This window comes from Coregonus lavaretus (genome assembly GCF_964263955.1).
Source record: "Coregonus lavaretus genome assembly, chromosome: 8".
In the NCBI taxonomy this organism is placed as follows: domain Eukaryota; kingdom Metazoa; phylum Chordata; class Actinopteri; order Salmoniformes; family Salmonidae; genus Coregonus; species Coregonus lavaretus.
In genome coordinates, this window is record NC_139995.1 from 61,077,440 (window position 1) to 61,137,589 (window position 60,150).

At 48.6% G+C, this 60,150-nt stretch overlaps 1 protein-coding gene across 1 annotated transcript; it reads left to right on the forward strand.

Annotated features, from left to right (window-relative positions):
• Nucleotides 1-4,352: 4,352 nt before the first annotated feature.
• On the forward strand, nucleotides 4,353-59,622 carry cass4 (Cas scaffold protein family member 4). Its single transcript, XM_084166834.1, has 8 exons — nucleotides 4,353-4,554; nucleotides 37,991-38,203; nucleotides 43,077-43,232; nucleotides 53,377-53,463; nucleotides 53,811-53,939; nucleotides 54,437-55,392; nucleotides 55,655-56,114; nucleotides 57,717-59,622. Exons 1-8 carry the CDS (start codon nucleotides 4,549-4,551, stop codon nucleotides 58,332-58,334), a joined length of 2,625 nt encoding a protein of 874 aa, XP_084022960.1. The 5' UTR covers nucleotides 4,353-4,548; the 3' UTR covers nucleotides 58,335-59,622.
• The last annotated feature ends 528 nt before the right edge of the window (nucleotides 59,623-60,150 follow it).

A 60,150-nucleotide genomic window follows, 5' to 3' on the forward strand; every position in this document is an offset into this window, starting at 1 on the left:
GCTGGGACCAAAGTAACAAAGCCTACTATCAGTAACACACTACGCCGCCAGGGACTCAGATCCTGCAGACCCAGACGTGTCCCCCTGCTTAAGCCAGTACATGTCATGGCCCGTCTGAAGTTTGCTAGAGTGCATTTGATTGATCCAGAAGAGGATTGGGAGAATGTCATATGGTCAGATTAAACCAAAATATAACTTTTTGGTAAAAACTCAACTTGTCGTGTTTGGAGGACAAAGAATCCTGAGTTGCATCCAAAGAACACCATACCTACTGTGAAGCATGGGGGTGGAAACATCATGCTTTGGGGCTGTTTTTCTGCAAAGGGACCAGGACGACTGATCCGTGTAAAGGAAAGAATGAATGGGGCCTCAGCAAGGGCATTGAAGATGAAACGTGGCTGGGTCTTTCAGCATGACAATGATCCCAAACACGCCGCCCGGGCAACGAAGGAGTGGCTTCGTAAGAAGCATTTCAAGGTCCTGGAGTGGCCTAGCCAGTCTTCAGATCTCAACCCCATAGAAAATCTTTGGAGGGAGTTGAAAGTCCGTGTTGCCCAGCAACAGCCCCAAAACATCATTGATCTAGAGGAGATCTGCATGGAGGAATGGGCCAAAATACCAGCAACAGTGTGTGAAAACCTTGTGAAGACTTACAGAAAACGTTTGACCTGTGTCATTGCCAACAAAGGGTATATAACAAAGTATTGAGAAACTTTTGTTATTGACCAAATACTTATTTTCCACCATAATTTGCAAAAATATTCATAAAAAATCCTACAATGTGATTTTCTGGATTTTTTTTCTCTCATTTTGTCTGTCATAGTTCACGTGTACCTATGATGAAAATTACAGGCCTCTCTCGTCTTTTTAAGTGGGAGAACTTGCACAATTAGTGGCTGACTAAATAGTTTTTTTCCCCACTGTAGCTGGAAACGGCTGAGGATCAAATACATTTTTGCGTCACTTTATGGTGTCACCCCAATAATGCAGGAGACCACAGCTTTCTCAGCAAGCGGCTGCTGTTGTGGTCAGTACATAGGAACTACACATAGACTGCTGTTTACTGTTAGTCAGTGGAGTTAGCACATCTACACAGTAAAACCACAGCGTTTTCCTGTTCTGACTCATACCACAATATAAGCGGCAGGTAGCTTAGTGGGTAAGAGCGTTGTGCCAGTAACCGAAAGGTCGCTGGTTCTAATCCCCGAGCCGACTAGGTGAAAAATCTGTCGATGTGCCCTTAAGCAAGGCACTTAACCCTAATTGCTCCTGTAAGTCGCTCTGGATAAGAGCGTCTGCTAAATGACTAAAATGTAAATGTAAATAAGCTTTTTTTCTATTTTAACATTTTAGTAATTTAGCAGATGCTGTTATACAGAGCGACTTAGTGCATTCATCTTCAAATAGCCAGGTGAGACAACCACATATCACAGTTGTAGTAAGTACATTTTTCCTCAATAAAAAAGTTCAGTGCTAGCAAGAAAGGTGCAAGGTTGTTGTTTTTTATAAGGGGGGGGGGGACATTGAGATGTCTTCAGCCCATCCCAGTCCCAACCTAGTCATATCCCCCAACCCAACTCAACCCAGTCATATCCCCCAAACCAACTCAACCCAGTCATATCCACCAACCCAACTCAACCCAGTCATATCCCCCAAACCAACTCAACCCAGTCATATCCCATACCTCCCCAACCCAACTCAACCCAGTCATATCCCCATACCTCCCCAACCCAACTCAACCCAGTCATGTCCCCATACCTCCCCAACCCAACTCAACCCAGTCATATCCCCATACCTCCCCAACCCAACTCAACCCAGTCATATCCCCATACCTCCCCAACCCAACTCAACCCAGTCATATCCCCATACCTCCCCAACCCAACTCAACCCAGTCATATCCCCCAAACCAACTCAACCCAGTCATATTCCCATACCTCCCCAACCCAACTCAACCCAGTCATATCCCCCAACCCAACTCAACCCAGTCATATCCCCATACCTCCCCAACCCAACTCAACCCAGTCATATCCCATACCTCCCCAACCCAACTCAACCCAGTCATATCCCATACCTCCCCAACCCAACTCAACCCAGTCATATCCCCATACCTCCCCAACCCAACTCAACCCAGTCATATCCCCCAACCCAACTCAACCCAGTCATATCCCCATACCTCCCCAACCCAACTCAACCCAGTCATATCCCCCAACCCAACTCAACCCAGGCATATCCCCATACCTCCCCAACCCAACTCAACCCAGTCATATCCCCCAACCCAACTCAACCCAGGCATATCCCCATACCTCCCCAACCCAACTCAACCCAGTCATATCCCATACCTCCCCAACCCAACTCAACCCAGTCATATCCCCATACCTCCCCAACCCAACTCAACCCAGTCATATCCCATACCTACCCAACCCAACTCAACCCAGTCATATCCCCATACCTCCCCAACCCAACTCAACCCAGTCATATCCCCATACCTCCCCAACCCAACTCAACCCAGTCATATCCCCCAACCCAACTCAACCCAGTCATATCCCCATACCTCCCCAACCCAAGTCAACCCAGTCATATCCCCCAAACCAACTCAACCCAGTCATATCCCCATACCTCCCCAACCCAACTCAACCCAGTCATATCCCCATACCTCCCCAACCCAAGTCAACCCAGTCATATCCCCATACCTCCCCAACCCAACTCAACCCAGTCATATCCCCATACCTCCCTAACCCAACTCAACCCAGTCATATCCCATACCTCCCCAACCCAACTCAACCCAGTCATATCCCCATACCTCCCCAACCCAACTCAACCCAGTCATATCCCCATACCTCCCCAACCCAAGTCAACCCAGTCATATCCCCATACCTCCCCAACCCAACTCAACCCAGTCATATCCCATACCTCCCCAACCCAACTCAACCCAGTCATATCCCCATACCTCCCTAACCCAACTCAACCCAGTCATATCCCATACCTCCCCAACCCAACTCAACCCAGTCATATCCCCATACCTCCCCAACCCAACTCAACCCAGTCATATCCCCATACCTCCCCAACCCAACTCAACCCAGTCATATCCCCCAACCCAACTCAACCCAGTCATATCCCCATACCTCCCCAACCCAACTCAACCCAGTCATATCCCATACCTCCCCAACCCAACTCAACCCAGTCATATCCCATACCTCCCCAACCCAACTCAACCCAGTCATATCCCCATACCTCCCCAACCCAACTCAACCCAGTCATATCCCCCAACCCAACTCAACCCAGTCATATCCCCCAACCCAACTCAACCCAGTCATATCCCCATACCTCCCCAACCCAACTCAACCCAGTCATATCCCATACCTCCCCAACCCAACTCAACCCAGTCATATCCCCATACCTCCCCAACCCAACTCAAACCAGTCATATCCCCATACCTCCCCAACCCAACTCAACCCAGTCATATCCCCATACCTCCCCAACCCAAGTCAACCCAGTCATATCCCCCAACCCAACTCAACCCAGTCATATCCCCATACCTCCCCAACCCAACTCAACCCAGTCATATCCCCATACCTCCCCAACCCAACTCAACCCAGTCATATCCCCATACCTCCCCAACCCAACTCAACCCAGTCATATCCCCCAAACCAACTCGACAAAATCCCCTAAAATAAATAAATCTCAGAGATGAAACCAACTCAACCCAGTCATATCCCCATACCTCCCCAACCCAAGTCAACCCAGTCATATCCCCCAACCCAACTCAACCCAGTCATATCCCCATACCTCCCCAACCCAACTCAACCCAGTCATATCCCCATACCTCCCCAACCCAACTCAACCCAGTCATATCCCCATACCTCCCCAACCCAACTCAACCCAGTCATATCCCCCAAACCAACTCGACAAAATCCCCTAAAATAAATAAATCTCAGAGATGAACAGAGGAATGAAACTGAGTGAAAAAGGGGAAATGAAAAACCAGAAGACTAAAACCCCCTCTAGTTGGAATGAACAGACGATGGTTAACCATGAAACCTTCTGAAACACTTCTGCTTTAGAACCGCACACGAGCTTGTCATGGACCCTGGTGTGAAAAAAAGGAGCGGAGGGCTGAGTTAGTGGGATGAGTGGTGAGGGTGTGGCCAAGGAGAAAGGGGGGCTTCAGCCAGCCAATGAGAGACCAGGGAGCCCCTTCTGTCAAAGCCCCGGAGTATTCTGCCACTTCAGTGAAGGGTCAGAGGCTCTGTGACAAACACATAATGTGTTTCAGAGAAGGACAACCACCGCAGCCCTGCGGTGCCTGAACGGAAATAGGTGCCCGTACCGTTTATATTTAGGTGCCAGAAGCGCAGTCTTTTTCAAGGCCAATATTCTACAAGAGGTGCAGGAACTCAAGCAGTTGAACATTTTTAAGGTGCCTTCCGGACAAATAGACAAGACGAGCGCACAGACCGAACCCTAGTTATGATTGTCGGCAGAGAGGAGGACCTCTGAACGGGACTACTAAACTAACGACTGAGTGGCTGGATACGGAGGATTCTAAATATGGAGGTATGTTTCAGCACCTGCTCTGTGTAACTGACCATTTTGTGCAAAGTAAATCAGCTGGTTTTCTAGCGTATAAAGTCTATGTAGAAGTTTGGTGAGTTTTGCTTTTTTCCAGTCGCTGGTTCATTCATTCGTTTCCCTAGTTTTATTTTGTGCCGTCTGGAGGAACGTTAGCTTGTAGACCACCTGCTTAGATTTCACTTTGAGTTGCGGCGTCAGCTAGTAGCCACCTCCTATTTCCATGCCCCTCACCCCTCTACCCCCTCACCCCTCTACCCCCCTCACCCCTCTACCCCCCTCACCCCTCTACCCCCCTCACCCCTCTACCCCCCTCACCCCAGCTCTGTAATGTGAGAGTATTTCTCGTCAGAGAGATTCTCTGCCCTTTTTTGAGCTTCATTAACCCTCTGCCTTTAGAAGCTGTATGAAACCAGGCTTTTTGAGAAGCCCATCAGATCCACTAGTTGTGTCTCTACAGGGCTTCTGACCAGGGCCCGTAGGGAGCATTTGGGACACGCACCAGGCTTTAGAAGCTGTATATGAAGACCAGCTGTTGAACTAACTAACGGCCAACCAGATCGCTGGAACTTCACAGCTGAATACGTACATTTTAACTTTTTAGCAGACGCTCTTATCCAGAGCGACTTACAGTTAGTGAGTGCATACATTTTTTTTTTCCATACTGAATGATCTGAAGTGTTTCTAAAGTGTGAGGCCGTGTAGCTGCTGGTGATTTGATTACAAAGTTGGAATGAGAAGGCAGCACTGTGTCCCTCTGTCTGTCAGGGTCTGTCCCTCTGTCTGTCAGGGTCTGTCCCTCTGTCTGTCAGGGTCTGTCCCTCTGTCTGTCAGGGTCTGTCCCTCTGTCTGTCAGGGTCTGTGTCTCCCTGTCTGTCAGGGTCTGTGTCCCCCTGTCTGTCAGGGTCTGTGTCCCTCTGTCTGTCAGGGTCTGTCCCTCTGTCTGTCAGGGTCTGTGTCCCTCTGTCTGTCAGGGTCTGTGTCCCTCTGTCTGTCAGGGTCTGTGACTCCCTGTCTGTCAGGGTCTGTGTCCCTCTGTCTGTCAGGGTCTGTGTCCCCCTGTCTGTCAGGGTCTGTGTCCCTCTGTCTGTCAGGGTCTGTCCCTCTGTCTGTCAGGGTCTGTGTCCCTCTGTCTGTCAGGGTCTGTGTCCCTCTGTCTGTCACGGTCTGTGTCCCTCTGTCTGTCAGGGTCTGTGTCCCCCTGTCTGTCAGGGTCTGTGTCCCTCTGTCTGTCAGGGTCTGTGTCCCTCTGTCTGTCAGGGTCTGTGTCCCTCTGTCTGTCAGGGTCTGTGTCTCCCTGTCTGTCAGGGTCTGTGTCCCTCTGTCTGTCAGGGTCTGTGTCCCCCTGTCTGTCAGGGTCTGTGTCCCTCTGTCTGTCAGGGTCTGTCCCTCTGTCTGTCAGGGTCTGTGTCCCTCTGTCTGTCAGGGTCTGTGTCCCTCTGTCTGTCAGGGTCTGTGTCCCTCTGTCTGTCACGGTCTGTGTCCCTCTGTCTGTCAGGGTCTGTGTCCCTCTGTCTGTCAGGGTCTGTGTCCCTCTGTCTGTCAGGGTCTGTGTCCCTCTGTCTGTCAGGATCTGTGTCCCTCTGTCTGTCAGGGTCTGTGTCCCTCTGTCTGTCAGGGTCTGTGTCCCTCTGTCTGTCAGGGTCTGTGTCCCCCTGTCTGTCAGGGTCTGTGTCCCTCTGTCTGTCAGGGTCTGTCCCTCTGTCTGTCAGGGTCTGTGTCCCTCTGTCTGTCAGGGTCTGTGTCCCCCTGTCTGTCAGGGTCTGTGTCCCTCTGTCTGTCAGGGTCTGTGTCCCCCTGTCTGTCAGGGTCTGTGTCCCTCTGTCTGTCAGGGTCTGTGTCCCTCTGTCTGTCAGGGTCTGTGTCCCTCTGTCTGTCAGGGTCTGTGTCCCTCTGTCTGTCAGGGTCTGTGTCCCTCTGTCTGTCAGGGTCTGTGTCCCCCTGTCTGTCAGGGTCTGTGTCCCTCTGTCTGTCAGGGTCTGTGTCCCTCTGTCTGTCAGGGTCTGTGTCCCTCTGTCTGTCAGGGTCTGTGTCCCCCTGTCTGTCAGGGTCTGTGTCCCTCTGTCTGTCAGGGTCTGTGTCCCTCTGTCTGTCAGGGTCTGTGTCCCCCTGTCTGTCAGGGTCTGTGTCCCTCTGTCTGTCAGGGTCTGTGTCCCTCTGTCTGTCAGGGTCTGTGTCCCTCTGTCTGTCAGGGTCTGTGTCCCTCTGTCTGTCAGGGTCTGTGTCCCCCTGTCTGTCAGGGTCTGTGTCCCCCTGTCTGTCAGGGTCTGTGTCCCCCTGTCTGTCAGGGTCTGTGTCCCTCTGTCTGTCAGGGTCTGTGTCCCTCTGTCTGTCAGGGTCTGTGTCCCCCTGTCTGTCAGGGTCTGTGTCCCTCTGTCTGTCAGGGTCTGTGTCCCTCTGTCTGTCAGGGTCTGTGTCCCCCTGTCTGTCAGGGTCTGTGTCCCTCTGTCTGTCAGGGTCTGTCCCCCTGTCTGCTCTCCATCTCTGTCTGTCTCTGTCCTCTCTTGTCCTCGTGTGTGTGTGTGTGTGTGTGTGTGTGTGTGTGTGTGTGTGTGTGTGTGTGTGTGTGTGTGTGTGTGTGTGTGTGTGATCATGGCTGCTAGTAAAAGCAGAAGATGCAGGAGGTCAGGAAGTCTGTAGTTAAAAAAAGCCAGAGTGTAACAGGAGATAAGCTGCTGAAGCTGTCACTGCTGCATCAGGACGACACAGTATACTGTTACTAACCCTAACCCTGGTCACTACAGTATACAGTTACTAACCCTAACCCTGGTCACTACAGTATACAGTTACTAACCCTGGTCACTACAGTATACAGTTACTAACCCTGGTCACTACAGTATACAGTTACTAACCCTGGTCACTACAGTATACTGTTACTAACCCTGGTCACTACAGTATACAGTTACTAACCCTAACCCTGGTCACTACAGTATACAGTTACTAACCCTGGTCACTACAGTATACAGTTACTAACCCTGGTCACTACAGTATACAGTTACTAACCCTAACCCTGGTCACTACAGTATACTGTTACTAACCCTAACCCTGGTCACTACAGTATACTGTTACTAACCCTAACCCTGGTCACTACAGTATACTGTTACTAACCCTAACCCTGGTCACTACATTATACAGTTACTAACCCTAACCCTGGTCACTACAGTATACTGTTACTAACCCTAACCCTGGTCACTACAGTATACTGTTACTAACCCTAACCCTGGTCACTACAGTATACTGTTACTAACCCTAACCCTGGTCACTACAGTATACTGTTACTAACCCTGGTCACTACAGTATACAGTTACTAACCCTGGTCACTACAGTATACTGTTACTAACCCTAACCCTGGTCACTACAGTATACTGTTACTAACCCTGGTCACTACAGTATACTGTTACTAACCCCAACCCTGTTCACTACAGTATACAGTTACTAACCCTAACCCTGGTCACTACAGTATACTGTTACTAACCCTAACCCTGGTCACTACAGTATACAGTTACTAACCCTGGTCACTACAGTATACTGTTACTAACCCTAACCCTGGTCACTACAGTATACAGTTACTAACCCTGGTCACTACAGTATACTGTTACTAAACATAACCCTGGTCACTACAGTATACTGTTACTAACCCTAACCCTGGTCACTACAGTATACTGTTACTAACCCTGGTCACTACAGTATACAGTTACTAACCCTAACCCTGGTTACTACAGTATACAGTTACTAACCCTAAGCCTGGTCACTACAGTCTACAGTTACTAACCCTGGTCACTACAGTATACTGTTACTAACTCTAACCCTGGTCACTACAGTATACTGTTACTAACCCTAACCCTGGTCACTACAGTATACTGTTACTAACCCTGGTCACTACAGTATACAGTTACTAACCCTGGTCACTACAGTATACAGTTGCTAACCCTGGTCACTACAGTATACTGTTACTAACCCTGGTTACTACAGTATACAGTTACTAACCCTAACCCTGGTCACTACAGTATACTGTTACTAACCCTGGTCACTACAGTATACTGTTACTAACCCTAACCCTGGTCACTACAGTATACTGTTACTAACCCTGGTCACTACAGTATACTGTTACTAACCCCAACCCTGTTCACTACAGTATACAGTTACTAACCCTAACCCTGGTCACTACAGTATACTGTTACTAACCCTAACCCTGGTCACTACAGTATACAGTTACTAACCCTGGTCACTACAGTATACTGTTACTAACCCTAACCCTGGTCACTACAGTATACAGTTACTAACCCTGGTCACTACAGTATACTGTTACTAAACATAACCCTGGTCACTACAGTATACTGTTACTAACCCTAACCCTGGTCACTACAGTATACTGTTACTAACCCTGGTCACTACAGTATACAGTTACTAACCCTAACCCTGGTTACTACAGTATACAGTTACTAACCCTAAGCCTGGTCACTACAGTCTACAGTTACTAACCCTGGTCACTACAGTATACTGTTACTAACTCTAACCCTGGTCACTACAGTATACTGTTACTAACCCTAACCCTGGTCACTACAGTATACTGTTACTAACCCTGGTCACTACAGTATACAGTTACTAACCCTGGTCACTACAGTATACAGTTGCTAACCCTGGTCACTACAGTATACTGTTACTAACCCTGGTTACTACAGTATACAGTTACTAACCCTAACCCTGGTCACTACAGTATACTGTTACTAACCCTGGTCACTACAGTATACAGTTACTAACCATAACCCTGGTCACTACAGTATACTGTTACTAACCCTAACCCTGGTCACTACAGTATATTGTTACTAACCCTGGTCACTACAGTATACAGTTACTAACCCTGGTCACTACAGTATACAGTTACTAACCCTAACCCTGGTCACTACAGTATACTGTTACTAACCTTGGTCACTACAGTATACAGTTACTAACCCTAACCCTGGTCACTACAGTATACAGTTACTAACCCTAACCCTGGTCACTACAGTATACTGTTACTAACCCTGGTCACTACAGTATACAGTTACTAAACCTGGTCACTACAGTATACTGTTACTAACCCTGGTCACTACAGTATACTGTTACTAACCCTAACCCTGGTCACTACAGTATACTGTTACTAACCCTGGTCACTACAGTATACTGTTACTAACCCTGGTCACTACAGTATACTGTTACTAACCCTAACCCTGGTCACTACAGTATACTGTTACTAACCCTGGTCACTACAGTATACTGTTACTAACCCTAACCCTGGTCACGACAGTATACTGTTACTAACCTTGGTCACTACAGTATACAGTTACTAACCCTGGTCACTACAGTATACTGTTACTAACCCTGGTCACTACAGTATACAGTTACTAACCCTGGTCACTACAGTATACTGTTACTAACCCTAACCCTGGTCACTACAGTATACTGTTACTAACCCTGGTCACTACAGTATACAGTTACTAACCCTGGTCACTACAGTATACTGTTACTAACCCTGGTCACTACAGTATACTGTTACTAACCCTAACCCTGGTCACTACAGTATACTGTTACTAACCCTGGTCACTAAAGTATACAGTTGCTAACCCTGGTCACTACAGTATACTGTTACTAACCCTGGTCACTACAGTATACTGTTACTAACCCTGGTCACTACAGTATAGAGTTACTAACCCTGGTCACTACAGTATACTGTTACTAACCCTAACCCTGGTCACTACAGTATACTGTTACTAACCCTAACCCTGGTCACTACAGTATACAGTTACTAACCCTAACCCTGGTCACTACAGTATACTGTTACTAACCCTAACCCTGGTCACTACAGTATACAGTTACTAACCCTAACCCTGTTCACTACAGTATACTGTTACTAACCCTAACCCTGGTCACTACAGTATACAGTTACTAACCCTGGTCACTACAGTATACTGTTACTAACCCTAACCCTGGTCACTACAGTATACTGTTACTAACCCTAACCCTGGTCACTACAGTATACTGTTACTAACCCTGGTCACTACAGTATACTGTTACTAACCCTAACCCTGGTCACGACAGTATACTGTTACTAACCTTGGTCACTACAGTATACAGTTACTAACCCTGGTCACTACAGTATACTGTTACTAACCCTGGTCACTACAGTATACAGTTACTAACCCTGGTCACTACAGTATACTGTTACTAACCCTAACCCTGGTCACTACAGTATACTGTTACTAACCCTGGTCACTACAGTATACAGTTACTAACCCTGGTCACTACAGTATACTGTTACTAACCCTGGTCACTACAGTATACTGTTACTAACCCTAACCCTGGTCACTACAGTATACTGTTACTAACCCTGGTCACTAAAGTATACAGTTGCTAACCCTGGTCACTACAGTATACTGTTACTAACCCTGGTCACTACAGTATACTGTTACTAACCCTGGTCACTACAGTATAGAGTTACTAACCCTGGTCACTACAGTATACTGTTACTAACCCTAACCCTGGTCACTACAGTATACTGTTACTAACCCTAACCCTGGTCACTACAGTATACAGTTACTAACCCTAACCCTGGTCACTACAGTATACTGTTACTAACCCTAACCCTGGTCACTACAGTATACAGTTACTAACCCTGGTCACTACAGTATACTGTTACTAACCCTAACCCTGGTCACTACAGTATACAGTTACTAACCCTGGTCACTACAGTATACTTTTTCTAACCCTGGTCACTACAGTATACAGTTACTAACCCTGGTCACTACAGTATACTGTTACTAACCCTGGTCACTACATTATACAGTTACTAACCCTGGTCACTACAGTATACTGTTACTAACCCTGGTCACTACAGTATTCAGTTACTAACCCTGGTCACTACAGTATACTGTTACTAACCCTGGTCACTACAGTATACTGTTACTAACCCTGGTCACTACAGTATACTGTTACTAACCCTGGTCACTACAGTATACAGTTACTAACCCTGGTCACTACAGTATACTGTTACTAAACCTAACCCTGGTCACTACAGTATACTGTTACTAACCCTAACCCTGGTCACTACAGTATACAGTTACTAACCCTAACCCTGGTCACTACAGTATACTGTTACTAACCCTAACCCTGGTCACTACAGTATACAGTTACTAACCCTGGTCACTACAGTATACTGTTACTAACCCTGGTCACTACAGTATACAGTTACTAACCCTGGTCACTACAGTATACAGTTACTAACCCTGGTCACTACAGTATACTGTTACTAACCCTGGTCACTACAGTATACAGTTACTAACCCTAACCCTGGTCACTACAGTATACTGTTACTAACCCTGGTCACTACAGTATACTGTTACTAACCCTGGTCACTACAGTATACAGTTACTAACCCTAACCCTGGTCACTACAGTATACAGTTACTAACCCTAACCCTGGTCACTACAGTATACTGTTACTAACCCTAACCCTGGTCACTACAGTATACTGTTACTAACCCTGGTCACTACAGTATACTGTTACTAACCCTGGTCACTACAGTATACTGTTACTAACCCTGGTCACTACAGTATACAGTTACTAACCCTAACCCTGGTCACTACAGTATACAGTTACTAACCCTAACCCTGGTCACTACAGTATACAGTTACTAACCCTAACCCTGGTCACTACAGTATACAGTTACTAACCTTAACCCTGGTCACTACAGTATACTGTTACTAACCCTGGTCACTACAGTATACTGTTACTAATCCTGGTCACTACAGTATACAGTTACTAACCCTGGTCACTACAGTATACAGTTACTAACCCTGGTCACTACAGTATACTGTTACTAACCCTGGTCACTACAGTATACTGTTACTAACCCTGGTCACTACAGTATACAGTTACTAACCCTAACCCTGGTCACTACAGTATACAGTTACTAACCCTAACCCTGGTCACTACAGTATACTGTTACTAACCCTAACCCTGGTTACTACAGTATACTGTTACTAACCCTGGTCACTACAGTATACTGTTACTAACCCTAACCCTGGTCACTACAGTATACAGTTACTAACCCTAACCCTGGTCACTACAGTATACAGTTACTAACCCTAACCCTGGTCACTGCAGTATACAGTTACTAACCCTGGTCACTACAGTATACAGTTACTAACCCTGGTTACTACAGTATACAGTTACTAACCCTGGTCACTACAGTATACTGTTACTAACCCTAACCCTGGTCACTACAGTATACAGTTACTAACCCTAACCCTGGTTACTACAGTATACAGTTACTAACCCTGGTCACTACAGTATACTGTTACTAACCCTAACCCTGGTTACTACAGTATACTGTTACTAACCCTGGTCACTACAGTATACTGTTACTAACCCTAACCCTGGTCACTACAGTATACAGTTACTAACCCTGGTCACTACAGTATACAGTTACTAACCCTAACCCTGGTCACTGCAGTATACAGTTACTAACCCTGGTCACTACAGTATACAGTTACTAACCCTGGTTACTACAGTATACAGTTACTAACCCTGGTCACTACAGTATACTGTTACTAACCCTAACCCTGGTCACTACAGTATACAGTTACTAACCCTAACCCTGGTTACTACAGTATACAGTTACTAACCCTGGTCACTACAGTATACAGTTACTAACCCTGGTCACTACAGTATACTGTTACTAACCCTAACCCTGGTCACTACAGTATACAGTTACTAACCCTGGTCACTACAGTATACAGTTACTAATCCTGGTCACTACAGTATACTGTTACTAACCCTGGTCACTACAGTATACAGTTACTAACCCTGGTTACTACAGTATACAGTTACTAACCCTGGTCACTACAGTATACTGTTACTAACCCTAACCCTGGTCACTACAGTATACAGTTACTAACCCTAACCCTGGTTACTACAGTATACAGTTACTAACCCTGGTCACTACAGTATACAGTTACTAACCCTGGTCACTACAGTATACTGTTACTAACCCTAACCCTGGTCACTACAGTATACAGTTACTAACCCTGGTCACTACAGTATACAGTTACTAATCCTGGTCACTACAGTATACTGTTACTAACCCTGGTCACTACAGTATACAGTTACTAATCCTGGTCACTACAGTATACTGTTACTAACCCTGGTCACTACAGTATACAGTTACTAATCCTGGTCACTACAGTATACTGTTACTAATCCTGGTCACTACAGTATACTGTTACTAACCCTGGTCACTACAGTATACTGTATACTACTACAACGCAGCAGTTGCTCTCTCTCTCCTTTTCTCTTGTGCTTTCACTCTCTCTGTAACATTACGTTTCCAGAATTGTCCTTTATGCTAATGTTGGGTTAGTGTGTGAAGTAGTTCTAATCCTGAGTTTGTGACATAGTTCTCAGCAGTTGATACAGGAAATACCAGTAAGTGTCATGGTGGTCTTGTCAGTTTGTGTGTTTCAGTGCCAGTGGAGACAGTCTGTCTCCCAGCAGTCGCTCTCTCTGTTTGTTTGGTTCTGGGGAAAGGGGTCAGAGGTGACTCTCCTTCCAATACAAGGATACTTCCTGATGACCTCACTGATTCATTAGAACTTCAGATAAAACACATATCAAATCTGTCTTCATTTTGATAATTAATTCATACTGTGTGATGAAAATCTTTGAATACTTGTGTAAAGCAAAACCCTAATAGCTGGACATTATTTGCTAAAGCGATGCAATATATTCTGTTCTCTGTTCTCATAGACAACTACAGTATGTCACACACACTGCTGCTCATACCTGTTAATCAATGTCTGATAGGGCATTGTTACAGGCTCACTTCCTGCCCTATGTTCCCCCTCTCTCTCTCTCTCTCTCTCTCTCTCTCTCTCTCTCTCTCTCTCTCTCTCTCTCTCTCTCTCTCTCTCTCTCTCTCTCTCTCTCTCTCTCTCTCTCTCTCTCTCTCTCTCTCTCTCCCTCTCTCCCTCTCTCCCTCTCTCCCTCTCTCTCTCCCTCTCTGTCTCTCTCGCTTTCTCTCTCCCCCCCCCCGGCTGTGCTATTTACATATTTACTGTTGGTGTAATCCCCCATGTGAACATTTCATCCATATTAAAACTGTTTATCTCTGCCAGGGAAGAAGGGTCATTCTTCACCATCACTGTATCATTATCGTAGATATCTTTATCATTATCGTAGATATCTGTATCGTTATCATAGATAGTAGATATCTGTATCGTTATCGTAGACAGAAGATATCTGTATCATTATCATATATAGTAGATATCTGTATCGTTATCGTAGACAGAAGATATCTGTATCATTATCATATATAGTAGATATCTGTATCATTATCGTAGACTGTAGATATCTGTATCATTATCGTAGACAGTAGATATCTGTATCATTATCGTAGACGGTAGATATCTGTATCATTATCGTGGACAGTAGATATCTGAATCATTATCGTATATAATTGATATCTGTATCATTATCATAGACGGTAGATATCTGTATCATTATCATAGATAGTAGATATCTGTATCATTATCATAGACATTTGATAATGTATCATTATCGTAGACAGTAGATATCTGTATCATTATCATAGACAGTAGATATATGTATCATTATCATAGACAGTAGATATCTGTATCATTATCATATACAGTAGATATCTGTATCATTATCATAGACAGTAGATATCTGTATCATTATCATAGACATTTGATAATGTATCATTATCGTAGACAGTAGATATCTGTATCATTATCATAGACAGTAGATACTGTATCATTATCGTAGACAGTAGATATCTGTATCATTATCATATATAGTAGATATATGTATCATTATCATACATAGTAGATATATGTATCATTATCATATATAGTAGATATCTGTATCATTATCATAGACAGACCTGGCTGTGCTGTTTACATATTTACTGTTGGTGTAATCCCCCATGTGAACATATCATCCATATTAAAACTGTTTATCTCTGCCAGGGAAGAAGGGTCATTCTGCACCATCACTGTATCATTATCATAGATATCTGTATCATTATCGTAGATATCTGTATCATTATCGTAGATATCTGTATCACTATCGTAGATAGTAGATATCTGTATCGTTATCATAGACAGTAGATATCTGTATCATTATCATAGACAGTAGATATCTGTATCATTATCATAGACAGTAGATATCTGTATCATTATATACAGTAGATATCTGTATCATTATCGTAGACAGTAGATATCTGTATCATTATCATAGACAGTAGATAGCTGTATCATTATCATAGACAGGAGATATCTGTATCATTATCGTATATAGTAGATATCTGTATCATTATCATAGACAGTAGATATCTGTATTATTATCATATACAGTAGATATCTGTATCATTATCATAGACAGTAGATATCTGTATCATTATCATATATAGTAGATATATGTATCATTATCATACATAGTAGATATATGTATCATTATCATATATAGTAGATTTACATTTACATTTTACATTTTAGTCATTTAGCAGACGCTCTTATCCAGAGCGACTTACAGTTAGTGCATACATTATTTTATCGAACCCACAACCCTGGCGTTGCAAACGCCATGCTCTACCAACTGAGCTACATCCCCTGCCGGCCAAATCCCTCCCCTACCCTGGACGACGCTGGGCCAATTGTGCGCGCCGCCCCATGGGTCTCCCGGTCGCGGCCGGCTACGACAGAGCCTGGATTCGAACCAGGATCTCTAGTGGCACAGTTTAGCACTGCTATGCAGTGCCTTAGACCACTGCGCCACTCGGGAGTACAGATAGATCTGTATCATTATCATAGACAGACCTGGCTGTGCTGTTTACATATTTACTGTTGGTGTAATCCCCCATGTGAACATATCATCCATATTAAAACTGTTTATCTCTGCCAGGGAAGAAGGGTCATTCTGCACCATCACTGTATCATTATCATAGATATCTGTATCATTATCGTAGATATCTGTATCATTATCGTAGATATCTGTATCATTATCGTAGATAGTAGATATCTGTATCGTTATCATAGACATTAGATATCTGTATCATTATCATAGACAGTAGATATCTGTATCATTATCATAGACAGTAGATATCTGTATCATTATATACAGTAGATATCTGTATCATTATCGTAGACAGTAGATATCTGTATCATTATCATAGACAGTAGATAGCTGTATCATTATCATAGACAGGAGATATCTGTATCATTATCGTATATAGTAGATATCTGTATCATTATCATAGACAGTAGATAGCTGTATCATTATCATAGACAGGAGATATCTGTATCATTATCATAGACAGTAGATATCTGTATCATTATCATATATAGTTGATATCTGTATCATTATCATAGACAGTAGATATCTGTATCATTATCATAGATAGTAGATATCTGTATCATTATCATATACAGTAGATATCTGTATCATTATCATATACAGTAGATATCTGTATAATTATCGTAGACAGTAGATATCTGTATCATTATCATATACAGTAGATATATGTATCATTATCATAGACAGTAGATATCTGTATCATTATCATATACAGTAGATATCTGTATCATTATCATAGACAGTAGATATCTGTATCATTATAATAATAATAATATGCCATTTAGCAGACGCCTTTATCCAAAGCGACTTACAATCATGCGTGCATACATTTTTTGTGTATGGGTGGTCCCGGGGATCGAACCCACTACCTTGGCGTTACAAGCGCCGTGCTCTACCAGCTGAGCTACAGAGGACCATATATAGTAGATATATGTATCATTATCATAGACAGTAGATATCTGTATCATTATCGTATATAGTAGATATCTGTATCATTATCATAGACAGACCCGGCTGTGCTGTTTACATATTTACTGTTGGTGTAATCCCCCATGTGAACATATCATCCATATTAAAACTGTTGCAGGGAAGAAGGGTCATTCTGCACCATCACTGTATCATTATCATAGATATCTGTATCATTATCGTAGATATCTGTATCATTATCATAGATAGTAGATATCTGTATCATTATCGTAGACAGTAGATATCTGTATCATTATCGTAGACAGTAGATATCTGTATCATTATCGTAGACGGTAGATATCTGTATCATTATCGTATATAGTAGATATCTGTATCATTAAATACAGTAGATATCTGTAGGAATCCGGCTACGACAGAGCCTGGATCCGAACCAGGATCTCTAGTGGCACAGCTACTACTGCGCCATTTTGAAATTAGATGTTTGACGAACAGATGTCCATATACTTTTGGTCATGTGGTGTTTGTGTTTGTGGGCGTATGTAGTCCGGGTAGCCATTTGATTAGCTACAGTTGAAGTCGGAAGTTTACATACACCTTAGCCAAATACATTTAAACTCAGTTTTTCACAATTTCTGACATTTAATCCTAGTAAAAAATCCCTGTCTTAGGTCAGTTAGGATCACCACTTTATTTTAAGAAATGTGAAATGTCATAATAATAGTAGAGAGAATGATTTATTTCAGCTTTTATTTCTTTCATCACATTCCCAGTGGTTCAGAAGTTTACATTCACTCAATTAGTATTTTGGTAGCATTGCCTTTAAATTGTTTAATTTGGGTCAAACATTTCGGGTAGCCTTCCACAAGCTTCCCACATTTTTTGGCCCATTCCTCCTGACAGAGCTGGTGTAACTGAGTCAGGTTTGTAGGCCTCCTTGCTCGCACACGCTTTTTCAGTTCTGCCCACAAATGTTCTATAGGATTGAGGTCAGGGCTTTGTGATGGCCACTCCAATACCTTGACTTTGTTGTCCTTAAGCCATTTTGCCACAACTTTGGAAGTATGCTTGGGGTCATTGTCCATTTGGAAGACCCATTTGCGACCAAGCTTTAACTTCCTGACTGATGTCTTGAGATGTTGCTTCAATATATCCACATAATTTTCCTTCCTCATGATACCATCTATTTTGTGAAGTGCACCAGTCCCTCCTGCAGCAAAGCACCCCCACAGCATGATGCTACCACCCCCATGCTTCAAGGTTGGGATGGTGTTCTTCGGCTTGCAAGTTCCCCCTTTTTCCTCCAAACATAACGATGGTCATCATGGCCAAACAGTTCAATTTTTGTTTCATCAGACCAGAGGACATTTCTCCAAAAAAGTACGATCTTTGTCCCCATGTGCAGTTGCAGTTATGGCAGTTTTGGAGCAGTGGCTTCTTCCTTGCTGAGCGGCCTTTCAGGTTATGTCGATATAGGACTCGTTTTACTGTGGATATAGATACTTTTGTACCTGTTTCCTCCAGCATCTTCACAAGGTCCTTTGCTGTTGTTCTGGGATTGATTTGCACTTTTCGCACCAAAGTACGTTCATCTCTAGGAGACAGAACGCGTCTCCTTCCTGAGCGTTGTGACGGCTGCATGGTCCCATGGTGTTTATACTTGCATACTATTGTTTGTACAGATGAACGTGGTACCTTCAGGCGTTTGGAAATTGCTCCCAAGGATGAACCAGACTTGTGGCGGTCTCCACATTTTTTTCTGAGGTCTTGGCTAATTTCTTTAGATTTTCCCATGATGTCAAGCAAAGAGGCACTGAGTTTGAAGGTAGGCCTTGAAATACATCCACAGGTACACCTTCAATTGACTCAAATGATGTCAAATGCCATGACATTTTCTGGAATTTCCACCCCCGTCTCCAACCCCACCACCACCCCTCCACCCCCATCTCCAACCCCACCACCACCGCTCCACCCCCGTCTCCAACCCCACCACCACCGCTCCACCCCCGTCTCCAACCCCACCACCACCACCCCTCCACCCCCGTCTCCAACCCCACCACCCCCCCTCCACCCCCGTCTCCAACCCCACCACCCCCCCTCCACCCCCGTCTCCAACCGCACCACCACCCCTCCACCCCCGTCTCCAACCCCACCACCACCCCTCCACCCCCGTCTCCAACCCCACCACCACCACCCCTCCACCCCCGTCTCCAACCCCACCACCACCACCCCTCCACCCCCGTCTCCAACCCCACCACCCCCGTCTCCAACCCCACCCCCGTCTCCAACCCCACCACCACCCCTCCACCCCCGTCTCCAACCCCACCACCACCACCCCTCCACCCCCGTCTCCAACCCCACCACCACCACCCCTCCACCCCCGTCTCCAACCCCACCACCACCACCCCTCCACCCCCGTCTCCAACCCCACCACCACCACCCCTCCACCCCCGTCTCCAACCCACCACCACCCCTCCACCCCCACCACCCCCCCTCCACCCCCGTCTCCAACCCCACCACCACCCCTCCACCCCCGTCTCCAACCCCTCCACCCCCGTCTCCAACCCCACCACCCCCGTCTCCAACCCCACCCCCGTCTCCAACCCCACCACCACCGCTCCACCCCCGTCTCCAACCCCACCACCACCGCTCCACCCCCGTCTCCAACCCCACCACCACCACCACCCCTCCACCCCCGTCTCCAACCCCACCACCCCCCCTCCACCCCCGTCTCCAACCCCACCACCACCCCTCCACCCCCGTCTCCAACCCCACCACCACCCCTCCACCCCCGTCTCCAACCCCACCACCACCACCCCTCCACCCCCGTCTCCAACCCCACCACCACCACCCCTCCACCCCCGTCTCCAACCCCACCACCCCCGTCTCCAACCCCACCCCCGTCTCCAACCCCACCACCACCCCTCCACCCCCGTCTCCAACCCCACCACCACCACCCCTCCACCCCCGTCTCCAACCCCACCACCACCACCCCTCCACCCCCGTCTCCAACCCCACCACCACCACCCCTCCACCCCCGTCTCCAACCCCACCACCCCCGTCTCCAACCCCACCCCCGTCTCCAACCCCACCACCACCCCTCCACCCCCGTCTCCAACCCCACCACCACCCCTCCACCCCCGTCTCCAACCCCACCACCACCCCTCCACCCCCACCACCCCCCCTCCACCCCCGTCTCCAACCCCACCACCACCCCTCCACCCCCGTCTCCAACCCCTCCACCCCCGTCTCCAACCCCACCACCCCCGTCTCCAACCCCACCCCCGTCTCCAACCCCACCACCACCCCTCCACCCCCGTCTCCAACCCCACCACCACCACCCCTCCACCCCCGTCTCCAACCCCACCACCACCACCCCTCCACCCCCGTCTCCAACCCCACCACCCCCGTCTCCAACCCCACCCCCGTCTCCAACCCCACCACCCCCCCTCCACCCCCGTCTCCAACCCCACCACAACCCCTCCACCCCCGTCTCCAACCCCTCCACCCCCGTCTCCAACCCCACCACCCCCGTCTCCAACCCCACCCCCGTCTCCAACCCCACCACCACCCCTCTACCCCCGTCTCCAACCCCACCACCACCACCCCTCCACCCCCGTCTCCAACCCCACCACCACCACCCCTCCACCCCCGTCTCCAACCCCACCACCACCACCCCTCCACCCCCGTCTCCAACCCCACCACCTCCCCTCCCCCCCGTCTCCAACCCCACCACCACCCCTCCACCCCCGTCTCCAACCCCACCACCACCCCTCCACCCCCGTCTCCAACCCCACCACCACCCCCCCTCCACCCCCGTCTCCAACCCCACCACCCCCCCTCCACCCCCGTCTCCAACCCCACCACCACCCCTCCACCCCCATCTCCAACCCCACCACCACCCCTCCACCCCCGTCTCCAACCCCACCACCCCCGTCTCCAACCCACCCCCGTCTCCAACCCCACCACCACCCCTCCACCCCCGTCTCCAACCCCACCACCACCCCCCCTCCACCCCCGTCTCCAACCCCACCACCCCCCCTCCACCCCCGTCTCCAACCCCACCACCACCCCTCCACCCCCATCTCCAACCCCACCACCACCCCTCCACCCCCGTCTCCAACCCCACCACCCCCGTCTCCAACCCACCCCCGTCTCCAACCCCACCACCACCCCTCCACCCCCGTCTCCAACCCCACCACCACCCCTCCACCCCCGTCTCCAACCCCACCACCCCCCCTCCACCCCCGTCTCCAACCCCACCACCACCCCTCCACCCCCGTCTCCAACCCCACCACCCCCCCTCCACCCCCGTCTCCAACCCCACCACCACCCCTCCACCCCCGTCTCCAACCCCACCACCCCCCCTCCACCCCCGTCTCCAACCCCACCACCACCCCTCCACCCCCGTCTCCAACCCCACCATCCCCCCTCCACCCCCGTCTCCAACCCCACCCCGTCTCCAACCCCGTCTCCAACCCCACCACCCCCGTCTCCAACCCCACCACCCCTCCACCCCTCCCCACCACGTGCCCAGGGGGACCCCATTGATTCTGTTAGTCACTTTCACTCAGATATTTACAAAGGGAAGCACAGCCGCGAGCTGCCCAGTGACACAAGCCTACCAGACGAGCTAAACCACTTCTATGCTCGCTTCGAGGCAAGCAACACTGAAGCATGCATGAGAGCACCAGCTGTTCCGGACGACTATGTGATCACGCTCTCCGTAGCCGATGTGAGTAAGACTTTTAAGCAGGTCAACATTCACAAGGCCGCAGGGCCAGACGGATTACCAGGACGTGTACTCCGAGCATGTGCTGACCAACTGGCAAGTGTCTTCACTGACATTTTCAACATGTCCCTGACTGAGTCTGTAATACCAACATGTTTCAAGCAGACCACCATAGTCCCCGTGCCCAAGAACTCTAAGATAACCTGCCTAAATGACTACCGACCCGTGGCACTGACGTCTGTAGCCATGAAGTGCTTTGAAAGACTGGTCATGGCTCACATCAACAGCATAATCCCAGAAACCCTAGACCCACTCCAATTTGCATACCGCCCCAACAGATCCACAGATGATGCAATCTCTATCGCACTCCACACTGCCCTTTCCCACCTGGACAAGAGGAACACCTACGTGAGAATGCTATTCATTGACTACAGCTCAGCATTCAACACCATAGTGCCCTCAAAGCTCATCACTAAGCTAAGGATCCTGGGACTAAACACCTCCCTCTGCAACTGGATCCTGGACTTCCTGACGGGCCGCCCCCAGGTGGTAAGGGTAGGTAACAACACATCTGCCACACTGATCCTCAACACGGGGGCCCCTCAGGGGTGCGTGCTCAGTCCCCTCCTGTACTCTCTGTTCACCCATGACTGCATGGCCAGGCACGACTCCAACACCATCATTAAGTTTGCCGACGACACAACAGTGGTAGGCCTGATCACCGACAACGATGAGACAGCCTATAGGGAGGAGGTCAGAGATCTGGCCGTGTGGTGCCAGGACAACAACCTCTCCCTCAACGTGACCAAGACAAAGGAGATGATTGTGGACTACAGGAAAAAAAAGAGGACTGAGCACGCCCCCATTCTCATCGACGGGGCTGTAGTGGAACAGGTTGAGAGCTTCAAGTTCCTTGGTGTCCACATCACCAACGAACTATCATGGTCCAAACACACCAAGACAGTCGTGAAGAGGGCACGACAAAGCCTATTCCCCCTCAGGAGACTAAAAAGATTTGGCATGGGTCCTCAGATCCTCAAAAAATTCTACAGCTGCACCATCGAGAGCATCCTGACTGGTTGCATCACCGCCTGGTATGGCAACTGCTTGGCCTCTGACCGCAAGGCACTACAGAGGGTAGTGCGTACGGCCCAGTACATCACAGGGGCAAAGCTCCCTGCCATCCAGGACCTCTATACCAGGCGGTGTCAGAGGAAGGCCCTCAAAATTGTCAAAGACTCCAGTCACCCTAGTCATAGACTGTTCTCTCTGCTACCGCACGGCAAGCGGTACCGGAGTGCCAAGTCTAGGTCCAAAAGACTTCTCAACAGCTTCTACCCCCAAGCCATAAGACTCCTGAACAGCTAATCATGGCTACCCGGACTATTTGCACTGCCCCCCCACCCCATACTTTTTACGCTGCTGCTACTCTGTTAAGTATTTATGCATAGTCACTTTAACTCTACCCACATGTACATATTACCTCAACTACCTCAACTAGCCGGTGCCCCCGCACATTGACTATGCAACGGTACCCCCCTGTATATATAGCCTCCCTACTGTCACTTTATTCTATTGTATATATAGCCTCCCTACTGTCACTTTATTTTTACTTCTGCTCTTTTTTTCTCAACACTTTTTTGTTGTTGTTTTATTCTTACTTTTTTGTTTAAAATAAATGCACTGTTGGTTAAGGGCTGTAAGTAAGCATTTCACTGTAATGTCTGCACCTGTTGTATTCGGCGCATGTGACCAATAAAATTTGATTTGATTTGATTTGATTTGATCATATTAACATGACAAAATGTGTCGAATTGCAGGAGATTAGCTGTAAAACTGCAACAACAACCAAAAGTTGTGTAAACCAAATGTATTTGTTTAACTTTTCATTCCTCTGTACGTACTAAATTATCGTTTTTAATCCCGGTGTTGAGTTAATGTGAGTTAATGTGTAGCGGCATAATTGTATAGCTAACAAGCTAGGTGTTTGTAGATGGACTGGGGTGAATGAACCTACAGCAACCAAGGTGATAATGGCTGGGGTCATTTTAGAGTTGAGCATTTTAGATGTTTTAAATTGTATAGAAACACAGGCGGGCCAGTAAGGAGGACAAGAGGAGGACTTGCTACTTGAGTCCATGTGAGCGTGTGTGTGCTACAGGGGCTGATCTGGTGGAACAGGTGCGGAGTGTGATGGTGAAAGGACTCTTTGTTTCTGAGATTCACCCTGTATAGTAGGAGGGGACAGACTTTACAGCTCAGACCAGGGTGGTGTGTGTGTGTGTGTGTGTGTGTGTGTGTGTGTGTGTGTGTGTGTGTGTGTGTGTGTGTGTGTGTGTGTGTGTGTGTGTGTGTGTGTGTGTGTGTGTGTGTGTGTGTGTGTGTGTGTGTGTGTGTGTGTGTGTGTGTGTGTGTGTGTGTGTGTGTGTGTGTGTGTGTGTGTGTGTGTGTGTGTGTGTGTGTTGCTTTGGTCCCATCTCCTCCCGTCTCTACCACTCACAGTAAACACAGCAGTGAGTTGAGGAGGTTTACAGGCTAGTCCTTCAGCAGACAGACAGACAGACAGACAGACAGACAGACAGACAGACAGACAGACAGACAGACAGACAGACAGACAGACAGACAGACAGACAGACAGAGCAGTGAGTTGAGGTTGTTTACAGGCCAGACATTCAGCAGACAGACAGTCTTACTGACAGCCAGGGAGAGCTGGGAGATGATTGGGGGAAGACAGGGGGGAGGAGTGGGGTTGGGCTAGGAATATCAACACAAGGATGCTCAGCACCAATGACATCATACTATATCTATAGTGGGCAGGCAGGACTGGGGAGGTCTGGGGTGGGAACCAATGGTTACTGTGATCGGACACCTTGAAGCATGTGGTTTTCAGTTCACCTCCTCCAAACCCATGTGTTAGGGTAAACACCCTATGGAGGTCAGGAGAGAGAGGAGGTCAGGAGAGAGAGGAGGTCAGGAGAGAGAGGAGGTCAGGAGAGAGAGGAGGTCAGGAGAGAGAGGAGGTCAGGAGAGAGAGGAGGTCAGGAGAGAGTGGAGGTCAGGAGAGAGAGGAGGTCAGGAGAGAGAGGAGGTCAGGAGAGAGAGGAGGTCAGGAGACAGAGAGGAGGTCAAGAGAGAGAGGAGGTCAGGAGAGAGAGGAGGTCAGGAGAGAGAGGAGGTCAGGAGAGAGAGGAGGTCAGGAGAGAGTGGAGGTCAGGAGAGAGAGGAGGTCAGGAGAGAGAGGAGGTGAGGAGAGAGAGGAGGTGAGGAGAGAGAGGAGGTCAGGAGAGAGAGGAGGTCAGGAGAGAGTGGAGGTCAGGAGAGAGAGGAGGTCAGGAGAGAGAGGAGGTCAGGAGAGAGAGGAGGTGAGGAGAGAGAGGAGGTCAGGAGAGAGAGGAGGTCAGGAGAGAGAGGAGGTCAGGAGAGAGAGGAGGTCAGGAGAGAGAGGAGGTCAGGAGAGAGAGTGAGTGTGTCACTGCTGGTCCAGAGGACTGTCTTGACACATGGGCATGGTTTACAGGGACCTGAGGAATGTCTTGACACATGGGCATGGTTTACAGGGACCAGAGGAATGTCTTGACACATGGACATTTGTATTTTGATTTATTATGGATCCCCATTAGTTCCTGCCAAGGTAGCAGCTACTCTTCCTGGGGTCCAGCAACATTAAGGCAGTTATACATTTTTAAAAACATTACAATACATTCACAACAGATTTCACAACACACTAAGTGTGTGCCCTCAGGCCCCTACTCCACTACCACATATCTACAACACAAAATCCATGTGTACGTGTGTGTATAGTGAGTATGTTATTGTGTGTGTGTATGCATGTGTCTGTGTCTATGTTTGTGTTGCTTCACAGTCCCCGCTGTTCCATAAGGTGTATTTTTATCTGGTTTTGAAATCTAATTTTACTGCTTGCATGAGTTACTTGATGTGGAATAGAGTTCCATGTAGTCATGGCTCTATGTAGTACTGTGCGCCTCCCATAGTCTGTTCTGGACTTGGGGACTGTGAAGAGACCTCTGGTGGCATGTCTTGTGGGGTATGCATGGGTGTCTGAGCTGTGTGCCAGTAGTTCAAACAGACAGCTCGGTGCTTTCAACATGTCAATACCTCTCACAAATACAAGTGGTGATGAAGTCAATCTCTCCTCCACTTTGAGCAAGGAGAGATAGACATGCATATTATCAATGTTAGCTCTCTGTGTACGTCTAAGTATCACGTTTCAGGAGAAGACTCAGATGCAGACAGTGTCAAAATTACAAACGTTTATTACAAAAACAGAGGGCAGGCAAACGATAGGTCAGGACAGGGCAGGCAGAGGTCAGTAATCCAGATCAGAGACCACAAGGTACAGAACGGCAGGCAGGCTCAGGGTCAGGGCAGGCAGAGGTCAATAATCCAGGGTGGTGTGACAAGGTACAGAACGGCAGGCAGGCTCAGGGTCAGGGCAGGCAGAGGTCAATAATCCAGGGTTGTGTGACAAGGTACAGAACGGCAGGCAGGCTCAGGGTCAGGGCAGGCAGAGGTCAATAATCCAGGGTTGTGTGACAAGGTACAGAACGGCAGGCAGGCTCAGGGTCAGGGCAGGCAGAGGTCAATAATCCAGGGTGGTGTGACATGGTACAGAACGGCAGGCAGGCTCAGGGTCAGGGCAGGCAGAATGGTCAAAACCGGGAAAACTAGAAAACAGGAACTTGAGAAAGACAGGAGCAAGGGGAAAACCGCTGGTAGGCTTGACGAAACAAAACGAACTGGCAACAGACAAACAGAGAACACAGGTATAAATACACTGGGGATAATGGGGAAGATGGGCGACACCTGGAGGGGGGTGGAGACAATCACAAAGACAGGTGAAACAGATCAGGGTGTGACACTAAGGGCCAGACGTGCTGCCCTGTTCTGAGCCAATTGCAACCTTCCTGAGTCCCTCTTTGTAGCACCTGACCACATGACTGAACAGGTGCCTGTAGGACCTGCCTTGGTGATAGTTAAGAAGGCAGAGCAGCGCATTATTATGGACAGACTTCTCCCCATTTTAGCTACTGTTGTATCAATATGTTTTGACCATGACAGTTTACAATCCAAGGTTACTCCAAGCAGTTTAGTCACCTCAACTTGCTCTATTTCCACATTATTCGTTACAAGATTTAGTTGAGGTTTAGGGTTTAGTGAATGATTTGTCACAAACACAATGTTTTTAGTTTTTGAAATATTTAGGACTAACTTATTCCTTGCCACCCATTCTGAAACTAACTGCAGCTCTTTGTTAAGTGTTGCAATCATTTCAGTCTCTGTACTAGTTGACGTGTATAGTGTTGAGTCATCCGCATACATAGACACACTGGCTTTACTCAAAGCCAGTGGCATGTCGTTAGTAAAGATTGAAAAATGTAAGGGGCCTAGACAGCTGCCCTGGGGAAATCCTGATTCTACCTGGATTATGTTGGAGAGGCTTCCATTAAAGAACACCCTCTGTGTTCTGTTAGACAGGTAACTCTTTATCCACAATATACAGTGGGGAGAACAAGTATTTGATACACTGCCAATTTTGCAGGTTTTCCTACTTACAAAAGCATGTAGAGGTCTGTAATTTTTGTCATAGGTACACTTCAACTGTGAGAGACGAAATCTAAAAAACAAAAATCCAGAAAATCACATTGTATGATTTTTAAGTAATTCATTTGCATTTGATTGCATGACATAAGTATTTGATCACCTACCAACCAGTAAGAATTCCGGCTCTCACAGACCTGTTAGTTTTTCTTTAAGAAGCCCTCCTGTTCTCCACTCATTACCTGTATTAACTGCACCTGTTTGAACTCGTTACCTGTATAAAAGTCACCTGTCCACACACTCAATCAAACAGACTCCAACCTCTCCACAATGGCCAAGACCAGAGAGCTGTGTAAGGACATCAGGGATAAAATTGTAGACCTGCACAAGGCTGGGATGGGCTACAGGACAATAGGCAAGCAGCTTGGTGAGAAGGCAACAACTGTTGGCACAATTATTAGAAAATGGAGGAAGTTCAAGATGACAGTCAATCACCCTTGGTCTGGGGCTCCATGCAATATTTCACCTCGTGGGGCATCAATGATCATGAGGAAGGTGAGGGATCAGCCCAGAACTACACGGCAGGACCTGGTCAATGACCTGAAGAGAGCTGGGACCAGAGTCTCAATGAAAACCATTAGTAACACACTACGCCGTCATGGATTAAAATCCTGCAGCGCACGCAAGGTCCCCCTGCTCAAGCCAGCGCATGTCCCGTCTGAAGTTTGCCAATGACCATCTGGATGATCCAGAGGAGCAATGGGAGAAGGTAATGTGGTCTGATGAGACAAAAATAGAGCTTTTTGGTCTAAACTCCACTCGCCGTGTTTGGAGGAAGAAGAAGGATGAGTACAACCCCAAGAACACCATCCCAACCGTGAAGCATGGAGGTGGAAACATCATTCTTTGGGGATGCTTTTCTGCAAAGGGGACAGGACGACTGCACCGTATTGAGGGGAGGATAGATGGGGCCATGTATTGCGAGATCATGGCCAACAACCTCCTTCCCTCAGTAAGAGCATTGAAGATGGGTCATGGCTGGGTCTTCCAGCTTGACAACGATCCGAAACACACAGCCAGGGCAACTAAGGAGTGGCTCCATAAGAAGCATCTCAAGGTCCTGGAGTGGCCTAGCCAGTCTCCAGACCTGAACCCAATAGAAAATCTTTGGAGGGAGCTGAAAGTCCGTATTGCCCAGCGACAGCCCCGAAACCTGAAGGATCTGGAGAAGGTCTGTATGGAGGAGAGGGCCAAAATCCCTGCTGCAGTGTGTGCAAACCTGGTCAAGACCTACAGGAAATGTATGATCTCTGTAATTGCAAACAAAGGTTTCTGTACCAAATATTAAGTTCTGCTTTTCTGATGTATCAAATACTTATGTCATGCACTAAAATGCAAATTAATTACTTAAAAATCATACAATGTGATTTTCTGGATTTTTGTTTTAGATTCCGTCTCTCACAGTTGAAGTGTACCTATGATAAAAATACAGATATACAGACCTCTACATGCTTTGTAAGTAGGAAAACCTGCAAAATCAGCAGTGTATTAAATACTTGTTCTCCCCACTGTAGTAAGGCCATAACACATACGTTTTTCCAGCAACAGACTATGATCGACAATGTCAAAAGCCTCACTGAAGTCTTAACAAAACAGCCCCCACAATCTTTTTATCATCAATTTCTCTAAGGCAATCATCAGTCATTTGTGTAAGTGCTGTGCTTGTTGAATGTCCTTCCCTGTAAGCGTGCTGAAAGTCTGTTGTCAATTTGTTTACTGTAAAATAGCAGTGTATCTGGTCAAAGACAATTTTTTCCAAAAGTTTACTAAGGGTTGTTAACAGGCTGATTGGTCGGCTATTTGAGCCAGTAAAGGGGGCTTTACTATTCTTAGGTAGCGGAATGACTTTTGCTTCCCTCCAGGCCTGAGGGCACACACTTTCTAGTAGGCTTAAACTGAAGATATGGCAAATAGGTGTGGCAATATCGTCCGCTATTATCCTCAGTAATTTTCCATCCAAGTTGTCAGACCCTGGTGGCTTGTCATTGTTGATAGACAACAATCATTTTTTCACGTCTTCCACTCACTTTACGGAATTCAAAATGACAGTTCTTGTCTTTCATAATTTGGTCAGATATACTTGGATGTGTAGTGTCAGTGTTTGTTGCTGGCATGTCATGCCTAAGTTTGCTTATCTTGCTAATGAAAAAATTATTAAAGTAGTTGGCAATATCAGTGGGTTTTCTGATGAATGAGCCATCTGATTCAATGAATGATGGAGGTGAGTTTGCTTCCTTTCCCAAAATGTCATTTAAGGTGCTCCAAAGCTTTTTACTATCATTCTTTATGTCATTTATCTTTGTTTCATAGTGGAGTTTCTTCTTCTTTTTATTCAGTTTAGTCACATCATTTCTCAATTTGCAATACGTTTGCCAATCAGTTGTGCAGCCAGACTTATTTGCCATTCTTTTTGCCTCATCCCTCTCAACCATACACATTTCCAATTCCTCATCAATCCACAGGGATTTAACAGTTTTTACAGTCATTTTCTTAATGGTTGCATGCTTATTAGTAACCGGAATAAGCAATTTCATAAATGTGTGAAGTGCAGCGTCTGGTTGCTCCTCATTACACACCACGGACCAACAAATATTCAGAACATCAACAACATTGGAATCACTACAAAACGTATTGTATGACCTCTTATACACTATATTAGGCCCAGCCTTTGGAACTTTGGTTTTCCTAGATATGGCTACTATATTGTGATCACTACATCCGATGGATCTGGATACTGCTTTCAAGCTCATTTCTGCAGCATTAGTAAAAATGTGATCAATACATGTTGATGATTTCATTCCTATGCTGTTTGTAACTACCCTGGTAGGTTGACTGATAACCCAAACCAGGTTGCAGGCACTGGTTAAAGTTTGAAGCTTTCTCTTGAGTGGGCAGCCTGATGAAAGCCAGTCAATTTTTAAAACACCCAGAAAATATACCTCTCTGTTTATCACATACATTATTAAGCATTTCACACATGTTATCCAGATACTGACTGTTAGCACTTGGTGGTCTATAGCAGCTTCCGACCAGAATGGGCTTTAGGTGAGGCAGATGAACCTGTAGCCATATTACTTCAACAGTATTTAACATGAGATCCTCTCTATGCTTTACAGGAATGTGGTTCTGAATATAAACAGCAACACCTCCACCTTTGGCATTTCTGTCTTTTCTGTAGCTCTTATAACCTTGTTGTCACGTCTCCTCCCATTCCTCCCCTCCGGTGCTCTGATTCGCCGGTCTACTGAGCCACCGGTCTGAGCGCACCACCTCGGCAACACCGGAATGGAAACCCAACTCACCCAACTCACCCTAATCACCTCCAGCGCACCTGCACCTCATCATCTCATCACCACCCCTATTTAGCCCTGGACTGTTCTGGATGATGTTGTGTGGGATTGTTTAGCTTCGTGTCGTTTACTCTATGTTTGTTATTTCTCTTTATCATTGTTTAGTAAACCTTGACCTTGTTAATTCCTGCGTCTGCGTCCTGCCTGTCTTCGTATACTCAGTACTCGTCACAGAATCACACACCAAACGAAAATGGATGCAGCAGGAGTTTCCCAGTGCCTGGACCAGCACCACCAGCAGCAGCTTGCCCAGTTGAACGTCGCCATGCAGGAAGTGCTCCAAACTCTGCATAATCTGCCTAGCGCTCAGGGAGCGGCGAGTGCCCCCAATCCACCTGTTCCCGTGCTATCACCCACTTTTGTGAACCCTCGCCCTACCAGAGCGCTATGACGGTAAAACTACTAAATGTAGCGGCTTCCTGTTACAGGTTTCACTTTATCTGGCGCGTCAGCCTGGGGCATATCCATCTGACCAAGCCAGGATAGCGCTGGTGATTTCGCTACTTAAAGGCAGTTGGGAAGGAGAGGAGGCAGTGAGACTTCCCTAACCCACCCTCCTCGCTCGGTTCAGGGCGGTGTTTGATCATCCCACGGAGGGAAAGGACGGGGGTGAGCGTCTCCTCCAGCTACAACAGTGAGAGGGGCCCGCGTTCGAGTACGCTCGGAGCTTTCGCACGGTGGTGTCGTCTTCCGGCTGGAATGAGCGTACTCTGCGCACGGCCTTCAGGAGAGGCTTACGGGAGGACAACAAAACGGAACTTTACTGTCTTTGTTATTTCTCTTGCTCGTTGTTAACCTTGACCTTGTTAATTCCTGCGTCTGCGTCCTCTTGAATCTTCGTATACTCAGTACGCGTCACACTTGTATTGCTACCACTGTATCATAAAGGTATTATCTAAGTGAGTTTTCAGAGATTGTCAGAATATGAATGTCATCTGTTACTAGAAAATTATTGATTTCATGAACCTTATTTCTTAAGCTACATATATTAACGTGGGCTATTTTGAGCACTTTTCTTCTGGGATGCTTGATTGTTAAATTTCCCAGTAAAGCAATAAAAACAGAGGTTCTCAGGTTATTTATGTTAGTGCAGGGTGAGCTGCACACAGTGGACTTCCTGCTAGGGCACACCACCTCAGTGCTAACAGTATCACTCTGGTTCATAGGCACATGATTACTGCATCCAATAGCTGTAGGATCAGCAGAGGCATTCAGAGCAGTAAGAGGGACATAAATTAGGTTACTTATATTGTGTCTTCCAGCGCCCCTGGGATAATGTACATTTACTGAAGCATTATGACAACTCAGCGACACAATGGTAGGGATTAACTGAGCTGGGCTTGGGTCATTGATAAGTCATTGTCTCAATGCAGCCTTATAATGCTGTGAAAGGATCCAGTAACCCAAATGATTTGGGTGGATCCCATCCTCCTTATAGCTTAGTTTCCAGAAGGTATCAACATTGTCAATAAATGTTACACCCACAGAGCTGCAATAGTCTCGTAGCCAGTTATGGAGGGCTAAAAGTCTGCTGAACCGTTCAATGCCACGATTTAGGGAGGGCAGAGGGCCAGATATGATGGGTTTTTTGTTAGTGTCTAGCAGAGAGTCAATCAGCTCTTTAAAATCCAGTTTCAACTGTTCAGAGCTGCCCTTCATAATGTCATTAAAACCCACATGGACTACGATAGAATCGATTTCCTGATGCTTGTTTAAAATGTTTGGGAGCAGCTTATTGATGTCCTGTATTCGTGCTCCTGGATGAAAAAAAATGTGCTCCAGAGACAGACATTTCTCACCGTTGAACTGCCCAATACAACGGCCGGAGAAGGGGATGGAGAAGTCCGCCCATCACACAATTAGTTGATCCTTTCACGGGCCCATGAGAACAGGATAGCATACGCCCGCTGCTCCCGGCGATAGGTCTAGACCGCCTACAGCAGGCAGTGCTCCGTCAAATCCAGAAAGAGGGAAAGGAGCCGAACTCAACGACGAAGCCGCTACTAGAGTCAGCGTAGTTGGAGTCAGCACCGCCGTCCCAGACACAGGCAGTCCCAGACACAGCCATAGCAGACACAGGCAGTCCCAGACACAGGCAGTCCCAGACACAGGCAGTCCCAGACACAGGGAGTCCCAGTGATGAAAGAGCAGGTAGATCAGGCATCAGTGCAGCGAAGCTATTCCTCATGTCAATCTGCAATAGTTTACAGGGGCACGAGGAATGTTTTGACACATGGGCATGGTTTACAGGGACCAGAGGACTGTCTTGACACATGGGCATGGTTTACCGAGACCAGAGGAATGTCTTGACACATGGGCATGGTTTACCGAGACCAGAGGAATGTCTTGCTGAGCATTAGTTGGCCTACACAAGCTGTGTGTGTGTGTGTGTGCATTTATTTATATACGTGTGTGTGAAGAGAATGGTTAAGTGAACTTTAAGTACCATAGGCAAATCACTTCTCTGTCATATCAGTATGAAAAATGTATGCACTGACTAACTGTAAGTCGCTCTGGATAAGAGCGTCTGCTAAATGACTAAAATGTAAAATGTAAAATATAACTTATCTGTCATATCACTTATCTGTCATATTTGTAAATGGACTCTCAAGTGACTTAATGTTTGTTGAAATGACCTGTCAAGAGAACCCCTCAATACTTTATTTACATTTACATTTACGTCATTTAGCAGACGCTCTTATCCAGAGTGACTTACAAATAGGTGCATTCACCTTATAGCCAGTGGGATAACCACTTTACAATATTGTTTTTTTTATTATTATTTTTTGGGTGGGGGGGGGGGTGGGGGGGGGGGGTGGGTTGGAGTAAGGGGGGTGGGGTAGAAGGATTACTTTATCCTATCCCAGGTATTCCTTAAAGAGGTGGGGTTTCAAATGTCTTCGGAAGGTGGTGAGTGACTCCGCTGCTGTCCTGGCGTCGTGAGGGAGCTTGTTCCACCATTGGGGTGCCAGAGCAGCGAACAGTTTTGACTGGGCTGAGCGGGAACTATGCTTCCGCAGAGGTAGGGGAGCCAGCAGGCCAGAGGTGGATGAACGCAGTGCCCTCGTTTGGGTGTAGGGACTGATCAGAGCCTGAAGGTACGGAGGTGCCGTTCCCCTCACAGCTCTGTAGGCAAGCACCATGGTCTTGTAGCAGATGCGAGCTTCAACTGGAAGCCAGTGGAGTGTGCGGAGGAGCGGGGTGACGTGAGAGAACTTGGGAAGGTTGAACACCAGACGGGCTGCGGCATTCTGGATGAGTTGTAGGGGTTTAATGGCACAGGCAGGGAGCCCAGCCAACAGCGAGTTGCAGTAATCCAGACGGGAGATGACAAGTGCCTGGATTAGGACCTGTGCCGCTTCCTGTGTAAGGCAGGGTCGTACTCTCCGAATGTTGTAGAGCATGAACCTACAGGATCGGGTCACCGCCTTGATGTTAGCGGAGAACGACAGGGTGTTGTCCAGGGTCACGCCAAGGCTCTTCGCACTCTGGGAGGAGGACACAACGGAGTTGTCAACCGTGATGGCGAGATCATGGAACAGGCAGTCCTTCCCCGGGAGGAAGAGCAGCTCCGTCTTGCCAAGGTTCAGCTTGAGGTGGTGATCCGTCATCCATACTGATATGTCTGCCAGACATGCAGAGATGCGATTCGCCACCTGGTTATCAGAAGGGGGAAAGGAGAAGATTAGTTGTGTGTCGTCAGTGTAGCAATGATAGGAGAGGCCATGTGAGGATATGACAGAGCCAAGTGACTTGGTGTATAGCGAGAATAGGAGAGGGCCTAGAACTGAGCCCTGGGGGACACCAGTGGTGAGAGCACGTGGTGCGGAGACAGCTTCTCGCCACGCCACTTGGTAGGAGCGACCGGTCAGGTAGGACGCAATCCAAGAGTGAGCCGCGCCGGAGATTCCCAGCTCGGAGAGGGTGGAGAGGAGGATCTGATGGTTCACAGTATCAAAGGCAGCAGACAGGTCTAGAAGGACAAGAGCAGAGGAGAGAGAGTTAGCTTTAGCAGTGCGGAGAGCCTCCGTGACACAGAGAAGAGCAGTCTCAGTTGAATGACCAGTCTTGAAACCTGACTGGTTTGGATCAAGAAGGTCATTCTGAGAGAGATAGCAAGAGAGTTGGCTAAAGACGGCACGCTCAATAGTTTTGGAGAGAAAAGAAAGAAGGGATACTGGTCTGTAGTTGTTGACATCAGAGGGATCGAGTGTTGGTTTTTTGAGAAGGGGTGCAACTCTCGCTCTCTTGAAGACGGAAGGGACATAGCCAGCGGTCAAGGATGAGTTGATCAGCGAGGTGAGGTAAGGGAGAAGGTCACCGGAGATGGTCTGGAGAAGAGAGGAGGGGATAGGGTCAAGCGGGCAGGTTGTTGGGCGGCCTGCCGTCACAAGTCGTAAGATTTTATCTGGAGAGAGAGGGGAGAAAGAAGTCAAAGCATAGGGTAGGGCAGTGTGAGCAGGACCAGCAGTGTCATTTGACTTAACAAACAAGGATCGGATGTCGTCAACCTTCTTTTCAAAATGGTTGACGAAGTCATCCACAGAGAGGGAGGAGGGGGGGGGGATTCAGCAGGGAGGAGAATGTGGCAAAGAGCTTCCTAGGGTTAGAGGCAGATGCTTGGAATTTAGAGTGGTAGAAAGTGGCCTTAGCAGCAGAAACAGATGAAGAAAATGTAGAGAGGAGGGAGTGAAAAGATGCCAGGTCCGCAGGGAGTCTAGTTTTCTTCCATTTCCGCTCAGCTGCCCGGAGCTCTGTTCTGTGAGCTCGCAATGAGTCATCAAGCCACGGAGCTGGAGGGGAGGACCGAGCCGGCCGGGAGGATAGGGGACATAGAGAGTCAAAGGATGCAGAAAGGGAGGAGAGGAGGGTTGAGGAGGCAGAATCAGGAGATTGGAGGGAGAAGGATTGAGCAGAGGGAAGAGATGATAGGATGGAAGAGGAGAGAGTAGTGGGAGAGAGAGAGCGAAGGTTGCGACGGCGCATTACCATCTGTGTAGGGGCAGAGTGAGTAGTGTTGGAGGAGAGGGAGAGAGAAAAGGATACAAAGTAGTGTTCTGAGACTTGGAGGGGAGTTGCAGTGAGATTAGTAGAACAACAGCATCTAGTAAAGATGAGGTCAAGCGTATTGCCTGCCTTGTGAGTAGGGGGGGACGGTGAGAGGGTGAGGTCAAAAGAGGAGAGGAGTGGAAAGAAGGAGGCAGAGAGAAATGAGTATGATTATATTATAGTATGATTATATTGTTTCTAGGTTTTGATTTAACCTTTATTTAACCATTTAGGTAAGACACTGCTTGTTTATTTTGGGTGACTGGATGAATGGTGAGAAAGGATGTTCTTAGTCTGATATATGAGGAAGTATTGAGGTGGCTGGTTTCCTGGTTATTCGGCTGAAGGAAACTCACACAGGAACTGAGAATTACAAGACATAGAAAGAGATCGTTCTCACAACAAAAAAATTGACACACCTGCAGAGAGCTTTCAATTGAAAACAGAGAATGTGAATATGAGAATATGACTATCTCTGCCCCCCCCCCCCCCTCCACCCCCGGCTGTGGTTAATTTTTGTCTGATTTCAAGGGTTCTTTATGAGAGAATCACAACCGTAGTGATCTTTTATTCACGGGTATTGAGATAGCAGTAGTTAGCAGGAAACTGTCAAAGACCACAGCTGCCCAGTGCCTTAGCTATGTCATACACCCATTATCTTCACCCAACACAGACTGTCTGCCTGTCTTATTAACTGTCTGCCTGTCTTATTAACTGTCTGCCTGTCTTATTAACTGTCTGCCTGTCTTATTAACTGTCTGCCTGTCTTATTAACTCTCTGCCTGTCTTATTAACTGTCTGCCTGTCTTATTAACTGTGTGTAATTGTCTGACCTGTGTTCTGATGAGCTAATCTGAAACCTGTCTTATGTTGTATTCTGTGTTGTGTTGTATTCTGTGTTGTGTTGTGTTGTATTCTGTGTTGTGTTGTATTCTGTGTTGTGTTGTGTTGTATTCTGTGTTGTGTTGTATTCTGTGGTGTTGTATTCTGTGTTGTGTTGTATTCTGTGTTGTGTTGTATTCTGTGTTGTGTTGTATTCTGTGTTGTGTTGTATTGTGTGTTGTGTTCTGTCTGACCAATGTCTCTGTTGTGTTGTATTCTGTGTTGTGTTGTATTCTGTGTTGTGTTGTATTGTGTGTTGTGTTCTGTCTGACCTATGTCTCTGTGGTGTTGTATTGTGTGTTGTGTTGTATTGTATGTTGTGTTCTGTCTGACCAATGTCTCTGTTGTGTTGTATTCTGTGTTGTGTTGTATTGTGTGGTGTTGTGTTCTGTGTTGTGTTGTATTGTGTGTTGTGTTCTGTCTGACCAATGTCTCTGTTGTGTTGTATTCTGTGTTGTGTTGTATTGTGTGGTGTTGTGTTCTGTGTTGTGTTGTATTGTGTGTTGTGTTCTGTCTGACCAATGTCTCTGTTGTGTTGTATTCTGTGGTGTTGTGTTCTGTGTTGTGTTGTATTCTGTGTTGTGTTGTATTGTGTGTTGTGTTGTATTGTGTGTCGTGTTGTATTGTGTGTTGTGTTGTATTGTGTGTCGTGTTGTGTTCTGTGTTGTGTTGTATTGTGTGTTGTGTTCTGTCTGACCAATGTCTCTGTGGTGTTGTATTCTGTGGTGTTGTATTCTGTGTTGTGTTGTATTGTGTGTCGTGTTGTATTCTGTGGTGTTGTGTTCTGTGTTGTGTTGTATTCTGTGGTGTTGTGTTCTGTGTTGTGTTGTATTCTGTGTTGTGTTGTATTGTGTGTTGTGTTGTATTGTGTGGTGTTGTATTGTGTGTGGTGTTGTATTGTGTGTTGTGTTCTGTCTGACCTATGTCTCTGTGGTGTCCTGTCTCCTCTCCCCAGACCCTGCTGGCTAGGGCCCTGTATGACAACATAGCCGAGTGCAGTGATGAGCTGGGCTTCAGGAAGGGAGACGTGGTTACAGTGCTGCAACAGGAAGTAGACGGGAACTGTGGTTGGTGGATCTGCTTCCTGTCTGGACGACAGGGCCTGGCCCCAGCCAATCGCCTGCAGCTCCTACCACTTGCCCCACCCCAAACCCCGGCTCAGACCCAGGTATGACTGTGTGTGTTAGGGTTGAATATTTTCCTGGTATTTTACAAATGTTCCATCCCGAGAATAAATCACTATTCTCCCGGGTAACCCGGTATTTCCCGCCAAAACCGGAAGTGTCATTCAAAAGCATTATAAAGCATATAAATAGGCCTATGTCTGGATTTGATTAGAGCTTTGATAGAAAATTCAAGCCTGATGCTACCTGAGTCTGATAAGTCATACAGTAAAGACATTTCATGAACCCAAGCCCAAAAAAGCCCAAATGATTATGCGGTTATCCAATAGGATAGGCTATGTGATATACAGTGGGGGGGGGAAAGTATTTAGTCAGCCACCAATTGTGCAAGTTCTCCCACTTAAAAAGATGAGAGAGGCCTGTAATTTTCATCATAGGTACACGTCAACTATGACAGACAAAATGAGATTTTTTTTCTCCAGAAAATCACATTGTAGGATTTTTTATGAATTTATTTGCAAATTATGGTGGAAAATAAGTATTTGGTCAATAACAAAAGTTTCTCAATACTTTGTTATATACCCTTTGTTGGCAATGACACAGGTCAAACGTTTTCTGTAAGTCTTCACAAGGTTTTCACACACTGTTGCTGGTATTTTGGCCCATTCCTCCATGCAGATCTCCTCTAGAGCAGTGATGTTTTGGGGCTGTCGCTGGGCAACATAGACTTTCAACTCCCTCCAAAGATTTTCTATGGGGTTGAGATCTGTAGACTGGCTAGGCCACTCCAGGACCTTGAAATGCTTCTTATGAAGCCACTCCTTCGTTGCCCGGGCGGTGTGTTTGGGATCATTGTCATGCTGAAAGACCCAGCCACGTTTCATCTTCAATGCCCTTGCTGATGGAAGGAGGTTTTCACTCAAAATCTCACGATACATGGCCCCATTCATTCTTTCCTTTACACGGATCAGTTGTCCTGGTCCCTTTGCAGAAAAACAGCCCCAAAGCATGATGTTTCCACCCCCATGCTTCACAGTAGGTATGGTGTTCTTTGGATGCAACTCAGCATTCTTTGTCCTCCAAACACGACGAATTGAGTTTTTACCAAAAAGTTATATTTTGGTTTCATCTGACCATATGACATTCTCCCAATCCTCTTCTGGATCATCCAAATGCACTCTAGCAAACTTCAGACGGGACATGTACTGACTTAAGCAGGGGGACACGTCTGACACTGCAGGATTTGAGTCCCTGGCGGCGTAGTGTGTTACTGATGGTAGGCTTTGTTACTTTGGTCCCAGCTCTCTGCAGGTCATTCACTAGGTCCCCCTGTGTGGTTCTGGGATTTTTGCTCACCGTTCTTGTGATCATTTTGACCCCACGGGGTGAGATCTTGCGTGGAGCCCCAGATCGAGGGAGATTATCAGTGGTCTTGTATGTCTTCCATTTCCTAATAATTGCTCCCACAGTTGATTTCTTCAAACCAAGCTGCTTACCTATTGCAGATTCAGTCTTCCCAGCCTGGTGCAGGTCTACAATTTTGTTTCTGGTGTCCTTTGACAGCTCTTTGGTCTTGGCCATTGTGGAGTTTGGAGTGTGACTGTTTGAGGTTGTGGACAGGTGTCTTTTATACTGATAACAAGTTCAAACAGGTTCCATTAATACAGGTAACGAGTGGAGGACAGAGGAGCCTCTTAAAGAATAAGTTACAGGTCTGTGAGAGCCAGAAATCTTGCTTGTTTGTAGGTGACCAAATACTTATTTTCCACCATAATTTGCAAATAAATTCATTAAAAATCCTACAATGTGATTTTCTGGAGAGGAAAAAAACTGGGATATGCTTAACACCCCGGCCGTCCTACAATCCAAACTAGATGCCCTCAATCTCACACAAATTATCAAGGAACCTACCAGGTACAACCCTAAATCCGTAAACATGGGCACCCTCACAGATATCATCCTGACTAACTTCTTTTTGAGTGTGAACTGTATTACTGTACTGTGTTTGTGTTATACTGTGGAATTACGCACCTCGTTAAATCCGTGATAAAGCAGGTAAAGCAACATCTGATTCTGTTGCAGCACATGCGGCCTACAAAGTTACACGTATAGGCTAGAGAATTAGATTTTAATTTTGAAATATATTTAGTAGGCTGACGCATATATACCTTTTATAATATTTCCCCTAATGTTATTAGCCTACCTTCTCTTTATCTCTATTGTTGTTGCTTCATTCCTTCCTCGCTTTCAACAGTTAAATGAAATAAGTTTAGTTGTCCTTATCTTCATCATTATAATGACGTCTTTGAATAATATAGGACTAGAATTAGATGCAGAGGGCTTTTCGCTTCTCTTCACGAAGATTGAATGGTTATGGGTCTGAATAAATAACTCGCTATAGCCTGCCGCCATCGCGCGTTCGCTCTTCTTTCAAACTACCCCGTGAGTTCTATTGGCTGCTGTGTTTAACATTCAGCAAACAGGAGCTTGTGTCCCTCTTCGATTAGTTTATCGGTAGAAGAAATGCTACAAAAATATAATGCCCAGCAAGCTATTCTAGTGTATCTTCTCCTCCAAGAGCTAAGGAGTCTTTTTTACAGAGAGGCCAGTGGAGCGCGCGTATTGCGCAAGAGACAGCGGCTATAAGTTAGAAGCTTATTATGTCTAATGTTTAATGTTTAATTAGCTAAATATAAGGCTAAAACTGCATTGAATTTATTACCTGAAAGAGGACATCTATATACAGGGCTATATATCAATCTAGAACAGGATGATCTATTAGTTGATGGAGAGGGAGAAAGACTGTGAGAGAGTGTTCCACTCATGATGTAAAGCAACAATATTCGAGTGATAGCCTGTTTTAAAACCCTCCAGCTGCAATAAAAAATAAATCTTTACAATTAAAAAATAAGGTGACCACCGAAAGCTAGATGGAGATGGATAAATTAGACACGCATTCAGTCTTTATATGACTGTAGCATAGACCATGCTGCATTCAGTCTTTATATGACTGTAGCATAGACCATGCTGCATTCAGTCTTTATATTACTGTAGCATAGACCATGCTGCATTCAGTCTTTATATTACTGTAGCATAGACCATGCTGCATTCAGTCTTTATATTACTGCAGCATAGACCATGCTGCATTCAGTCTTTATATTACTGTAGCATAGACCATGCTGCATTCAGTCTTTATATTACTGCAGCATAGACCATGCTGCATTCAGTCTTTATATGACTGTAGCATAGACCATGCTGCATTCAGTCTTTATATTACTGCAGCATAGACCATGCTGCATTCAGTCTTTATATGGCTGTAGCATAGACCATGCTGCATTCAGTCTTTATATTACTGCAGCATAGACCATGCTGCATTCAGTCTTTATATTACTGCAGCATAGACCATGCTGCATTCAGTCTTTATATTACTGTAGCATAGACCATGCTGCATTCAGTCTTTATATTACTGCAGCATAGACCATGCTGCATTCAGTCTTTATATGACTGTAGCATAGACCATGCTGCATGTGGTCTTTATATTACTGCAGCATAGACCATGCTGCATCAAATCCAGGTCTACCTGTCACAAGAGAAAAAGTGACCATGATGAGATGATAGGTCTACATGCATTGTTACCATGATGAGATGATAGGTCTACATGCATTGTTACCATGATGAGATGATAGGTCTACATGCATTGTTACCATGATGAGATGATAGGTCTACATGCATTGTGAACTGCGCTCCATTCTGAGATGGCCTGTCTGTCCCCACCCTGAGTGTTGATGATTCATCATGAAGAGGCCATAGAGAAGACAGATTTAGACATAGCATATAATTTAACAGTTCCATTTCACGCCATGCTGTTCATATAAATCATTTATTATAATTTACCAGTTTCTCACTGTTATTTATCCCAGGAAAAGCGAGTGGTTTTAGGTGGTAAATCTTGGTAACTGGGTTCCCGCCATTCAACCCTAGTGTGTGTGTGTGTCTGTGTGTGTGTGTGTGTCTGTGTGTGTGTGTGTGTGTGTGTGTGTGTGTGTTTGTGTGTGTGTGTTTGTGCTTAGGAGCAAAGTATAAGATAAATTTCCCTGTAACATAACAACCATTTAAGTTCCCTCCTCTCCTCTCCCCTCCCCTCCCCTCCCCTCCCCTCCCCTCCCCTCCCCTCCCTCCCTCCTCTCCCCTCCCCTCCCCTCCTCTCCTCTCCTCTCCTCTCCCCTCCTCTCCCCTCCCCTCCTCTCCCCTCCTCTCCTCTCCCCTCCCCTCCTCTCCTCTCCCCTCCCCTCCCCCCTCTCCTCTCCTCTCCTCCTCCTCTCCCCTCCTCTCCTCTCCTCTCCTCTCCCCTCCCCTCCTCTCTCCTCTCCTCTCCTCTCCTCTCCTCTTCCTCTCCTCTCCTCTCCTCTCCCCTCCCCCTCCCCTCCTCTCCTCTCCTCTCCCCTCCTCTCCTCTCCTTATCTCCTCTCCTCTCCCCCCTCCTCTCCTCTCCTCTCCTCCCCTTATCCCATCTCCTCTCATCTCCTCTCCTATCCTCTCCTCCTCTCCCTTCCCCTCCCCACCCCTCCTCTCATCTCCTCTTCCCCTCCCCTCCTCTCCTCTTCATCTCTAATCCTCTCCTCTCCTCTCCTCTCCTCTCCTCTCCTCTCCTCTCCTCTCCTCTCCTCTCCCCTCCACCCCTCCTCTCTTCTCTTCTCTTCTCTTCTCTTCTCTTCTCTTCTCTTCTCTTCTCTTCTCTTCTCTTCTCTTCTCTTCTCTTCTCTTCTCTTCTCTTCTCTTCTCTTCTCTTCTCTTCTCTTCTCTTCTCTTCTCTTCTCTTCTCTTCTCTTCTCTTCTCTTCTCTTCTCTTCTCTTCTCCTCTCTTCTCCTCTCTCCTCCCCCATCTTTTCCTCTTTATTTCTCTTCTCTCCATCCCAGGGCAAGGTGACTGGTCTTGGTGCTGGTAGTGTTGACCCAGGTACCAGTCATAACAGTGACTCTGATAGGCCGGGGAACCTCTACCAGATCCCCAGCATTCCCCGACACACCTATTCCTCCAGCCCCGCCTACGAATGCATGGACCGCGTCTACAAGGTCTGTTACCACACCACCTAGCCAGATCAGCCAGTCTACTGCAATCGCTACACTTGCTAGGTCTAGGGGTCCTAGGCCTGGCTAAATGATGTAACCTGTAATCTGAGTGCTAGGTCTAGGGGTCCTAGGCCTGGCTAAATGATGTAACCTGTAATCTGAGTGTGTGCTTTTAACATGCAAGTAAGAGTAAGTGGATTCACGTACTAGGAGACAGCAACTTACTGTGTAGTGTCTACCTGTCTCCCTGTCTACCTGTGTACCTGTCTCCCTGTCTACCTGTCTACCTGTGTACCTGTCTCCCTGTCTACCTGTGTACCTGTCTCCCTGTCTACCTGTCTACCTGTGTACCTGTTTACCTGTGTACCTGTCTCCCTGTCTACCTGTGTACCTGTCTCCCTGTCTACGTGTCTCCCTGTCTACCTGTCTACCTGTGTACCTGTCTACCTGTCTCCCTGTCTACCTGTCTCCCTGTCTACCTGTCTCCCTGTCTACCTGTCTACGTGTCTCCCTGTCTCCCTGTCTACCTGTCTACCTGTGTACCTGTCTACGTGTCTCCCTGTCTACCTGTCTACCTGTCTACCTGTGTACCTGTTTACCTGTGTACCTGTCTACGTGTCTCCCTGTCTACCTGTCTACCTGTGTACCTGTCTACGTGTCTCCCTGTCTACCTGTCTACCTGTCTCCCTGTCTACCTGTCTCCCTGTCTACCTGTCTACGTGTCTCCCTGTCTACCTGTTTACCTGTCTACGTGTCTCCCTGTCTCCCTGTCTACCTGTCTCCCTGTCTACCTGTCTCCCTGTCTACCTGTCTACGTGTCTCCCTGTCTCCCTGTCTACCTGTCTACCTGTGTACCTGTCTACCTGTCTCCCTGTCTACATGTCTCCCTGTCTACCTGTCTACCCTAAGCACTAACTCCCTCCATTCCTAACAGGTCCCCTCCATCCCTGGTCCTGGTCCAGCCCGCCACAGCCCAGCCTCCCCACAGAAACACCACCCAGACGGACCTGAGGGGAACCACCACGCCATCAAGGTTTTAGTTCCCCTGTATAAAACCACTGTGGGCTTTAGTTCCCCTGTATAAAACCACTGTGGGCTTTAGTTCCCCTGTATAAAACCACTGTGGGCTTTAGTTCCCCTGTATAAACCACTGTGGGCTTTAGTTCCCCTGTATAAAACCACTGTGGGCTTTAGTTCCCCTGTATAAAACCACTGTGGGCTTTAGTTCCCCTGTATAAAACCACTGTGGGCTTTAGTTCCCCTGTATAAAACCACTGTGGGCTTTAGTTCCCCTGTATAAAACCACTGTGGGCTTTAGTTCCCCTGTATAAAACCACTGTGGGCTTTAGTTCCCCTGTATAAAACCACTGTGGGCTTTAGTTCCCCTGTATAAAACCACTGTGGGCTTTAGTTCCCCTGTATAAAACCACTGTGGGCTTTAGTTCCCCTGTATAAAACCACTGTGGGCTTTAGTTCCCCTGTATAAAACCTGTCTGTTGGCTGGTGCCGTACCTCTGGTCCCATACCTCTGGTCCCATACCTCTGGTTGGGTGATTAGGTTTGAGGTTAGGGGGGTAGCTAGCTAGTTGTTTGGAAGCTACAGGTTGGTGTCCGGGTAGGGGGGTAGCTAGCTAGTGGTTTGGAAGCTACATGTTGGGGTCTGGGAAAAAGGGGTAGCTAGCTAGAGGTTCAGAAGCTAGAGGTTGGGGTTAGGGTTAGGGGGGTAGCTAACTAGAGGTTCGGAAGCTAGAGGTTGGAGTCTGGGTTAGTGGGGAAGCTAACTAGAGGTTCAGAAGCTAGAGATTGGAGTCTGGGTTAGTGGGGAAGCTAACTAGAGATTCGGAAGCTAGAGGTTGGGGTCTGGGTTAGGGAGGTAGCTAGCTAGAGGTTGGGGAGCTAGAGGTTTGAGTCTGTATTAGCGGGGTAGCTAGCTAGAGATTGGGAAGCTAGAATTTGGTGTCTGGTTTAGGCAGGTAGCTAGCTAGAGGTTGGTGTCTGGGTTAGGGAGGTAGCTACCTAGAGTTTGGGAAGCTAGAATTTGGTGTCTGGTTTAGGAAGGTAGCTAGCTAGAGGTTCGGAAGCTAGAGGTTGGGGTCTGGGTTAGGGGGGTAGCTATCTAGAGGTTGGGGTCTGTTAGGGGGGTAGCTACCTAGAGTTTGGGAAGCTAGAATTTGGTGTCTGGTTTAGGAAGGTAGCTAGCTAGAGGTTCGGAAGCTAGAGGTTGGGGTCTGTTAGGGGGGTAGCTAGCTAGAGTTTGGGAAGCTAGAATTTGGTGTCTGGTTTAGGAAGGTAGCTAGCTAGAGGTTCGGAAGCTAGAGGTTGGAGTCTGGGTTAGGGGGGAAGCTAACTAGAGGTTGGGGTCTGTTAGGGGGGAGCTAGCTAGAGGTTGGGGTCTGGGTTAGGGAGGTAGCTAGCTAAAGGTTGGGAAGCTAGAGGTTGGGGTCTGGCTTAGGGCGGTAGCTAGCTAGAGGTTGGGAAGCTAGATGTTGGAGTCTGGGTTAGGGAGGTAGCTAGCTAGAGGTTGGGGTCTGGGTTAGGGGGGTAGCTATCTAGAGGTTGGGGTCTGGGTTAGGGAAGTAGCTATCTAGAGGTTGGGGTCTGGGTTAGGGGGGTAGCTAGCTAGAGGTTGGGGTCTGGGTTAGGGGGGTAGCTAGCTAGAGGTTGGGGTCTGGGTTAGGGGGGTAGCTATCTAGAGGTTAAGAAGCTAGAGGTTGGAGTCTGTATTAGGGGGGTAGCTAGCTAGAGATTGGTGTCTGGGTTAGGGGAGTAGGGTTTGAGGTATGGGTTAGGGTTAGGGGGGAGCTAGCTAGAGGTTGGGGTCTGGGTTAGGGGGGAGCTAGCTAGAGGTTGGGGTCTGTTAGGGGGGTAGCTATCTAGAGGTTGGGGTCTGGGTTAGGGGGGTAGGGTTAGAGGTTGGGGTCTGGGTTAGGGGGGTGGCTAGCTAGAGGTTGGGGTCTGGGTTAGGGGGGAGCTAGCTAGAGGTTGGGGTCTGGGTTAGGGGGGGTAGCTAGCTAGAGTTTGGGGTCTGGGTTAGGGAGGTAGCTACCTAGAGTTTGGGAAGCTAGAATTTGGTGTCTGGTTTAGGAAGGTAGCTAGCTAGAGGTTCGGGTCTGTTAGGGGGGTAGCTATCTAGAGGTTGGGGTCTGGGTTAGGGGGGTAGGGTTAGAGGTTGGGGTCTGGGTTAGGGGGGTAGCTAGCTAGAGGTTGGGGTCTGGGTTAGGGGGGAGCTAGCTAGAGGTTGGGGTCTGGGTTAGGGGGGGTAGCTAGCTAGAGTTTGGGGTCTGGGTTAGGGAGGTAGCTACCTAGAGTTTGGGAAGCTAGAGGTTGGGTTCTGGGTTAGGGAGGTAGCTATCTAGAGGTTGGAGTCTGGGTTAGGGAGGTAGCTATCTAGAGGTTGGGGTCTGGGTTAGGGGGGAGCTAGCTAGAGGTTGGGGTCTGGGTTAGGGGGGTAGCTATCTAGAGGTTGGGGTCTGGGTTAGGGGTTAGGGTTAGAGGTTGGGGTCTGGGTTAGGGGGGTAGCTATCTAGAGGTTGGAGTCTGGGTTAGGGGGGAGCTAGCTAGAGGTTGGGGTCTGGGTTAGGGGGGAGCTAGCTAGAGGTTGGGGTCTGGGTTAGGGGGGAGCTATCTAGAGGTTGGGGTCTGGGTTAGGGGGGGTAGCTATCTAGAGGTTGGGGTCTGGGTTAGGGGGGTAGCTATCTAGAGGTTGGGGTCTGGGTTAGGGGGGTAGCTATCTAGAGGTTGGGGTCTGGGTTAGGGGGGTAGGGTTAGAGGTTGGGGTCTGGGTTAGGGGGGTAGCTATCTAGAGGTTGGGGTCTGGGTTAGGGGGGTAGCTATCTAGAGGTTGGGGTCTGGGTTAGGGGGGTAGCTAGCTAGAGGTTGGGGTCTGGGTTAGGGGGGTAGCTATCTAGAGGTTGGGGTCTAGGTTAGGGGGGTAGCTATCTAGAGGTTGGGGTCTGGGTTAGGGGGGTAGGGTTAGAGGTTGGGGTCTGGGTTAGGGGGGTAGGGTTAGAGGTTGGGGTCTAGGTTAGGGGGGTAGCTATCTAGAGGTTGGGGTCTGGGTTAGGGGTTAGGGTTAGAGGTTGGGGTCTGGGTTAGGGGGGTAGCTATCTAGAGGTTGGGGTCTGGGTTAGGGGGGTAGCTATCTAGAGGTTGGGGTCTGGGTTAGGGGGGTAGCTATCTAGAGGTTGGGGTCTGGGTTAGGGGGGAGCTAGCTAGAGGTTGGGGTCTGGGTTAGGGGGGAGCTAGCTAGAGGTTGGGGTCTGGGTTAGGGGGGTAGCTATCTAGAGGTTGGGGTCTGGGTTAGGGGGGTAGCTATCTAGAGGTTGGGGTCTGGGTTAGGGGGGTAGCTATCTAGAGGTTGGGGTCTGGGTTAGGGGGGTAGCTATCTAGAGGTTGGGGTCTGGGTTAGGGGGGTAGCTATCTAGAGGTTGGGGTCTGGGTTAGGGGGGTAGCTAGCTAGAGGTTGGGGTCTGGGTTAGGGGGGTAGCTATCTAGAGGTTGGGGTCTGGGTTAGGGGGGTAGGGCTAGAGGTTGGGGTCTGGGTTAGGGGGGTAGCTAGCTAGAGGTTGGGGTCTGGGTTAGGGGGGTAGCTATCTAGAGGTTGGGGTCTGGGATAGGGGGGAGCTAGCTAGAGGTTGGGGTCTGGGTTAGGGGGGTAGCTATCTAGAGGTTGGAGTCTGGGTTAGGGGGGGTAGCTATCTAGAGGTTGGGGTCTGGGTTAGGGGGGAGCTAGCTAGAGGTTGGGGTCTGGGTTAGGGGTTAGGGTTAGAGGTTGGGGTCTGGGTTAGGGGGGTAGCTAGCTAGAGGTTGGGGTCTGGGTTAGGGGGGTAGGGTTAGAGGTTGGGGTCTGGGTTAGGGGGGTAGCTAGCTAGAGGTTGGGGTCTGGGTTAGGGAGGTAGCTATCTAGAGGTTGGGGTCTGGGTTAGGGGGGTAGCTATCTAGAGGTTGGGGTCTGGGTTAGGGGGGTAGCTAGCTAGAGGTTGGGGTCTGGGTTAGGGGGGTAGCTATCTAGAGGTTGGGGTCTGGGTTAGGGAGGTAGCTAGCTAGAGGTTGGGGTCTGGGTTAGGGGGGTAGCTATCTAGAGGTTGGGGTCTGGGTTAGGGGGGTGGCTAGCTAGAGGTTGGGGTCTGGGTTAGGGGGGTAGCTAGCTAGAGGTTGGAGTCTGGGTTAGGGGGGAGCTAGCTAGAGGTTGGGGTCTGGGTTAGGGAGGTAGCTAGCTAGAGGTTGGGGTCTGGGTTAGGGGGGTAGCTAGCTAGAGGTTGGGGTCTGGGTTAGGGGTTAGGGTTAGAGGTTGGGGTCTGGGTTAGGGGGGTAGCTATCTAGAGGTTGGGGTCTGGGTTAGGGGGGTAGCTAGCTAGAGGTTGGGGTCTGGGTTAGGGGGGGAGCTAGCTAGAGGTTGGGGTCTGGGTTAGGGGGGTAGCTATCTAGAGGTTGGGGTCTGGGTTAGGGGGGTAGCTAGCTAGAGGTTGGGTTCTGGGTTAGGGAGGTAGCTATCTAGAGGTTGGGGTCTGGGTTAGGGGGGTAGCTAGCTAGAGGTTGGGGTCTGGGTTAGGGGGGTAGCTATCTAGAGGTTGGGGTCTGGGTTAGGGGGGGTAGCTATCTAGAGGTTGGGGTCTGGGTTAGGGGTTAGGGTTAGAGGTTGGGGTCTGGGTTAGGGGGGAGCTATCTAGAGGTTGGGGTCTGGGTTTGGGGGGTAGCTATCTAGAGGTTGGGGTCTGGGTTAGGGGTTAGGGTTAGAGGTTGGGGTCTGGGTTAGGGGGGTAGCTATCTAGAGGTTGCGGTCTGGGTTAGGGGGGTAGCTAGCTAGAGGTTGGGGTCTGGGTTAGGGGGGTAGCTATCTAGAGGTTGGGGTCTGGGTTAGGGGGGTAGCTATCTAGAGGTTGGGGTCTGGGTTAGGGGGGAGCTAGCTAGAGGTTGGGGTCTGGGTTAGGGGGGGTAGGGTTAGAGGTTGGGGTCTGGGTTAGGGGGGTAGCTAGCTAGAGGTTGGGGTCTGGGTTAGGGGGGTAGCTAGCTAGAGGTTGGGGTCTGGGTTAGGGGGGGAGCTAGCTAGAGGTTGGGGTCTGGGTTAGGGGGGTAGGGTTAGAGGTTGGGGTCTGGGTTAGGGGGGAGATAGCTAGAGGTTGGGGTCTGGGTTAGGGGGGGAGCTATCTAGAGGTTGGGGTCTGGGTTAGGGGGGTAGGGTTAGAGGTTGGGGTCTGGGTTAGGGTTAGAGGTTGGGGTCTGGGTTAGGGGGGTAGCTATCTAGAGGTTGGGGTCTGGGTTAGGGGGGTAGGGTTAGAGGTTGGGGTCTGGGTTAGGGAGGGAGCTATCTAGAGGTTGGGGTCTGGGTTAGGGGGGTAGGGTTAGAGGTTGGGGTCTGGGTTAGGGGGGTAGCTATCTAGAGGTTGGGGTCTGGGTTAGGGGGGGTAGGGTTAGAGGTTGGGGTCTGGGTTAGGGGGGTAGCTAGCTAGAGGTTGGGGTCTGGGTTAGGGGGGTAGCTAGCTAGAGGTTGGGGTCTGGGTTAGGGGGGTAGCTATCTAGAGGTTGGGGTCTGGGTTAGGGGGGGTAGCTATCTAGAGGTTGGGGTCTGGGTTAGGGGGGTAGCTATCTAGAGGTTGGGGTCTGGGTTAGGGGGGGAGCTAGCTAGAGGTTGGGGTCTGGGTTAGGGGGGGAGCTATCTAGAGGTTGGGGTCTGGGTTAGGGGTTAGGGTTAGAGGTTGGGGTCTGGGTTAGGGGGGAGCTATCTAGAGGTTGGGGTCTGGGTTAGGGGGGAGCTAGCTAGAGGTTGGGGTCTGGGTTAGGGGGGTAGCTATCTAGAGGTTGGGGTCTGGGTTAGGGGGGGAGCTAGCTAGAGGTTGGGGTCTGGGTTAGGGGGGTAGGGTTAGAGGTTGGGGTCTGGGTTAGGGGGGGAGCTATCTAGAGGTTGGGGTCTGGGTTAGGGGGGTAGGGTTAGAGGTTGGGGTCTGGGTTAGGGGGGAGCTAGCTAGAGGTTGGGGTCTGGGTTAGGGGTTAGGGTTAGAGGTTGGGGTCTGGGTTAGGGGGGTAGCTATCTAGAGGTTGGGGTCTGGGTTAGGGGGGAGCTAGCTAGAGGTTGGGGTCTGGGTTAGGGGGGGAGCTAGCTAGAGGTTGGGGTCTGGGTTAGGGGGGTAGGGTTAGAGGTTGGGGTCTGGGTTAGGGGGGTAGCTATCTAGAGGTTGGGGTCTGGGTTAGGGAGGTAGCTATCTAGAGGTTGGGGTCTGGGTTAGGGGGGTAGCTAGCTAGAGGTTGGGGTCTGGGTTAGGGGGGTAGCTATCTAGAGGTTGGGGTCTGGGTTAGGGGGGTAGGGTTAGAGGTTGGGGTCTGGGTTAGGGAGGGAGCTATCTAGAGGTTGGGGTCTGGGTTAGGGGGGTAGGGTTAGAGGTTGGGGTCTGGGTTAGGGAGGTAGCTATCTAGAGGTTGGGGTCTGGGTTAGGGGGGGTAGGGTTAGAGGTTGGGGTCTGGGTTAGGGGGGTAGCTATCTAGAGGTTGGGGTCTGGGTTAGGGGGGGTAGGGTTAGAGGTTGGGGTCTGGGTTAGGGGGGGAGCTATCTAGAGGTTGGGGTCTGGGTTAGGGGGGGAGCTATCTAGAGGTTGGGGTCTGGGTTAGGGGTTAGGGTTAGAGGTTGGGGTCTGGGTTAGGGGGGGAGCTATCTAGAGGTTGGGGTCTGGGTTAGGGGGGAGCTAGCTAGAGGTTGGGGTCTGGGTTAGGGGGGTAGCTATCTAGAGGTTGGGGTCTGGGTTAGGGGGGGAGCTAGCTAGAGGTTGGGGTCTGGGTTAGGGGGGGAGCTATCTAGAGGTTGGGGTCTGGGTTAGGGGGGAGCTAGCTAGAGGTTGGGGTCTGGGTTAGGGGTTAGGGTTAGAGGTTGGGGTCTGGGTTAGGGGGGTAGCTATCTAGAGGTTGGGGTCTGGGTTAGGGGGGTAGGGTTAGAGGTTGGGGTCTGGGTTAGGGGGGTAGCTATCTAGAGGTTGGGGTCTGGGTTAGGGGGGTAGCTATCTAGAGGTTGGGGTCTGGGTTAGGGGGGAGCTAGCTAGAGGTTGGGGTCTGGGTTAGGGGGGGAGCTAGCTAGAGGTTGGGGTCTGGGTTAGGGGGGTAGGGTTAGAGGTTGGGGTCTGGGTTAGGGGGGTAGCTATCTAGAGGTTGGGGTCTGGGTTAGGGGGGTAGCTAGCTAGAGGTTGGGGTCTGGGTTAGGGGGGTAGCTATCTAGAGGTTGGGGTCTGGGTTAGGGGGGTAGCTATCTAGAGGTTGGGGTCTGGGTTAGGGGGGTAGCTATCTAGAGGTTGGGGTCTGGGTTAGGGGGGGAGCTAGCTAGAGGTTGGGGTCTGGGTTAGGGGGGAGCTAGCTAGAGGTTGGGGTCTGGGTTAGGGGGGGAGCTAGCTAGAGGTTGGGGTCTGGGTTAGGGGGGTAGCTATCTAGAGGTTGGGGTCTGGGTTAGGGGGGGTAGGGTTAGAGGTTGGGGTCTGGGTTAGGGGGGTAGCTAGCTAGAGGTTGGGGTCTGGGTTAGGGGGGTAGCTATCTAGAGGTTGGGGTCTGGGTTAGGGGGGGTAGGGTTAGAGGTTGGGGTCTGGGTTAGGGGGGTAGCTATCTAGAGGTTGGGGTCTGGGTTAGGGGGGGTAGCTAGCTAGAGGTTGGGGTCTGGGTTAGGGGGGGTAGCTATCTAGAGGTTGGGGTCTGGGTTAGGGGGGAGCTAGCTAGAGGTTGGGGTCTGGGTTAGGGGGGTAGCTATCTAGAGGTTGGGGTCTGGGTTAGGGGGGTAGCTATCTAGAGGTTGGGGTCTGGGTTAGGGGGGTAGCTATCTAGAGGTTGGGGTCTGGGTTAGGGGGGTAGCTATCTAGAGGTTGGGGTCTGGGTTAGGGGGGTAGGGTTAGAGGTTGGGGTCTGGGTTAGGGGGGTAGCTATCTAGAGGTTGGGGTCTGGGTTAGGGGGGTAGCTATCTAGAGGTTGGGGTCTGGGTTAGGGGGGTAGCTATCTAGAGGTTGGGGTCTGGGTTAGGGTTAGAGGTTGGGGTCTGGGTTAGGGGGGTAGCTAGCTAGAGGTTGGGGTCTGGATTAGGGTTAGAGGTTGGGGTCTGGGTTAGGGGGGTAGGGTTAGAGGTTGAAGCCCCCGCTGGCCAAAGTGTTACCAGATGGGGAGCTGCGTCTCTCTGTGGAGACCGGCATGCAGCTTTAGTCTTTATGAGCCTGCAAACACACACACACACACACACACACACACACACACACAGACGCACGCACGCACACACACACACACACACACACAAACACACAGACTTACACGCTCACAAACACCTCTCTCTCTCTCTCTGGGGTCTCCTGGAGTCAGTTAGTGGGGTCTGTCTGTGTGTTTACAGGCCGCAGTGTGTGTGTGAACAGAGCAGTGCTCGTTACTGTCATGGTGTAATGTGGATGTGGACCTGTCTGTGCCTCTCTCTCTCTGGGTATTTTGGGAGAAAACAGGAGAAAACATCCATCAAGCACATAAAGACATAGGCTGCATATAAAATAGGAACCTATTCCTTATATAAAGTGTTACTTTTAACCAGAGCCCTATAAAGGGACTAGGGTGCCATGGAGACACAGTGACAAAGGAGGTCAATGAGCTTGTTATATGAGTTGTGTTGTTATATGAGTTGTGTTGTTATATGAGTTGTGTTGTTATATGTGTTGTTATATGAGTTGTGTTGTGTTGTGGTGTTATATGTGTTGTTGTATGTGTTGTTATGTGTTGTTATATGTGTTGTTATATGTGTTGTGTTGTTATATGTGTTGTGTTGTTATATGTGTTGTTATATGAGTTGTTATATGAGTTGTGTTGTGTTGTGGTGTTATATGTGTTGTTGTATGTGTTGTTATGTGTTGTTATATGTGTTGTGTTGTTATATGTGTTGTTAAATGAGTTGTGTTATATGTGTTGTTATATGAGTTGTGTTGTGTTGTTATATGTGTTGTGTTGTTATGTGTTATATGAGTTGGGATGGTTTCCAAGACACAGATTTAACCTAGTCTGGACTAAAAACCTCTTTCCATTAAGAATGCTCTGTCCTGGACTAGGCTCTGTGTCTGGGAACCGGCCAATAGTACTGTCCTGGACTAGGCTCTGTGTCTGGGAACCGGCCAATAGTATTATATGAATGGTGTAATGTTGTTGTTTGCAGGCATCTGTCAGCAGTGTGTTCTCTGGCTGTTACAAGGGAGAGGTATATGATGTCCCCGGCATTGTTAGACGAGCCTCTCTCTTCCCTGTAAGTCTTTTTCTCCTCTCCTCTCCTCTCCTCTCCTCTCCTCTCCTCTCCTCTCCTCTCCTCTCCTCTCCTCTCCTCTCCTGTCTTCTCCTCTCCTCTCCTCTCCTCTCCTCTCCTCTCCTCTCCTCTCCTCTCCTGTCTTCTCCTCTCCTCTCCTCTCCTCTCCTCTCCTCTCCTGTCTTCTCTGTGAGTCTCTCTCATCCTTTCATTTTGCTCTGCTTGACTGTATCTATCTGTTTCCATGCTTGGTGACTTGTTACAAATGTGTACCAACAGTTTATGTACATTATCTGCATGAAGACATTGAGTTGTGGTGTCTAATAGACCACTGTGTGAATGATTGACAGGCATCAACAACACCGCAACATTTGACCCAGACGGCGTCGTCGATGGCAACCTATGAGCTGGAGAGACAGTTTGACACCCTGGGCAGTAGGGGGCGCTGCAGCCCCAGCCCCAGTCCCAGCCTGGACAATGTATGTCAAAAATAGCTAGCAATCCCCTCAATCTTACTAGCCTCGTTATTACCAGACTGATCTCGCAAGCTTACACTCTGTTTCGCTACAGTAATCAGTCTGGTAATTACGAGGCTACAATCTTACTGCATCTAAAGTCGATCTAGCGACATCTCAATGATCACAGAAGGTTTTCCTACCAATGAAGTCTCCATTTTAAATGTCATCGTGTTTTGATTAAATCTTCACCTTTTGTCAATGTTCATTCGGTCCTCAAGAGAACCTTCAAAACATATTGTGACGAAACATTGCAACCCATGAACATCTGCACTGGGAGAGACAAATCAACTCCCAGTAAATGGACCTGAATGACACGTGTACTTCCTGGTCTCTTTTATGACGTAATCTCTGACTTTTCCACTTTAGTGTTCTAGTTCCTATATGGTGTTACATACTGTAACATCGTGATCTATACTCACCTTTCACTTCCTGTCCCCCCCCCCACCCCACCCCTCCAGGTCTATGTTGTGCCTCCCCCGGTGGTCCCGGACCCCAGCTATGACATCCCTATCCCGTTCTCCGGCCCTCCGGCCTCAGACACCCAGCAGAGGCTAGTGGCCGGAGGCTACAATCCCTTAACCAGCCCCCAGAGACAGCATGGCAGCTACAGCACCCTCCCTAAACCCAGCAAGTCAAACTGGATCTACGATGTGCCCAGCTCTCCTGAGAAGCCTGGTGGTGAGTCTGGGTACTACACACACCTGCCATCTGGTGGCCAGCCTGGGAACTACACCACCCTGCCCTCCAAGGACTTGAGCTCTGCCAGCCAGCTCTACGACACTCTGACCCGTAACTGGTCTGGTCAGGGCTGTGGATCTGCTCAGTCCTTCTACGACATCCCCAAACCCAGATCCTCTCCCCAGGGGTCCCAGGACCCCCCCACCCCCCCCAGGGTCCTCCCCAGGGCTCCTCTCTACAACAGACCCCCAGGGCAGAGGCAGACGGATGAGGAGCGCTGTGTGTACGCTGTCCCCCCCCGGGAGCAGCTCTCAGTCTCCGTCCCCCAGCGAGGACACCATGTCCCACTGGAGTGTCGGGGGAACTCTGGCCCTACCTACGACCACCCCAACCCCCAGGGCAGGCTGCAGAGGGGCCGTCTGGGGCTAGTGGCTGGTAGGGGAGACACTCTGCTACAGGAAGAGGATGAAGAGAGAGGAAGAAGGTCAACATCAGACAAACAGAGGATTAGCACAGCCTCCACCTCCTCCACCTCCTCCTCCTCCTCCGACTCCCTGGTGCTGTGCTCCTCCTCCCCGGAGCCGCAGCGGGAGGTGTGTCTGAGCCAGGAGGAGGCGTGTCGCAGGCTGCACCTCCTACAGCAGGAGGTGTGCAGGGAGGTGCCGCGTCTCATGGAGTTCGTCTCCTCTCGCTGGAGGAGCAGGGATCACCTGGGAAAGCACCTCACGGAGATCAGGTCTGTGGAGAATGAGATCAGTAATGATTCTTGTTAATATTCTGACCAGTGAACAAAACAGTCCCTAAAATGGTGCCTTAAGGAATCCCTTTATGTACAGTATTATATATATAAATAAGGTTATTCTTCTTAAGGTCTGAAACGTGCTGTATTAAAGTGGACAGTTAGTTGAGCATCTACTGAACATCCACAAGCCATCTATTTGGGACTACCATATCCAAAACAAGTGTTACCACTAATTCTTCCCAACTACCACCTCCAGGTCTGCAGCAGAGGGCGTGGCGGGGTCGGTGACCTCCTTCCTGACCTTTGCACTGGATGTGAAAGGTAATGCCCGGCGCCTGACTGACTCCAACCTGCAGGCGCGTCTCCAGCGCCAGCTCTCTGTGTTGGAGGACTCCGGCATCATCCTGCAGCAGGCCGTCAGCTCCCTGGGCGTCGCCGGCTGGCCCCTCTCCTTGCTGGCCCAGGATCCCGCTCAGAACCACACCCCAGACCAGCTGGACTGCCTCGTCAGGGTAACCAGGACCGTCCCCGAGGACGTCAAGAGACTGGTGTCCATTGTCAATGCCAACGCCAAGCTGCTGTTCCGACCCACAGAGAAGAGAGAGGCAGACGGACCCAGTACCAGCAATAATACCAGTACCTCTACCAGTCAGTTTGTGAAGAAGAGGACAGAGCAGGGAGAAGACTCAGGAACAGATCATCATGACAGTGTCCAGGTACAGGTTAGTCATTGGTTATCTGGACCATTATATATCCAGGTACAGGTTAGTCATTGGTTATCTGGACCATTATATATCCAGGTACAGGTTAGTCATTGGTTATCTGGACCATTATATATCCAGGTACAGGTTAGTCATTGGTTATCTGGACCATTATATATCCAGGTACAGGTTAGTCATTGGTTATCTGGACCATTATATATCCAGGTACAGGTTAGTCATTGGTTATCTGGACCATTATATATCCAGGTACAGGTTAGTCATTGGTTATCTGGACCATTATATATCTGAAGATTTGCAAAGCTTGATATGACACACATTCATAGTTCTGTATCTTGATCCTGATTTAGAAAAGTACAAATAAAGCTTTCTCTTTACTAGTTTAAGGCTGGTTTCTACTTGGTCTAACACGTCTGTAGACCATTTGACAACTGTAAAACAGCCTTTACAGGGTCATTATATTTCTATAGACTTCAAAGGCACAGCTTGATATAACACCCATTCATAATGCTGTATCTTGATCCAGATGTAGAAAATTGAAAGTAAAGCATTGCTCTCTTTTTCAAATGAAGAAAGAGTTTGAAAAACAACAAATTAAAGTCCTGGGAAAACAGAAACCCAAAATCACTTCCATCAAGCCTAAGGTGAGACTTTCCCGCTGCTCAGAGGAATGCATTTCTTATAGTCAAGTACTGAAACTCACAGAAAAGCCTCAAATACTGTAGACTGTCCAACACACGGCAGCTCCTGCGCTCCTCAGTGGGAGCTAGGTATTAGTGGTGGAGATATTAGCAGCGTACCTTATAATTACAGGCTGCCTGGGAAGCTTCAGCTTTATTTCTCTTCCTCTACTGGTGAGATTCCCCTGAGGGAACAGGATGTCTGTCTGTCTAACTAACCATCTTTCTTTATACCCTCTCTCTCTCTACCTCCCTCCTCTCTCCCTCTACCTCCCTCCTCCCTCTCTACCTCCCTCCCCTCTCTCTACCTCCCTCCCCCCTCCCCTCTCTCTACCTCCCTCCTCCCTCTCTACCTCCCTCCCCCCTCTCTACCTCCCTCCTCCCTCCTCTCTCTCTACCTCCCTCCTCTCTCCCCTCTCTCTACCTCCCTCCCCTCCCTCTACCTCCCTCCTCCCTCCCCTCTCTCTACCTCCCTCCTCCCTCTCTACCTCCCTCCCCTCTCTCTACCTCCCTCCTCCCTCCTCTCTCTCTACCTCCCTCCCCTCCCTCTACCTCCCTCCCCTCTCTCTACCTCCCTCCTCCCTCCCCCCTCTCTACCTCCCTCCTCCCTCCCCTCTCTCTACCTCCCTCCTCCCTCTCTACCTCCCTCCCCTCTCTCTACCTCCCTCCCCTCCCTCTACCTCCCTCCTCCCTCCCCTCTCTCTACCTCCCTCCTCCCTCTCTACCTCCCTCCTCCCTCCCCCCTCTCTACCTCCCTCCTCCCTCCCCTCTCTCTACCTCCCTCCTCCCTCTCTACCTCCCTCCCCTCTCTCTACCTCCCTCCCCTCTCTCTACCTCCCTCCTCCCTCCACCTCCCTCCTCCCTCCCTCTTCCCCTCTTGTTCCTCCCCTACCCCCCTCCTTTCTTCCTCTCCCCCCAGGAGCCCCAGGTCTGTGTGGACGGCCCTAGGAGGTCTTCAGAACCCCTGTCCCCTAGGAAGCCCTTCGTGTCTGACTCTGGTGACGCCCCCAGGAGGACCTCTGAGCCTCAGGGCTCCCTGTCCGCTAGGAGGCCCTCTCAGTCTGAGCCCCACGTCTCTGACACCCCTAGCCCTGCGAAGTCCTTTAACTCCCAGGTAGACAGCCCTAAGAGACAGCCCACCGTGTCAGAACATTGCCGGCTGTACTTCGGGGCACTGCAGAAGGCAATCGATGTGCTCATCACCAGCCTGCTGGACAGCCAGCCCCCGGAGAAGTTCATCTCCCACAGCAAGCTGGTCATCATGGTAGGCAAGCGGCTGGTGGACACGCTGTGCCGAGAGGCCCAGAGAGGGGAGCCTGGGTCGGTGTTGGAGTCAGGGTTGGGGCCCAGCCAGAGCCAGAGCCAGGTCCTGCTGTGTAAGTCCAACCACCTGTGTGCCCTGTTAAAGCAGCTGGCAATAGCCACCAAGAAGGCCGCGCTGCATTACCCTGAGAGACATCCTCTGCAGGAGGCCCAGGACTTTGCCAAGGAGCTGGCTCAGAGAGCACAGCACTTCAGGATCTCTCTGGACCTCTGAGAGAGACAGACTCTTATTTTATAGTCTAGAGACAGACCTTTATCTTAAGGACGCAACAGACAGTGCTGATGAACAGTTAAAAGCTGTCCTCTCCCCTCTGACCACAGAACATTGCCATAGTGTTGAATCTGCACCGTTCATCAACACGCAGCAGGTTGCTCCACAGCTCCACAGCCGACGTCCATGTTTGTCTGTAGTTTCCTAGTCACCGGAGCTCTAAAAGCCAATTTATGCTTGATCTGAAAATGTGGTCGGAGGTGCCGTATGGATGGTGTGATGCAATTGCGGAGCCTCTGGATGCATGCAGAGGCCAAATTGAGCTCCGTACTGCATCGCCGTACGCCGGCCAAATTTGTTAACAATGCGGAGGGCTCCGTATAGCGCCGCATTGACATGATTGGTTGACGGTACGTGAGGGCGGGAGGTCCTGTATAAAGACAAACTCACTTCCTTGATAACTTCCTTCACAACAGGTCTGCTCAACTGCTCTGCGAAGTGCAAGAAGTCTGAATGCCCTGACTTCTGCAGAGGCTGTATCATCCTAAAAAAAATATTTTAAAAATGTTTTGGTCATTTAGCAGACGCTCTTATCCAGAGCGACTTACAGTTAGTGAGTGCATACATGCATTTTTAATTTTTTCATACTGGCCCCTCGTGGGAGTCGAACCCACAACCCTGGCGTTGCAAACGCCATGCTCTACCAACTGAGCTACATCCCTGCCGGCCATTCCCTCCCCTACCCTGGACGACGCTGGGCCAATTGTGCGCCGCCCCATGGGTCTCCCGGTCGCGGCCGGCTACGACAGAGCCTGGATTCGAACCAGGATCTCTAGTGGCACAGCTAGCACTGCGATGCAGTGCCTTAGACCACTGCGCCACTCGGGAGGTGACCATGCAGCGCCTTTTAGGGAGACTGGCCCGCTCTGCAACCATTGTGCCATTCGTGTTATTGGAAAAAGGACCTCAAATAACATTTCCCCAGAGGACATGCAGACTAATAAAAACGAATTGCACATTTAAGATGGAAATTGATCAAGCCAAATCTAAAATGTATTTACCAAGACATTGTATGTAATCGTATGTGACATGTATACCATAGGGATATGTTATTACTTGTATAATTGACTTCAATATCAATGGCCTGAATATTGTAGTAGAATATTTTGACTGTATTCTGTTTCACTGTTTCTGTACCAACCCAGTTAACCGACATCCCTCTACAACCGTATGTACATAGCCTTCTCAAAATACCATTTAGTGCATTCCTGATCTTAAAATATGATTGAGATTATTAAATAGTTGGAAAGAATTGTTTTTAAATCACAGCTTAATGAGATAAAAAAAAATTAAAACATTTATATTGCTTCAATGGTTTTGGTCTGTGTTCTGAATATGAGGTACAGTGGGGGAAAAAAGTATTTAGTCAGCCACCAATTGTGCAAGTTCTCCCACTTAAAAAGATGAGAGAGGCCTGTAATTTTCATCATAGGTACACATCAACTATGACAGACAAATTGAGAAATAAAAATCCTGAAAATCACATTGTAGGACTTTTAATGAATTTAGTTGCAAATTATGGTGGAAAATAAGTATTTGGTCACCTACAAACAAGCAAGATTTCTGGCTCTCACAGACCTGTAACTTCTTCTTTAAGAGGCTCCTCTGTCCTCCACTCGTTACCTGTATTAATGGCACCTGTTTGAACTTGTTATCAGTATAAAAGACACCTGTCCACAACCTCAAACAGTCACACTCCAAACTCCACAATGGCCAAGACCAAAGAGCTGTCAAAGGACACCAGAAACAAAATTGTAGA

Bases quoted from the DNA above. Each gene is read 5' to 3' on its own strand.
- cass4 (XM_084166834.1), top strand. The intron at 55,393-55,654 runs GTCTGTGGAGAA...TACCACCTCCAG, and splicing joins AAGCACCTCACGGAGATCAG to GTCTGCAGCAGAGGGCGTGG. The intron at 56,115-57,716 runs GTACAGGTTAGT...CTCTCCCCCCAG, and splicing joins ATCATCATGACAGTGTCCAG to GAGCCCCAGGTCTGTGTGGA.